Below are 72,089 nucleotides of genomic sequence, written 5' to 3'. Positions count from 1 at the left end.
TCACGGCGCGTCATGGGGGACTGTGCGTGAGAGGGATCCGGTGTATCGCATCTCGGTGACTGTGGGGAGTCGGTATCGCACCCGATCTTCAGGTCATTTACCAGGGTGGGTGGTTTCATTAGTCTTCTTTGCAACAATACCAGCTGATTGCCATCTTGCTTCACAGTGATTTATAATTCGAGCCCCTTGGAGTTTGCAGAAATACCTAAAGCAACTGCTCAAATAAGATAAGAAGGCTTCTTTATGTATGGTGTTGTCTGTGGTGTACATCAGAAAGAGACGAGAGGGAGGAAGAGGGAGAGGGAAGCCTCGGGGCGATGCAATACTTTATTTTTTTGCAAGCATTTACAGTTCTTTTCCGGAGACGCGAGGATGCAAGAGGCTTGTTGTTTCTAACTTCTAGAACAAACACTGGCTGCAAATGAATGAGGCACTTGTCAGGTTCAATTTGGTTAACGCGAAATGTTACGCCGCCATCAGAGCACCGCCGAGCATCCGCGAGACTAAAGCGAAGCCGCAGACAAAAAAAAAAGAAGAAGAAAAAAAAAAGGTGGAAACGTGGCAGTTTTGTCGTCTCAGGAGGAGAGAGTCTGTCTCGTTATCGTCGTGCCATTTGCACGAAACTGTACAAGCCTTCAAGTAGCAGGGAGATGCAGAGAGAAAGAGAGGTGGGAAGAGATGCGGGGAGTCACGCAACTAGACTGTAAAACTGAACAATTAGAACGAGAGAATTCGGAAACATCATCACAGAGGTGCGACGGTGTTAATTGGACACAAAAATGACGTGAAATCATTTAGTTTTTGTTTTTTTTTGGAGCGGTGGCGTACTATTAGCTAATGCATCTCGCGCAATGCAGCTTGGTAACACTGTTGCATATAAACACGTCAAATCAATCTTTATTTTAGGCTCGCTTTAAAAGCCTGTTTTCTATTTGGTGTGCAGTTAACTTCAAGCTGCTCTACCTTTGCACCGTGGCGGCAGCTGAAAGCACAGAGACATGAATTATGCACGGGAATCTTATTACTGCCGCAAAACAGCTAATGGGCCATGCATTTGCTCGGATTAACACTACCCTGCGCTTGTGTGTGTGTTTGTGTGTGTGTGTGTGTGTGTGTGTGTCTCTGTGTGTGTGTGTTAGGGAAGAGAAGTCGGGCTCTTTTCAACGAGTTGGTTCTTTTGGCTCGCCTCACTTAGAAGAGCCGGCTCTTAGGGCACTTCATTTAGACTCATTTGCCATATTCATAAAAGACTCATTTTTATTTGTTACCAAAAAACAAAAATTATTAAAGCTTGAAATGACCCCTAACACCTACTACAGCAAACAAATCAAATAAATACAGGTTAAAGTTTTAATGACACTTTAGATCAGGGTTCTTCAACCTATTTTAGACCAAGGACTGCAAACTGATGACAAGACAAGACTCCTACCTACCATATGCGTTCTACATTAAACTCGGCCTAGTGCTGTTCATAAACTTACTTAATTATTCTAATTATGCATTCAATATTAAGCTATTCAAATAATATACAAGTTCAAAAATTATTTTTTTATTTCAAACATGAACCTGAACCTGACATAAACATACCTAAGTGTTATATGTATAAATAATTGACAGATTCAAGTTTTAACTTTAACAAGAATCACCAAGCAATGTGATGGCACACATCCTCCCACATTAGTGACATGTCTGACCCCGAGGAGAAACACACAACTTATCTAACCTTGGATGAAGGAATGTTGATGGAAATGACTCCACTGTTAGCTTCTCTTCTGCTACTGTTGTAGTGTGTCTCTGGGATTTCACCTGCGGACTGAATAGTCTCTCGGCCAATTGTGGGGAACCTGACAGTCAGCGTGTAATATGCAGCCTTGTGATTGGCTCAGCAGTAATGGGGGCGGGGCCTGTTGTGTACAGGAGGCTTAGATTGACAGGTCTAGTGTGGCACTCTGTGTGAAAGAGTTTTTATCCCTTTACTAACATGAGTTGGAATCCTTTTAATGCGTATACATTAAATATAAAAAAAAATGTCTAATCAACCAAAGATTTTTCGACCCCTCCCTGCAGTACCCTCACGGACCCCCTAAGGGTTGCGGACCCCCTGTTGAAGACTTATGTCTCACAAGAAAGTCTTTAGTGCAGGTTGACATTCTGAAATACCAAAATGTCCAGTTTTTTCCAACGCGCCTGCAAATAAATCCGTTTCCCGTGTCTCTTGGCGGCTCTGTCTGTCCCTGGTATCTGACCCCCAGTCCACACATATGGTGTGACCTTAATCTTTCCTTGTATATGATTGGCCGCGGGAAGCCGTCATAATAAAGTCCCATCCCTGCCTGCAGTAGTTGCTGAAGCTTTGGCTCCGTGATTCGTCGCAAAGTGTTGTTTCTTTGAGCCGGCTCGTTCGCTAACGACACATCACTTGTGCATGTAGACATATTCAGTTCAGCTTTAAATCATTGTCCACAGTGGTAAGAGATACATATAGGGTAAAAGAAAAAAATCTAATCAAAATATTCAACCATACATACATAAATCAATGGAAACTCACTTGTTTTGTTTCATGAATGAACTGAACGAGAACATCTGCAATTGTCCCCTAATTACTGCACCGCACCACATTTATCAGGTTTCCCAGTTTAAGGTATTCATTAAAAATAAATGTAATATACCATCATCTCACACGTATGCCGTGCCGTTACGGGAGGACAAAATCATGAGGTAATGGAGAGGCCACGCGGAGTCTCATTATTGGCCTTGGATGTGCCTCAGGGGCACTGAATCTTCCCCCATTCACTCACTGTCAAATCTCTCAAAGCAGATTAGCAAAGTGCCCATCAATATCCTATCACATGCCGCTCCCTCGTATGTAGGTTTGTGGAAGCGTTTCCACTCCCTACCCTATTAACTTGGCCACATGTCTCGGCACGTTAGCTCACAATCGACGTGAACTGCTCGTTATGGTTATGTAGGCCAGAGCGTCTCTCGGTCCCTCTCCCCAATCAGAGGGGACAGGGCAGGAATTAGTCTGGCCCCTTGGCTGTGTGCAAAGTGTGCATGCATGAAGAGCATAGCCCGAAGCACGTTTTTGGAAAGGGCTTCATGTCTGACTCAACCTCCACCGATGACTAAGGAATGGACATAATGTGTACTGTAAGAGAACTAGATTCTTCCGTATTCGCTACCCAGAATGCAGCGTGGCCAGACTTAGCCTCTGGGCAAGAAATTATCCTTTGATGAAAAACATGGGGCACGAACCCGGAGCCCTCAGTGACTTCATATTAACAGTAATTGGTGTTTTTCTTATCATGCCACAAATGATCAAATCCGTTTCTGAACACAGCAATAAGAAAAGCTTAAAAGCAAAAACCGGAGCCTAAAATAGAAACGCACACGCAAACAATATGCCTCAAGTTTTTATTGGAACAAGCTTAAAGGGAGACACCATCGACTTCACACATCAAAGTCTGCGTACAGGTGTTGGGGAATACTAATGCGTTCTGCGTAAAAGCTGTACAAAGCCTTTTGTGTCTCCAGACGAAGCTGAACCAGATCTGTATAATTGCCTCAAGTGATGTCACTTGAGTGTGGTGGGCTGGAAGAAAGACAACAGGTTTGCAAACAAAAAAATGAAATAAATCTGGAGTTGTGGAATAGCCGTGTCTTAATCTCTGCGACAAGCAAGCAGATTAGTAATAGTTGTAGCTGCTGCTAGCATAGCAGCTTCACGTCACCAAACACGGTTAAACAGTGCTTGCGCTGTTTTCATGTCAGTTCGTGGAAAGGCAGGTAGGTCCCAGGACAGAGTCTTATAGTCAAAAATAATGAACAATGAATGCAGTACATTTTCTTGATGAAAGTGGACCTGATTAAAGTGTAGTTACAGGTTAGGATACGGAAAAGGAATGTAATATGTTTGGCTCCACGACATCAATTTGGAAACATTTTTAAGCTAACCATCCACTACGAGCCTTAATCGTCTTTTTAAGTTTCAACTAGCAAACTACTGAAAATGAAATGGCGCTGTGTATAGACAGAACATTTGCTAAAGAGGATATCTGCAACAACTTGAAACACAGAAGCAATGAACCATACTAGTCACTTTATTACAGACATACAGCATTGCATGTCCACTAATGGGCCTATATTAAATTCCTGTAAGGGTCTCTAAGCCTATGCTTTGGCGCAGCAGTGTTTGCGAAGCATGACCTCACGTGCATGGGTTCAATTCTCATGCACACATCAGGATGGCCCGGGAAATCTCTAAAGGGCATCCGAAATTCTGCAGACGGAGTAGTGATGGGAACTAGCGAAAGGTCGTGGCCTACAAAATCCAGAACAGAATCCTTCTCCTTTCACTCAAGGCCCTTAATCACCAAGTTCCACTGTATCTTAAAGACCTCCGGGTACCCCATTATCCCAGCAGAACGGTTTCGATTCCTACAGCCTCCTGAAGTAGAACAGGACACAGAGCCCTCAGCTATCAGGATCCTCTCCAGTTGTTTAGGTTTGGGAGGCAGACACTCCCCCTTCTTTTAAATTCAGATTTAAAATCTTTCTTTTTGACAAAGCTCATAGCCAGAGATGGCTCAGGTGACCCTGAACCAACCATTTGTTACGCTCCTGTAGGCCCAGCCTGCTGGGGGGAATGCATTGACCACCTCTCTTTGCTCTCTCCCTGTCCTCTCTCCATACATTAATAGGCCAATATTGCATGTCATTAACTCTGTGCCTTCTCTCCGTCCTCTCTTTTCCTTGGACGTTCCTCCGTCCCTGAGGCTGAGCGTGGTGGCCAGCCATACAGCCGCACCGCTAGCGTTGTAAAAAAAAAAAAGATTTAAAAAAATCTAGCATGCAGTTGTGAAAATACTCATTATTAATTAGTGTAAACCACTGAGGCCATTAAAACGAATGCGGTCCAAAGACAACACTTCCTGTGGAGGAGGTTTGCTTTTTTGGAATATCCTGGTGATAATAACGGGGATAGCCTTGGCATGTTGTTTATAACAATGCTGCATAATAGGGGACCCAGGTACCTCATGCTGACACGCTGTCTGTGCTCCTCATTGATGCAGACCTTGCTTCATTAGCCAGATTCCCTAACTGTGAGAGGTGCAAGGTCAACTTTATTTTAGTGACCAATTTCCCAACTCCCCCAAGAATATGAGCGAGCCCCAGGTTTTTTTTTTCTTTTTCCCTTTTTTTTTTCTTCCCCCTACCACTACACAAGCGGCAGTTTAACGCAGCTGTGAAAATGCAATCCCTGTGGGGCCCGAATTCGGCGAGAACAAACGTTTGCTCGGGGTGCGTTCCCAGCGTTAATTAAACGTCGCGCATGAGGCGGAGACTGTAAGAGAGCTGCGTCGCACGCGGTTTTAACCTCTGCCACCGACTTACGCCACAGTCGGAGTTCGTGCATCATTCAGTTATTAAGGAATACTTCACGACCTGCCCACTTCAGATTGGATTTTCAGCTTAACCGATCCTTTTTGTTCAGTCTACCTAAGCTTCTAACTGAACCTGACAGCCATTTGGCGAGAGAGGCAGGATCTGTCCACAGTCTGAGTTTAAAGGAAAAACAGCCCACCCCATTTCACTGTACATTAAACCAATTAAGAGGTTGGGGAGGGTTAAGCGTCGCGAAGATTCCGCCAAATGCTTGTCGGCTGCACGTTTCGGGATTCATTTTTTGGAGCGAAGACCAAAAGGGTGTCACGCGCCGATACTAGAGTCCGCCTACAGTTCGGTGCAGGGAAAATCCAACGAAAGAACAGTTGCAAAATAATGATGTTCATGAATAATGATGGTGAGGGGTCTCGGAGGCTTCACGCACATTTTAGAGCCAGGCAGCTAGAAACTGGCAGGGAGAAGCTTATCGGGCGAATGCCACGAGATTCTTGGGGGAAAATACTACAAATCCTACTTGGCGGGAAAACAGCCGCGCGCACGTTTGTTCATGCGCCTGAGAGTGAACGCAGGCCTCCCCAACAGCATGTCCTGGGGGGGTTTGTGGATGCGACGTGGACGCATGAGCCTTGGCACGCGAGCAGGAGTATACAGTCGTCAGTGAGGGAAAAGGGGGGAGAGCAAAGTACAAACTAATCCTTTCGGCGCCGTGGCATCGCGGCGTAGGGGACAATCGCAGCCACGAGGTTTTCTGACCCGAGACAAGTGCAACCACAGACGTCCCAGACCGGCACCGGCACCCAGGGCGACGCGCAGAAAGGGCATCTCCGTAAAGCATACCAGAGGCCAAGCAAAATCAAAAACAAGCATGGGATAGAGGGCACACGGGAAGAAGGAGAAAAACAATAAACAAGTCAGCACGGTTATATTCCACAAGGAGATAGCTAAGGTCATTCCACCTCTGCAGAATCACTTAGGAGAGGACTATTGCGGGAGATTGGGTTATTAACCCCTGGGGACACTCCGGCAAGCACCTCATCAATGGGATCATCACAGCAATGCAAATTCAAATAGCATGTTGTGTTTTGTCGAAAGGCAACATGCACAAGTAAAGAGCAATTTTTACTCAACCTCGACCTGAACCCAGCGGTTCTCTCGTGTAGCAATTTCAGCTGATAACGGCTCCGTCAAATGATGTTTATATCGGAATTTAGAACTTCAGCGTTCGACTTCCGTCCCCGCCGACTTTATGCAAAAGGAAAAGATATTTTGCAAAAGTACACATGCAGAGGTTCTTGAACATATATAACTCGTGTCCCAGATTTCGCGGATCCTGTAAAGAAACCGAGCAGGCGCCCGGGATCGTATTTCTGATTCCTCTGTTTTCTGCCCCCTTTGTCTCAGGAAGGATTCTGAGGGTTTGAATTATTAATTCTCTCTCTGCATTCGATTTGTATGGCGTGTCACTTTTATCAAATTATATCTGGGGATCTCTCAATTCTTCTGAGCACGTCCTTTTAACTCAATATCTGCATTTCACCTTGCTTGAAATTCAACACCCTTGGCGCTGTTATATACTCCAGAAATTCGATTTGATTAGAATAGAAATTCGCACATATTTAATACTTATTTCCACAGTGACATCATTTAAAAAAGAAAAAAGGTTAAACACGTTTAAACAACGTTTTTCAGGCCAAAGGACCCCTAAACTGATGGAGAGATTAAGTAGGGACCCCCTACCTACTATATGTGTTCTATATTAAACTCGGCCTAGAGCTATTTACAAATAAACATCATTAATATAATTTTTCATTTAATATTAAGTTATTCCTTATCTCTTTACTAAAATATGTTGGATTCATGTTAATGTGTATTTAAAGAAATTTTAACTTGTGGGGGAAATGAAACAAATATATATATATATATAAAAAGCCTAAGCAAAAAAAAAAAGCATAAAAAGCCTAAACAAACAAGGATTTTGCGACCCCCTTGCAGTGCCTCCATGGACCCCCTGTTGAAGACCTATGCATTACATAAATTTATTGGTCACTTGGCTTGGGGAACAATTTAAAAACAAGATCTGAGCACCTCACAAAACTCCTGCAGATGTCATGTCTCTAGCCACCTGACGCAGAAGTCCAATATCACCTTTTAGCACTATTTTGGTCTCCACCATCCCCTGAGGAAAAACAAAATCGAGCCGTTTGTCTGGTAAATGCAATGGCATGTTCACCAGCAACACTAACTCTTTTGCTCTCTCAAGTCTGAGGCATGCACAGGTAAGGCATAGGGAGTTTATTAGAAAATAAAAATGCCTGTTGCTGTTGGAAACGAGAAGTAGCGGCAAGGGCAAATGAAAAACATTAAAGCTGCAAGCTATAAGGCCAAAACAATGGGCTTAAAGGTGAACTTGCACTGTCAAATTTCACATCATTCATCGTGATTTCAGTGGTAATGTAAAATTTGAGCAGTTAAGCTTTAAGTCTTTAATTCATAGGTCTCCAACAGGGGACGCAGAGGTACTGCAGGGGGGTAAAAAAAATTTTTAAGTTGCGCTTCCAAATTAAAATTTCTTTAAACACACATTAACATGAATCCAATATATTTTAGTAAAGGGATAAGGGATAGCTTAATATTGAATGCAAAATGACAATAATAATGTATATTTATAAATAGCACTAGGTTTAATATAGGACACATATAGTAGTAGGGGGTCCCTACTTAATCTCTCCATGAAAAACGCTGAAGACCCCTTCTTTAATTTATTAACATGTGAATGTTAGAGCTAACTGTTCTAATCCAATGCATTTTAAAATACTTACAGCTAAATTTTTCTTTTATCTTCTGACCATGCCATAATGACCAGAGAAGTCTCACCTGTAACTACTGTATTTTCCAAGGTCTATAACCCTGGGGAGGCCTGACCTCTGATGCATGACTCGTCGCAGGCGCAGCAGCGAAGACCACTTATTTTGCAATAATGTCAAGTGGTAAAATGACGCCCTGTGTGTCTTTTGTATCATATTGTCTCGGCTGAGGACAGAGCGAAGGCATTTGACCCCTGTCGCCTCCCAGTTATTACATGTTCTGAAAGCGATTGCACTGAAGTCCATCTCTACTTCTTAATGGCAGACAGCTGGTTTTGCCGTGGAGGCACTCGAACAATACTCATGAAAAAAACGCCCTGAGGTGGTTTCCTGCTAATGCCGCCGCATCCACCAGCAGGAGGTCTAATAATATTTCCGTCCGGCGCTATTAACCACTAAATTACATCACATCGCCTTAATGACCAGAAATATTAATAATCACTCTGTAAACTGCTCAGTAATCTTGTCTGCGACGCCCAGCATTTCCGCTCTACAGCAACATTGTGCTGTGCTAGCATCCTATCCAGTAAGTATCTCCTTTGATCGAGTGAGAGGTGGTCATCTGTTTTCGATTCAAACCCTCCTTGCTGACTGTGGACATTTGGGTAAAAAAAAAAAAACGAAAGAAAAGAAAATCCATTCACCACTCCTACTAATGCATCTTCGTGGTTGAGGCTCAACAGAAAGATTGAGACGTTCCCTGCCTGTATTTCAGGTTGTCCGTTTCACAGTGTCTGCACTAAGTTTTCCCCTTATTATGAATACTGAAACTGCATTTTTGAATTGCCTTAGTGCCCCCCCACCCTCTCCCGGCCCCTCTCCTTTAGGCTCAAGAGATACAGAGGCATACTTTGAGACCTGAAATACTTTTACCACTAATGTGCTGTGCAGTGAACCGTCACCGTGCCAAGATTGACACCATTTTTTACGCGGCCCCCCATTAGTGTCACTCAGCCTCCATCGTGGCACATTAAAATAAACTAATGATGTTTCTTCACCAAATGTCTCATGGAGTATTAGCCAAGAGAGTGGCTGCCCTGTACTTACTGCACTTTCACCTAAAAAGTGGTATAAAGGAAATTCTTTACTCTGTCAGAAATGTAATACAGTTGTGTTATATGCAAATGCAAGGAGGGAAAGGGTTTTTGGCAGACGAAGTCATTGGCTGCAGTCCTCGGGAGCTACACAAAACCACCGAGATGACACAAAGAGAAAACTTCCTCTTTCTTCAACCTTCTTGTTCCCCTGCGTTGACCATGGTTGCTTTATTTAGGCTGTGTAGCGATGCAAGGGAGGAGGATCAGTGTCAGTGAAGCAGGCATGAGGCTTAGTTCCAGCCTAGGGCCATCCCTGCTGCTCCAGTGGCCTGTATAGAAAGCTATTGAGGGTCCTTTTGCATGGACACCCTTCTCCCCAACCCTCTGCGGACACCACTCTGGAACTACTGAAGGGGAAACTGAAATATGCTGCCTTTTCGCAAGGTCAGGCTTAGGCAGGACTGACACCTGCTGCTGTCCATGTTAAACATGACATTCAGCGGCTCTGTAAGCGCCGCCTTACTTCTTTATTCAGTAGATAGCATGGTCTTAACATAGTTTCCTTTAAGTTTGATTCTCTGAACTGCAGCACTGTGTGGCAAGTCAAGTCCGTCTAGAATCTGTTTTCCATTGGCGCTGACTGACTTTAGCTCATTAGCTTGAAGAACATTGAGGACACATTCTTTAAGGTAAGCAGAGATAAACTTGGGATGTTAGGTAAATTGAATTGTGAAGAACAGAATACAAAGTGAAATGAGATCTAAAACTGACAAGGTAATACATTTGCTTCCTTCACATACAGTCTTACTGGTGTGAGGCTTGAATCAGACAGCAATCAAGAAATACAACCAAGGCATGCTACTTTTGAGATGACAGCTAACGCTAGCATGGTGTCAAGTTCACAATAAAGATCCGAATTGAGAGTAATTGGTGGTGAGAGTAATTGCACAAAAAATGTTGACATGCATATGATGGGCTTTCTACTTCCCATCAGACCCTTCTTTTTTAGGGTTCTCCAACAAGGAACACTGGCTCTTTCCCTAGGTTTTATTGGTTCATTCTTCCTGTCATGAAGCAATTGTGAATTCACAGAACAGTTACATTCATAACTTGGAGTTCTATAACATTATGTTGCAGGGCTGGGCGATATGGCCTAAAATCAATACCACAATATATTGAGTAGTTCGATAACAACAAATGAGCGATAACTACCATTACCCCTTGCGCAAAATTAAAAAATAAATTAAAGAAATTATTTCTTCGAATTCAACCACATGACTGTATTGCAGGTGCTGGTAAAGGTTAGATGTAAGTTATTGCCCTGGCTGGTGACAACAGTGTTTTTGGACAACTTACATTTTACGTTTTTCTGAGCAGTATCCTCCCTGTTAAAACCAAATACTGCCACGGGATTGAAAACGCATTTCTCTTTGGAACAAGCTGCTGCTTTTCCTCCTCCTCGACTAGGTCTACCTCCGCCGCTGGCGCTGCAGCTGCCGCTTCGACGTTTAAACGCACCTCCATTTTGTCACCGTTTCTTCCTCTTCTTGTGGAGTCATGTGACTACATACGTTTTACTACGTATGCAGCGTCTTAAAGAGACATGAAGACAGCCTACCTACACACAAAGCCAAAAGACAAAAAAAAGTTTTCTGTTTTCTTTCTTTTTTTTTTTTTAAATACCGAATATACCGACATGGGCAAAATGAATTCGGTTATCATCGTAAATTCCGGTATCGGTAAATTTTCGGGTTTATCGCCCAAGCCCATTATGTTAGCTCTCCTTTAAACTCCCAAAGCTAGTGAATGTAAAAGCATCAGTGCATTCATTTACCATTTCTGGTATACTACACAGGTTGTTGACTTCACTGCTGTTCCATGACGTTTTAAGCATCATGTCGAGTAGTCGTGCATCACATGACAATAACAACAGACACCTCAAAGAAGATAGGTGAAGAACCCAGTGAGTCATTGCTGCAAACTAGCAGCAGTTCATCACTTACGTGGACCTGCTTCTCTAAAGATGAAGCCCATGCTCAGTAGTGAAATACAACAAAAGTACTACTGCAATGCACACTCATCTAAAAGGACATCTGCTAACGCTACCAGAGGAATGGTCCCAACCATCCCCTCGACAGCAGTCAGTTACGACTTTACAAATCACCCCGCAGTAACATAGAAAAGGAGGCTGCAGATCAGCAATTTGCGATGAATTCACATTTTTTAAATGCTACTGATAGCGCTGAGTAGCACCCTGTTTTTATACAGACTATAGATCTCTGGATAGATTTCACTGTTGCAATGCCTTACTTTCTACTCTGTTTTTACCAGTGATGTCACCAGTTAGTTGACATTTACAACATAATAACAGACTTTAAAAAATCACAAATCATTTGGCATGCAATTTAATGTGTATATTTATAAGTGCTGTGTTATATCTTTAAGCTTTTTTCTAAAGCATTTTTATAAGTAGATTTATTGGAAGTTCACAAAGTACTTGTTGTCTTTAGTTTCTTGTAGCAACTGTAGCATTTCTTTTCAGAAAGATCCATTTAAGAGATGTTAAATACATGATTGCACTGAATTACAGAAACTGAATATCTGCATAAAATGGCATGGCAAGCCAGTGTGAGCTTTCCGAAAAAAAAAACATACTATGTAAGGATGCCAAATACAAACATCCTTAATTTTTAATTTTTTTCAGTTATCAAAGCATGCAAAAACTGCCATAAAATAATTTGCCAGAACACTGGAAACCGCAAACTCCCTGTGTTTACTGATTGTGGGGTTCATGCAGTCTTGCCATCTGCAACAGGACAGTTATTTTGTCACCAGTTCAATGTTGGCATGTTTTCAGACCGCTTTGATGTGATTCTGGCCTGGAAACAGCTTTACTTTTACTTTCATTTTCACCTCTGAATAAATTCCAAACAGAAATACCCAGCACTAAATACAATTAGCCTCGTTGGACCTGTTCTGCAGGGACACATGTTCTGACGGTGGAGGGATTCTATTAAATCTGTGGACCCTCCTGCCGTATCCTTTAGTCAAGTGCCTGCCTACTCAGCTTCCATGTTACCAAATGAAATGGGTGCTCAATGCAGTAAGCCATTTCCATGGCAACCAATAAGGTTTTCAGTAGGGGCTTACGGTATGGAATGAAAGTACATTACACGTAGCTTGATCAAAGTTCAAGACAAATTTCTGACTCTTTTAATGAGAAAGCAAGTTTCAGCCAGTGTACTCGCCAGGGCCTTCCATGTTATGAATAGCTTGGCCGCCTATACATTACAGGAAGAAATTCAACATGTCTGCCAGGGGTACTTGGGGAAATCACATTCCTTGGTGTGTGGGAGTGTTGCTTTTTATTACCTGCCTCAGAGCTTCAAATCCAATTCCATCTCCTCACTTCTCCCTGGGCCTCCCTCTGTCAGTGCAGAGAGAACATTGGATAGGCGATGATGCAGCCTCATGGATGGAACGGCTATAGCCTGCAGGTGACTTTAAATTAACACCCTTCATTAAGAGCATCCATCACATGGGATCCATAGGGACTCACCGCGGAACACCCATGACACGTAAGTAAAGAGCCCACAGAAAAAGGCACTAATGCTGAATACATGCACATCAGTCTTGAATGAAGTAATCCACCTGTCTCACCGAAAATCCCTCAATAGATTATTCTGGGTATAGGAGGAGCATGTCATAAGTTCTTGTTTTTCCAGCTCTGGCTGGCTGTAAAACAAGGCAGCATTTCCAGCCACAGGGTTAAAGTCTGAACCTTACTGTGACAATTCTGTGCTGGAATGGAGAAGGCTTGAGCATAAATTCACAAGAGCCGTCTTTGTGTTTTTTTTTTTTTTTTTTTCAAACACAGCTGCATCCTTTATGAGGTAGAGAATGCCTAACCTAACCAGCCATCCAAGACAGAAGGCAGGCCAGGCATCCGGGGTGACAGCAAAGGGAACTTCGTTTACATTCAGGGGGACTTAGACAATATTCCCGTCGCCAACTTATCCCGCTGAAACAGCGGCCACACTTGGCCGACAGAGCTGTGATTTTTTTTTTTCAGCGCCCCTGGAAGCTCCGGGGCTAGCATAGGCTTTAGGAAAAAGGAAGAGGCGAGAAATCTGGGCTGCCGAGCACACCACTGGGCCGGGATCCCTGAGTTGAATTTCTGAAAGGCTCATTATTCTGGATTGGGGAGAAAGTGGCATTGAGGGGTGGAAGGGGTGAACAGGAGCTCAAGGCAAAGTGTCCATCAGAGCTGCTGTGGTGCGTTTAGACACATCACCGCTGGGACAAATGGGGATCAGGGGTTGCGGTGAGATCATATGACTCACCCGAGTCAGCACCACCCTGTTTCAGTTTACAGATGGCACCGTCATATAACTAACACCCTGCAGACTAAGTTGTTTCCCCGCAACGGTATTCCTCGTGTGCAATAACAAAGTACTAAATTAAAAACACAAATATCAAATAAATTTAAACAAAAGAGAATGCACTCTGTTCCCTTTAATTTGTCCAGTCTTAGTTCAGCGGAATAAATTACTATCGCGGCTTAGCACACTTAGAACTGACATCTCACCAATCTACTTTCAAGGGCTTCAAAAGGGAATAAAATTATGAGGAAATTACAAGGCAAGTGAGTTTTAGTCCCACATGGGGAATTAAAACTTATTATCTGTGACAACCTGTCAGCCAGTGAGAACTCAAACATGAGCACAAAGCTCCTAGAGCCGCAGAAGGGAGTAGAGGGGAAAAAAAAGAATGATAAAAGAAAAGGGTAAAGAAAAGAGAAAGGGGCAGTTAGAGACATCATTTTTTTTATTTTTTTTGCAAGGGAAAAAAGCACCTCCCGGTAGGCTGAACAGTAAATGTTTTCGACGACTGTGATTTGACAAGCTTGATCTCCGTGTACAGTGTGTCCGTGTCATTTTTTGGAGATCTAACGTTTATGTTGTATGTAGAGTGATCTGATCCTGCCTGAATGATACACCGAGTGCTCAGATGCTATTATTTTAGCAGATGGCTCGGACTAAAGAGAATACGTAGTACCCGTACACCCCAGTACGATACTGCACCGCAATTATTTAACGTCTCTAATTGTCCCATCAGAAGGATAGCTAACAATAAAGAATGGGCTAAACAAAGCCTACATAACCTGCCATTAAACAAGTTCAAGAATAGCTCATCACAGTCACTTTAACCAGTTCAAGGGAATTACAATACTCTGTGGAGTTGGCAGTCAGATGCAATTAGTGGGACTGATGGCAAATTAGACTAAATGATCACGCTATCTGATTTAATGGGACTGGAGTGGCGCTCACTTGCACTCCTAGCCATGATGTCATCAATGCGAGTCCCAAGAGAGCGAGTCAGACATTTTACTTTAATTTTCCCCTTGGAAATCCACTCAGATTTGGTCCGCCCGCCCCTAACATCCCACCTGGGAATGCCCAGAGAGGCGCATGAAAGCACGGAGAAGCTTAGAGAAACTTCAGAAAGAAAGCGCTTGTCAGAAGTCGGTCCATATATCCAGGAGTTACCGAGTCAACGCTCGGCCACTTCTCCGTTTTGTTTTGTTTTGTTTTTTTCTTAATAAAAAAACGCAAACAGGCTTTCGCATGTTTCCACCAGCTTTGCCACAGCTCCCGTTGAACAGAATCAGTGCCATGAGCTACGGTAACCGCAGGCCTCCCCTCTCAAATAATACAGAGGCAGGGAGGAGGAGGAGGGATGAGTGGAATTTTTGGTTGCTCATTCCTCGGCTTTGTGTCATCCCGCTGACATCTGCTGCATTTGCATGGCAGCTGGAGATCCTTGGATTAAGCGCTTACAAGAGTATTGCCATATCTCATTTAACAACATAATCATCTTATGAGGGAAGCGATGTTTCATCCCTGATGCTTTACAAAGCTTGGCGTGCAGTTTCCACTCGCTCTCCCCCTTCTTAGTCTCTATCCCTCCTCTCTTTCCTTGTCTCCATCTTCTTCCCCTCCAAGCTCTCTCACTTCGGATATGAAGTCTGTAACTTGCTGTTTTGGGGTGATCATACCGTACAAAAAGTAATGTGTGAGCAGACCGGCGTAAATCACATTATCTGCCAGAAAGCTCTTTCAGTTTTTTTCTTTTTCCTCGAAGGCTATCTGATCGACGAACGCTCAATCTTCATTTCCTCAAGGTCTCTGGAACAACCAACAACCAACAACAACAGCAAATATACAAGCCACATCAGAACAAAAGCTCAGAGGATGCCCGTATTTCAATGCTGCTAACACTTGAACCTGGAAGGACAACGTCTTTGGGCCCGTTATCTTGTATGGATCATGTTTACCAGCTTAATATGAGTCTTCTGAACATCTATCTGAAAGCTCTCCTTGGTTGGTTGTATGTTCCTTGGTTTTAGCCAAAAGTTCAAAATGTTGGACTACATCTTTAATTTTTTTGTTTGTTTGTTTGTTTTTTAGCCCACACTAAAAAATGTGCTAACAAAATGTGTAGTGATATACAATCACTAGGGTCTACCATAAAGTTGAAAAAAAAAAGAAATGGACATTTGTGTTTTTGGACGTATTTCCATGCATGTTTGTACAGGCTTTCATTGTGCCGAGATGAGGAACTTTTCCTCCAGTACCTCAATGATTCTGAAATTTGTGGTTTTGAGTGAACGTGTTTATCCAAAATGTCTTTAGGATGGATTCAAGGTCCTCAATGAAGGAAATGCATTTGCAGTTGTTTGCTCAACACTATACTAACACTATTATAGCCAAATAGCTGCCAAACACCAAGAATTTATTTATTGTATAAAAGCAATACTTTTAACTAGAGCTTTCCTACATTTTTACCTTAATTGCATGTGGAAGTACAAGTCCTGACTCTCTCCAGTCACAAGATCATTTGTTCCTTTCTGTTGCATTGTCTGTACTGAATTGGGTAAAAGGGCTTTTGTCCACTCTCTATGTTTCACGTGGAATATTTTGCAGAGTGACTGGAAACTAACCCGAGTTAATTTCATTGAGCACTTTAAAATCCAAACGCATACTTGAGACTGACTCCTGGATATAATGTATTCTTTTCTTTTGTCTCTTGTTTGTCTTTTTAACTGTGTAGTTGTGTAACCTTTGCCGCTGCCTATCTTGGCCAGGGCTCTCTTGAAAAGGAGGTTCTTAATATTAAAGTCATCTTCCTGGTTTATATTCTTCGTCTTTCTCCGCCATCCCTTTTTATTGAAAAAAAAGGGACTTGAAAAGTGCTACAGAAATGATTTTCCTAGCTTGTGTTTCAAACAGAAAACTTGGCCAGCAGCGGGATGGGTAAACAGAAAACCATATTATCGATGTAATGCACAAAAGGAAATCATTACATTTAAAGCAAAAGAGAAAAGGTAACCCACATTAGTTTGTTTTTGAATCAGTGACGGTTTGCATTTTTTCTCCACACTCACTTCTTTACTGTGACCTTTCTGGGCTTTCTTTTGCTCCCTTAGCCTCAGACAGGGAGATAAATGGGTCTGTGTCCACTCAGGTTACCGACACAAGTCCAATTATTTTGGCTCGGCCATCCAATCTGGTTTGCCTTTTTTTTTCTCCACCTTACCTTGGGCATGTGATCAAACCCGCGCCTGCTCCTGGATTCTTGTCCTTCTCTCTTCCTCCACTACCATGTTTATTTCATAAAGAAATCTACTATATCAGAATTATCAGATGGGTACCTGATATGAGATAGCAGCACGGTGCAAAAATGTGCTGATGCTGTCAGCTCCTTTTTCCTTCTCTGCAGTTGCGCTAGTAAGCAGTTCACATTTTGCTTTTACAGTGCCTCGCCGTCAAGATTGTCTCAGCATGGAGGACAAACAAGTTTGACAGTGAAAGCGTTTAGATTTCTCTATGACTGCTTTTGCTCGAGTGCAAAACCATTATTAAAACAATGTAAAACTACTGTCAGGCTCGTTTTTAGCCAACATTACATATGTTGTTAAAATTAGAACATTCCACACCTCAATGTATGATAAAGACAGCAGACATGATCCATGTATGTTTTGTTCATTGGATTTTCCGTTCAGAAAAGAATATTTAAAAAAAAAAAAAAGATTGGTTATTTGATTTTCATTTTAAAATTAAAGACTAAAATTGAAATTCAAGGCATTTTTATTTATTAAGGCTTTTAATTTATTAAGTTTCTAAAAACAAAAATAAAATCATTAGGAAACAGAAACAAAAAAGCATTTTTTTTTTTTGTTTTTTGTTTTTTATAATGCCTGACCGGAAGTTGTTGTTTTCAAAGTAAGAGAACGTACAAGGGCGTCACTGTGTAATTGTTGATGGACACAGATCAGTACATTGTTTTCCTAAGCAATAAGAGAGTGTGTCTCAGGGAAGACGACATGGCTGCAGGAAAACTAAGCTGCATAATTCAGGTAAAAATTAAAAATAAGTATACATAATCAGTGAATAATTAGCTACTAGCTAACATGCGTGTGTGCAAGATTTCTGCAGATGACAGGAATTTGTTTTGCCATGTCAAAAATAACGTCAGGTTACAAAGACATTTTAGCCCGGGCCACGGAAACCACAGGTAGATGTCAAGTATTCGGGCAGAAACACAGTACCATCTTCATACGTGCTCTTACTTTGAAGACAACAACTTCTGGTTGCAAAATATGAAAAAATGGGTGCTTTTTATTTTTAAAAAAGATTGAACTGAATAAGATTGCTAGTTATAATATAATTCTTAACAGAAGGTGTATGTTGATTAGAAATTCCAAATTGTCCAGAATTATGACGACGACTGTGTGAGAGAAAATTTAATGAGGCTTTAACTCTTGCAGAAAAAACATTTGGTAACTTAAAACCCAACTAATCTAGCCATTAAAATAAGTTAAGCTATGCTAGGCTAATTGTCTTTCTTAAATTTGTGATCAGAAACGAAAAAGTGTACAAGTAAAATTCTTTTAAAGTATTGCCAGTTCTTTCTTTCTTTTACTATTTCATTACAATGTCTGTTTATTTACAGTTGGCTTAAATAGTCCTTACTTTCCTTTTTGTCTTTCACACTGAGCAACACTTTGAAAGAAAAAAAATTTGCACCAACATGTTTAATCCACAGCTCAAGAATGAAATGAGGAAAAAAATATATCAGACACATTTACTGGATGTTTTTAAGAGGATTTTTTTTTTTTTGACACAGAGATCACAAATGATTTTCTCTTTGCAGAGAAATGCAGAGAAACAGATGTGTACCCCCAAAGTCTGTCACTGGTCAGGAATGAATGGGTAGGTTGGTGCGTTGCCAGGTTTTCAGCGTTTTGAGGGTTTTCAGCCCAAAAGCAGTTCAAAAATCGCAAAAACCCCTCAAAATATTACATTTAAATTATGTTTTAATTGTGTTTACTTTAACAACCCAGATTGCTTATGCTAGTGCAGCCAATCATGCAAAGCATACAAATCATACAGCAACCAACAACCACAACTACTGACACGTAGCTACTACGAAGCTACGTAGCTAGGCCTTTATGTTTCTATTACTTTCTGTGATGTTTTATATAGCTACCTTTGATTTTTTTTTCTTGATTATGTTCTAAATAAAGTTACAAACAAAAAGAGGGATTCTTTGCTTGACACATCCCCCCAGGGTAACATAGTAGTGCCATTAGGATAGCCAAGAGGATTGCCTGTGAGAACTCCCAGCACTGCCGGGTATGATGGAAAAACTCCTGTACACCATAGGGGTTTCTGAGAATCGTACCGCTGCCATACTTCCATTCACACATATTCTCACTCCATATGTACACAAACTTAGTAATAATATATGCTGCAGTTAAAAATAAACGGAAAAATGGATTAGTAAAAAAATGACAAAATTATCCCCAAAGTTACGCGTTTACCAAAAATAAAATTCAATATCGCCAAAACTGTGAAACCGTCACATCTGGCAGCGCCCTTGTGACATGCGCACATCGTCCTTTAAACTCCATTTTTGTAAGTCGTAACAAGCAAAATCACAGAGGCTACCACGAAGCAAGAACTGCAAGGACAAGGGGATATTCACCTTCACTGAACATGAATTGTGTCTAAAGAAGGATATTCGCCTCAGGGCATATTCCTTCTCCTCCGCGAGACCTATTTAATGCCCAAATTCATTTGGGAGCATTGCAGGTCAAAATGTCTACTTGTTCAGCGCTGTTTCAGCCCTCTGTGTCGCAACTGCTCTTGACACGTTTTCCGCTAGGGGATTCAGTTTTCTCCGCGTGCCTTCTTAATTACCCCAAGCTTTGTTTGCACCTAATGGTAATCTCCCCTTTGTCTGTGTGGAGTATGAAGGAGAAGGAACCACTCTGACTTCGTGGTGGTAATTTCATCCTCACTTTTCGGAGTTTCGTGTCATCGTTCATTTTTGTTTCCACATTTCACTGACTATACCGTGTGCATTATGTAACATAATTGTTTATTGCATATTTTTACACAGCGTCTAAGTTTTGCTGAGTTTGCATGCCTGCGTGGGCTCTCTCCTGACGATCTGGCTTCCTCCGACAGTCCAAAATCATGCTTTGTCAGGCTAATTGATGATTCTAATTTGGTCGTAGGTGGGTGTGAGTGTGAATGGTTGTTTGTCTCCCCTGTGATAACAGGGCGACCTCTCCAGGGTGTAGCCTGCTTCTCGCCCCAATGACAAAAGAAATCTGTTCCAATCCCCTGTGTCTTCAAGATCTTTCAGGCCTAGGACCCCCAAACTGAAAAAAAGAGGGAGCAGGAACCCCCTACTACATATATATACTGTATATTACATAAACCATGTAAACCAACAATGCCATGTAGAAATGTAGGTTTATAAATTCATGCTGTTATTTTATACATGTAAGCAGTGGCAGCTGGTGGTGAAATCTGGTGGGTGGGCTAACAAATGCATAATAGAGATTAAATATAACATAGCAGCAAAAGAAACGTCACCTACAGTACACGCAATTACATCAATTACAGGTACACTATACTTCTTTAGTGCTCTACATCAGTGGTCCTCAACCGGTCTGGCTACAGGACACCTTCATCATTCCTCTGACAAATTTTCAACTTCTCAAATTTACTGAAGGCAATAACTGAGTTATCACTTGCTTGGTATTTTCACGCAAAATACATGAATTAAAAAAGTGCAACTACTGAGAGAATTCTCACACCCAACACTGCCCTATGGAAAAAAAAACACGTTCCGTTCCCTCCTCCCACTCTGGCACCAGCAGCACTTTCGACCAATGACCAGCAGCCTGAGGACTGACTGGATTTAGCCCAAATCATCAGTGAATGACAGGGTTGTGACCTGACACCTGTCAATCACTTACAAGATTTAAATGAATGAAAGCAGACAGGGCCCATTTAGAGATATTCTGTTTTTCGTTTGACTTTTTGGTGCTGTTGCTGCCCTTTGTTTCGCCAAAACATACAACAATCCGTTGTAAGTTATTTAAAAAATAATTTTCTCCTCTTTTTTGTGTTAGCTTGGGAGGGCTTAACCCTGTCAGTCCATTTGTACCGTCCCTGCATGTAAGCTACTGTGAGTTACAAAATGGCCCATTTTGGTTCATGACACTTGGCATAATATTACACAGGCCTAAGTGCTGTGATTTTTACAACAATTTTAAGAACTTCCAAATCAGTGCACAAGTAACAAAGAAGCGGTGAATGGCATTAACCATCCCGACGTCCCTGTTGAAATAAAGCACCGGTGCCTGGTACCAAGAAGTGCGGCCTATATCTGATGCATAGCAAATAAATAAATGAAGTGTTTGGGTGGAAAAGTGAGAATTAACTCACTGGGTTATTTATAAGCTATGCGCTTATGCTGTTGTATGATGTTTAGCTGCTGCAGGTAAACATATGGTACAGTTAATTGAGACGGCTGAGAGGAGCAGGTGGTCACGTTTCATGTCACGGTCTCTATATAGGAAAAAAGAGAGCTCGATAGATGCAGGCAGAACTAAACAGACCTGTAAATAATAATAAAGAATCTGCCTAAATAAAAATAAGTATTTTTATTTATTGCGTACGTGCACGTTGGTTCAGGACATAAATAAATAAATATACGGTGTATTTTTCCGTATGAAAGCATGCATGAAACTATTTTCGGCGCCGCTTAATTGACGCCCCTAAATGACTCGAGCCTTTCTTGATTCTCACTCCAAATTACTGAGTGGGTTGATGGATTTCGTGGCACGGTTTTCTGCACCGAGGAGAGCGCGCTTGCGGTTCGCTAATAAGTAAACTCATTACCACGCATGTACACGATTTTCCATTAAATAGAGACTCATCTCTCAAGAATTAGCCGCTTCGCTCCGAAATACCCCTCCCCTTCCCCTCTTCTCCCAAACACCAACCTTTCCACCTTGTGCTTACACACAGGAATCCTCCTCTTCTTTCTTCCAATATCTCCCCGCGAGCAGCCGGGGGGATGGGATGTAGCCCAGGGGCACCGATTTCCTTGAGCAAGCACCTTGCGATTGCGCGCTACCTTAATAAAACTCAAAGTATATTTCCCCCATTTCTCTTTTTTTTTTTCCCCTCCCATTTCTTCCCTGCGACTTCAAAAATCGGAATATATTCAGTATACTGTAAAAATTAGTTTCGGTGAAAGGAAAAAAGAACCAAACACACAGCGTTTGCGCGGCAGTTTCGCTTGAGCCGAAGGGGAATTTTATGCGGTTTCTGTTTATATTTCCTCTTTTAAATCATTGCTTCTTTTTTAAAAGTATTACTCTTATGTTTATGTGACTGTAAAAAAGAAACAACAAAAAAAAAGCACTGATAAAATAATGGTTAGACAAATATGGGTGCCACCGCCGGCGTAGCTTTGTTTGTATGTTTCATTACCTCTGACTGTGGATTTTACACAAAGCAACAGTTGGGCAGCACATATGGCAGACAAAGCGTGGGCACTGTTGTGTGGCGCTGCTTCATTGTACACAGATGTTTGGCTGGAGTGGGGTGGGTAGGGGAGGGGTGGGGAGGAGATACCGCAGAGGAGGAATTTAGTATTAATTAAAAAATTCAACTTCCTTGATGGACAACAACAGGACAGACTGTGCAGCTATTATTTCATCACTGGTGTATGGGATTTACACTAAAAAAAAAAGGAATTGCATTGTTGAGAACAACTACACCACTGCCTCTGTGTATTTTGTGCGGCTGCATTCATCAATAGTATTTCATTTGAAACACTCGGAGAATGACTCGCGCCGATAACACGGACGCACATGGTAAGCTGTAAATTATCGATGACTCTTTAATTCAGACTCCCCAAACTCGACGTGGCTATCAATTTGGAGGATGAAAACCCCGTTTGTGCAATCCTCAGTTCAGTGCATGCCTCCCTCTTCCCTCTTCACTCTTGCCCTTGTGCAAATATTGTGGCATTCTTGCGTTGGCTGTGTTAACTAAGGCTGGGAGTGTCAGAGGGCGTTGTGTGGTTACAGGTTGTTTGAGGCTAATCCTTTAACTGTTGATCAGTTTTAGGGTGCGTTCACACTTAAAACAAACGTGAACGCCGCAATCTGAAACTTGGTTCACACCAAATATGCCTACACGTAAATGCTCGATTCCCTTGTGTGAATTTAAATCCTTGACATAACTGACAAGGACATCTCAATCTCTGTATCTTTTTGTTGCGTTCGCGCTATGAGCAGCAAAGTTACAATAAGGACAGCAATGAGTTACACTGTTGCCAAGTTCCAGTTTACGTCGAGTTTTGATTTGTATCGCGTCACCTTCCATTATACAGCAAGAAGACTTAATGGCTCGTAACTTAACTTTGGATTCTGAATCAAAAATAAGGCCCGCTCTGGGTGGAGCCCCCAGTTGGATGAGCTTTACCCCCCCCCACCCCCCTAAGTGGATATTCCAAATATGGATATGGGGAGGCGTGTCGGATGTTGAGACCCGCCCACTCATCTCTCCGCTACCTGTTAGCTTAGGCTACCAATGGTCACACAAATTGTTTAGAATTTTAACTCAAATTATACAAAACAATAACAAAAAAATAAGCAAATGAGTTAGAAAAACATTCACCCCCCTGTACAATGGTCATTAATAGTGAAATAAACTATTGAGACCAAAACCGTTTTTTGTACCAGGCTGTAAACATGTCTAATATTGCTGTAAAGTTGGGCTTTTTAACATGGGGGTCTATGGGGATTTGCTCCCTATTGGAGCCAGCCTCAAGTGGCCACTCTGTGAACTGCAGTTTCCTGCACTTCCGCATGGGCTTCATCGCTCAGACGTAGAGGTTGCTGCCTGGTCCTGACACAGTAACATTGGTGCATGTAGCACAAAATTGATTTGGAAGATTTCCGTCGCAAAATACACCATTTTGGTATAACATGTCTCACTTGTGCCTCCAAAACAGTTGTGATTCATCAGATAATGGACATGGGTCTTCTGAGGGTGTCCTGTGGTATCTGGTAACAGAAAGTTGTTAGTGGGGGCCTTTGGGTCCTATGGGTTGAGGGAGGGGCCTATGTAGATCAGGCTCTTTCCAGTTCATTCCACAGATGCTTCATCAGTTTGGGATGTAGTGATTTTTTTGGTCAAATCATGGTTTGTAATTGCTTTAGATTTGTATGCACGCAAACACAAATTAAAAGGGTCATTTTAACATGCAATCTTGTAATTGTGATAGTGTAATTCATCTTTCCATTTAATTTTTATTTCATTTGATATACTATATTGTATTTAACTGTGTGCTGTCTTGAATTTTTGATAGATGAGTAGTGATTTTTGTGATGCTTCTGCCATATTTGATATCTCAAAGCTGTGTTCTGGCAGTGTTTGACAGTTTATTCTGCTCTGACAGACAGACAGAGGGAGAGAGAGAGAGAAGGGAAACTGGACTCAGTGTGGAAAAGAGACTTTATAGGTGAAACTAGGGGCCAAGACCGAGAACTGTCTGAGTCGAAACTCTCCCCCCAGGCTAACGAAGAACAACATCTTGAGATCAAGATTGTACTCAAGTACCACAACCCTGGCACGGACCGACGGTCCTGCTGCCATATTGCCTGTGCTGCTGGCTTTGACTACTCACAACTGACATTTCCCTAAACGACTACAAACTGGTGTCGGCCAGGATGTTGGGCCGTGTTTTACTTCCTATCCAGCTCTAATTTCCTCTGTGTACGGCGAAACTGGAAGTCCATAACCGACAAGCATAAATCAGCAACAGCACCACTCCAAGTGGCAGCAGTCACAACAACCTCTGTGAGCGAGCGGGCGTCTTAAATAAAGCGCGAGGAATTATGTACCGAGTGCCGTGCATCAATCACATTGATTCTCCGGGCCTCATCATCCTATATAAAGTCCTTAGTATAATAATGTTGTCAGTGGATTTGGTGCGAGGTGTCTTCACACTGCCACTGTCAGTTCATTTAGACGCTCCCTCGGAGCCCTGGCAGCTATCATTGCTCATAACCACCATGTCAGTCAAAGTCGGGGGCAGAAGCACAGAATCCTGCCCTTCGGAGGTGCTAACATAATGAAAGAAAGACGCCACAGCTCCACGAGAGGGTGCGTTAAATGTTGTTTCTATGAATACCAGATGTGTGACTTGGGCAGTGCGGGAGACTGTAATGGAAGCAAACTACTTTTGACACTCCTGACTGTCAGTTTGCTTTCATGGTAAAGCCGAGACGTGCGTGCTCCCCGGCAGCCAGCGACTGCTCGCCCCTGGATCCTTCACTTCTCACATGTTGTTTCGAGATAAGCATGCAGGATTCGTGTTTTGATAGCAGCGCCTCATAAGTCACCTTGTGTTGATCGGCCGCGAGAGAAGTTGAGGTCTTACAGGATCACAATTGTGGGACCGCAGGAAGGTATACCCCGCAAATCAATGAACTGGGAAACAAATGGAAATGTCCACGGTAGCCCAAATTCTCCTTTCCAAATTTGCGGTTTATTCGATTGCCTGGTGCACACCGTGTGAGGAAGCTTTCGTTCGTCCCTCATCGTGCATTCATGAGATGTATTTATCGACTGACAGTCGGGAAATAGGACACGGGAAAACATGTGCAGCCGGCACATTGTGGATACAGAATATTCCAGTGTGTTTATCACATGTTACCATGGAAAAGTCCAGCTGATCTTGGTGTTGTCGTGGAGACACAAGGCTTTAGAGTGTATGATTAGCGTATATGAAGTAAAGGCATTCTTTATCTATCGTGGCATTAGACACTATTATAGAAGAAACAGGAGAAGCTTCTGACGCTACAGCAATTGAACGTGTCTTCACCTACTAGTCTTTGAGAAGACTTCTCAGTGCCTGACCACAAATAACAGGTTCATTTTAATGTTGAAGGCACTAAATAAGAAAGAATCTTGCATGCTTTATGTGTTCATATTCTCTCGTGTTCACGTGAGGCCACGCAAAAATGAAAGGTGTGTGATTAGAGACCGTTGTGAAAAAGGGAGTAGTCACCCTCCCGTGTCTGTTTTGGTCTCACGGTGGATTTAAATGTCTGAGAACATGACGAATTCGAAGATTTCACCGTCGAACTAGTACAGTTTCATTCAAGGTTTTATTGGATTTCTAAATAACGCTAATGTCCCCTCCCCCATTCCCCCAACAAAAACGGAGGCACAAAAGGCTCAGTTTTAGCAGTTTTTCCTCAGCATGATCATTCTGTCTCCCCTGCTTCTCCCCATGTTCCACAAGCCAATTAGGCTTGCACAGAGCTGTGCAATGTTTCTGAAAAGCCCTGAGCAGTACGATGGCTCTGAATGCCCAAGGTGTGTTATTATCTTGTATTAGTGCACCACCTGCCTTGCCATAATGATTAGGTAATTGGCTCAGTGCGTGTCTTGAAATAATAAAGAAAGGAGACGTTTTACTCTGATTAAGGAAGGAAAGTGGATCAAGTGAGTGAGAGGAAGGCCACCGAGCACTGCATAAAACACAGTCGTTTGGCTTAGAAACAGAGTCAAAACAACAACATATGTTAACATTTTTTGGCGGGATTGTGCGATCCTCGTTGTGGACGCTGGGTGGCTTCGGGAAGGATAGGAGAGCACATTCCGATGGAGACACTCGGCTTTACTCTGGAGGAATGGTGCTATAGTTACTTATTAATACTGTAGGGGCACCACAATCATAACCTTACAGATCCGTGATTAAATAGGCACCCAAGGGTTACGTCTAGGACACTGTGTTTGAAGCTGCACTGTTCAAAATTTTATACCAACAACCAGCAAACGCATTAAATTGAAAACACCTTGCTCATATCATAGGCATTAGGAAGTGAAGCCAAAGGCACCAAAGAACAATACATTGATGGTTGTCAGAAGTCTTCCGTAAAAAAAAAATGCTCAACCTCTCATTAAGTATGAATTTTAAAGTCTTTTGGAAGTCATCATGATGCCATTGGTTAAATTCACTTCTTTTTATCAGTGTGCATGTGGTCCTTTTGAAAATAATCCCATAAATAAGTAGATACTCGGACAGGTTGGTCAGATTAGTCCACAAATCAATGTTTTAAAAGACCGTAGTAACACAGAGTATCCTGATTGGACACTGAATACATTAATGACAGGACAGGTCCAAAAACAACCCCAAAAAAACGAGCTGAAACAAGGACACTGGGGCATGTGGAGTCTCTTGAAGATGGTTTGGCACTCATCTAAATGGCTTCTTCAGCTCATCTTCAAGAAACTCTACAAATCCGGTCACACTCGTGTGAGCTTTTTTTTTTTTTTTTTTTGATATTTCATCACCTAGTTGGTTCTTTTTCATCAATAACCTGCTCATCTACACCGCATTTTAATGTGTCTGTTATTCGAGACACACCCCCCCTCAATCCAAAGTCAAAATTCCGCTGCATCTCTTTTGAGGCCCCTTTTAAGCCCCTTTGACTCCCCTGTAATTCAAGCACTGGCACAGAGATAATATACACTGCATGAGTTTTAAGCATTATTGGCATGTGTTACTGAAGGAGTGATTTGTCCACTTCAACAGTATCTTCTTTAATTCAAAGATAAAGACTAGAATAGTGAAAGCTTAGATTAAGTTACTCAAATATGAAGGGAATAAGCCCTAAAGAAGATAAAGCATCATGATGTCTCTGTAGCAATTGCAATATGTTTCAGATTATGACTTTGTGCACTGTGTTTAACGCTGCTCTGTTCAAAAATGTTTATATCATCAGTGGGTTAAATGAAAATGTGAAATAGAAAGTGGTTGCTAGGGCTTAACTCGGAGACAGTTTTCACTACAGTTTCTTTTAGCTTTATGGAGCGTTATAGCATCTAGCATCATAATTTTACAGCCCCACCAGCTTCACTGCTTTAGTGTTCTCACTTCTCAAGGGTCACATTAACTTGAAATATCTGCTTACGTATGTACGGACAACCTAAAGACGTAATGCAGAGATGCAGCAGTGAAAGTTACTTGAAATGCTCTTCCCTCATCCTACATTGCATGGTTGAAAGGATATAACGGAATAATACATTTAAAGCAGATTGTTCCCGGAGCAAGTTCTCTCATTAAACCAATATTTACCTGTGCATGGTTTCCAAATGTCAGACTCTGAGCCTACTTAAAATGAGTCAAACAGCAGAAGGTGTGTTGAATTGTGGGCAGACGTCATTTTGTCTCTCAGCTGTGTCTAGACTGGATATTGCATTTCTTGGGCTAATTTACATGAATGATATGAATCTTTTTTTGACCTCTAAACACCAGGCATAATTTCAGAGGCAATTACTGATAATGCTGTTTACCTCTAAATGTCAGAAAACTACAGACAATGGTTTGTGCCGAATTACTATGTTATCAGTTGTTTCTCTGTACGCAAATTCGTGCAGGAAGTACGCATGCACATAAAGACTGGATGTCACTAACATCCTACATCAAGGATTTAAAGCTGGTCAATTCCTGAAACGCCCTGGTTAAAGATATGAATCTTTTTACAGAATCAGGAATCGGGGGTCCAGGGAATCAGTCTGATGTCTCCATTAACCCGGATCCTATGTGTCATTTAGCTGATTGCTAAGTACATAAGGCAGAAACATCGCAGACTTAGAGGATTCAGATGCAACGACTCGAGTCAGCAGATCTAGTCAGCAAACTAAAGATAGACCGATATACCAGACGGCATGTATATCGGGCTGATATTCACATTTTTTACTGGTATTGGCCGATACACACACACACACACACACACATATATATATATATTTTCCCCAGCAAGATTTACAGACAGGTGCATCCACAGGCAGCCATGTGCTTCTCGAGACACTATGGACCGTGCAGCCCATATATTACAACTAACTCTGACCCTAGAATTTGTGAGGTCAATAAAAGTTTATGTCTTTGGTTAAATTTGTAACATCTGTTACCATTGTGTAATTTTAAATGGAGGGAGAAGAAGCAGTATCGGCTTCAAATATCGACTCTCTTCAGCACGTATCGGTCATCAGCCAATGCTGACGTAAAAAATCTATAAAACATCTATATCGGTTGATCTCTACTGGAAACACTACGGACTCAGACTGGACTTTACTCTAGTGCTCAGTGACTCTAGGTAATAAGTTAAATATTGCAATAAACAAGTGGTTAAACAGTTCGCTATGTGGCTTTGACGTACAACACTGACTCAAGTGACTCAAGTGAACTGGATCACTTTAGTGTGTCACTTGGACTAATCCGGGTCCATAAAATGAACCAAGTTTAAGACCACTACAAGGAATGAACATTTTTAGACAGTCATAGACTACCCTGACAACATCTCAACAATCTAAAGTGTCAGTTCATGTCAAGTCAGATGCTGCATTTTGCTCTGACAATCCAAACTGTTGCTGCTACTTATAAAAGTCTGAAAGAGCTGGTTTTAATTTACTTGCCATACCAGCTGTGATCTAATATGGCAGCAGTTTAATAAACTGTGCGCATACTATCTCAAGCACTCCATGAAACTAAACATTAGAAGAAGCTCATAAATGAGTAAGTTTGCTTTATAATTTTTTTAAACAGCAACAATTGCTGTAGGAGGTGGTGGACAGGCCACATCTTCCATCTTCACCAAATATCTAGCATCCTTTTTAAGGGAAAGGAAAAACAAAGGGACTTGTGGAATCAGACATCTCTCGGCTAATGTTTACTGCCATTCCGGGGCCATCGGGGACCCGTGGTATGTCTAAGGATTTCATAAGCACCTATCCTAAACAGCGCTGGGGGCGTTGTCTGGGATCTGCTCGGTCCCTGGCCGCCTGAGCCACTGTACTTGGGTCGGGGTGGTTGTCACCGGGATAAATAGCAAAGGGAAAGTGGCTAATTGTAGAGGTTGCTGTGGGGAGTCCCCAGGCAGAGGAGATAACACGAGCTCTCCTCAGGGGCCTTATCAATGAGTAATGACCTTGGCTGTCTTTCTTTGCACGTGTGCATACACACAGGGCCGTGCACAAGCTCCCCGGATAGGGAGTGACATCATCTCTAGGTAACCAAATAGATAAGTGGGAGTGCATTTTGGTGGTAAGGGGATTGGGTCCATTTTTAAGGTGCAGTGGGAGTCTAAGGAGAGGAGTGGTTAAATTGTCCATTAGCACAGTTTGAAGATGGACTCCTGGGCTTTAGGAAGCTTGCTTCACCACAGAAAGTGAGATTGCTTGCTCTGTTAAAGTGGGGGAAAACATTTTTTCCTAAAAGCCTTTCGGATTTTTTTTTTTTTTTTTTCCCTCTCTGTCTCTTTAATAGGTCATGGCTGTTTGTATCGGGCGTGTCTCAAGTGTAACATCCTTATTGGAGGAAATGTTAGTCTGAAATAAATCTTCAAACAGGGAGAAGCATTACAAAAACAAACATAAATTTCACAAATCAATGCAACCCTCGGTGCATTTTGCTTCATCTGCATATAAATGACAGTATGCGATAACTTCCACTGGAGACAGTTTACACCATCAGTGCTGTTTGCTCCATTTTCTCTGTGATTAACAGTGCAGTGCGGCAACTGCATGAGCAGCCACGACAAATGAGAGATGTTGTCAGGAAAAACAAAGTGCTGTCTGTTAATTTGCTGTTATTTCTGCCATCGCTAATGTGCAACATTCAACGAGAACACACTGTTTGTTTTGAACAATTAAGAAACTTGCAGGTCGGCACATTAAAATAATAAAATGAACCTTATTTTATCTGGTTGAGTTGCTCTGTCACTTTGTTAAAGAAGTAACTATTTGTGCAGCAGCATTTCATTTGGTGCCACACTGGGAAAGTTAATTGATAAGTAATGCACTGTGGGGAATAACTGTTAATTGTACATAAGACTTAATGCAACAAATGGAGAAAGAATTGAGTGACTGAGTAAACAAAGCAAAGCAAGAAACACAAACATTTTGCATCGGAGTGTTATAGAAATGCCAACCAACTAATGTAAGATAATGAAAGCAAATAAAAGGGAGTCTGTTCCATTAACGCCGTCAACTCTGCCAACACCATCACACTTTCCATTACTGTCATTTCTCATATCTCACCACCTGCAGATTTCCATGATAAATATATAATAAACTATCTATAGATATAGTATGTATCATTCACTAGCATGCTGTAAATTGGTAAAATCGGAACATGGAAGTTTTATTCAATTTAACTGAAATGTCCTTTTTTGTTGATAATGCTCATGCACTATGGAGTCATAAAGCATTTTCTATTAATAAATGGAAACAACACAAAATAAGAAAATCAAAGAATAATTGTGACATACTGTTGAAAGTCAGGCCATTCACTTTTGTAGTATTTTAGTATTCTTTAATCTACAAGGGCTGTCAGACATATTAATAAGACATTCTCCTTGCAAGGCCACTAATTAACTCATGCATTTTCAGTTATTATGACTTCATGACCGCACCAAAGTTTGATCAGAAAGCCATCAAAGCAGCACAAGAGGCTTTGGTAAGGAAGCAAAATTTTAAAGTGTTGTTGTAGCAAATAAATTTACCCTGTGGAGGACAGTAATACACCATGTGGCATCAAAACTGCCAAAATTCGCAAAAGAAGAAGCCAGCAAGCAGAAAAAAAATAGCACAAGTTGATAAAGAAACGTGTCTTTTTGACGGTAAGTTCAGATTCGAAGCCCTGTGGGTTCAGACAAAAACAAGAAAAAAAAAACACTTTAACAGAAATTCCAATAGCAACAACACACATTTGTAAAAAAAAAAAAAAGGAGCAGATTTGTCAACTCCAGAGTATTAAAAACTATAAATAGTTACATGACGAACGTACATTTACAAAGTAAAACAATATTAATTCCTTGTTGTTGATGGAAATCATGTTATTAACAGCAGTTAAATGTCTAACCCTAGTATCTACCCATGCGGCATTTGGCTAGAATCTGACTAGCTTCTTAGTTAGCGACATAGCTAGTTAACCGCATAGCTTGGTTCGTATCACTGTAAGCTAATTGAGAGTGCCATGCTAATTAGTAGATTCCGAATTAGAGTCGTATTGATTTTGTTCCAGCAAACTGGCCTAGCAAATTCCCCCAAACTTGTTGAAATTGGTGAAGTTGTGTTTAAACGGGAAGCAAAGCAAATGTATGCTATGTCATGTTTTGCATATATTTGACTGCTGGATGCTACGTACATTTTTTAGCCCTAGCTTGCCACTAATGTGAACACTATTACAGCCTGTCTTAGTCTATCTTCACATATTTCCTCCCGTTGTAATACTTCCTCTATCTATTTTTACATGAAATCAAGCCGAACTGATCAAATGTTTAGCAGATTTGGGACAGAAAATAATACTTTAGCACCGCTGTGCTGCTGCCAAGATTCACCCATGTAGATTTCAAATCCCACACAGAAACAGCGATAGTCAAACCACAGCACAAGCCTGATCACCAATTAATAATTTATCCTTTAACAGCATAGATAAGTTACTACAGCAGCATAAAATGCGTGAGTGTTGGGGAAGGAGCTTGGCATGCTTATACCTCGGGTATTGTTGTGAGCCTGCCTCGGCAGTTTTCTCCCTAACCCAGTTTCAAAGAAGCGTCTTTCACCTTGGAGCAAGCAGAGACGCACTATTCAAATGGGGATAAAGTAGGCTGACAGTCGCTTTCCCCCGCAGATATGTCCTGCTTCAAAACCTAAACATCTCTCCCTCCTCGCACCCGGAGAATAAATAAAGAAATAAATCGACGACAAGCAGAAAAAGAAGAAATACTAGCGCTGCTGCATCCTCCGGAGGATAACAAGAATAATGCCTTCATTTGCTGCAGGGCCTCCACTCTGCACCGAGTATAGACACGGCTTTTATGGCTGTAGTATTTCTGATTGGCATCCTAGGACAGCCATTTGAATTATTTAATAGAGCCCCCATTCCCTTAGTGGAGGGAGAAAAAGAAATATGTTTGTGTTTGCGAGTGTGTGTTTGTGTTATTGGGGGTTCTACGGCGCCTTGCTCTTTATTGTCTTTGCTTTGGCATTCTCTCAGGCTTAACTTAAGTCAAGTGAGGCTATTGTTCAGCAAACAATTCAAATTTGACATTTTTTGACACCCTTCCCAACAAAGAACATTAACTTAAAAGCACGAGGAAAATAAGCCAACCAAAACTGCCTTTTAATATTTTTCACTGTTAAATGTGATTTTAATCAGAACATCGCACACGTTTCATCCGACTTCCCCGTTGGTGCCTGGGAGTGAATTACTCAATCCAAAATCACAATGTAGAACACTGAGAGGATATTGAAGGAATCTGGGCCTTGGGCTTTCTAAAGCCTGATCCATTTCCTGCCATAGACGAGCCAGAATGAGAGAGATGAGTTAGTCTCTGTGGTGAAGCTATCCCTCCCCAGAGCCTCGTGTGGGAATGCGCAGGTGTTACAAGATCCCTTGCCCGCCCCCAACTACATTCTTCAACTCACTTTCACTCTGCTTCCTCTTTCAATGTGTCTCTCTCCCTGAGAGGATGTATCAAAGATTCTAAAAGAGTTGAAATGAAATTAGATCAGCCACAGCAAGTCGGCTAGTTATATCCGGCCCCGATAAATAGAATGCGCTGTCACCCGGCCAGTCAACACGAAAATGACTTCTGGGGATATTCAGTGTGTCAGGGAGGTTGCCTAAATGTGAGTCAAATATAAAAGCCTGCTTGCTATCTGGGGAGCTGTTTAGATATGACCATCAACAGCTGGACACGACCCGTTTGACCAGGCCTCGTCTCAATCCTGCCACCAACGCCTCCGCCTCCTCCCGACTCCACATCCTGTCTTTATCAGGACTGATCGCCTCAAGCCTGTCTGACCTTGGCAAGCAGATAAAACTGCAGACAGATAAGGAAGAAGGGGCCGGGGAAAGAGCAGGAGGGAAAAAAGAGAGCTAAGACGAGTAGCTTGCTATGAGATGCATTTTCCCTAAACTCTGACGGTTTGAGAACGCCAATTTACATTTGCAGGGGAATCCTCTGGGATGCTTTATGATAGATGAATAAGACCACTCTATTGGGGAGGAAGTGGGGGGCAGGGGGGGAGATGAAGTCTGGGATGACCCGCTTTTCCAGATTTGGCCCCAGGGAGAAGGAAGAGGAAGTCCAGACACTTGAGCTTTTGATGCGTAGATATCAATGCTGGGCCTCTCACGTGACATTAGCATGCTAAATTTACCATTTTGTCAGTGTGAATTAGACTGAATAGATGTGCCCGTGATTGAGATGCTTGACCTGTTCCACTTCAAGCAGCAACTTGTATGTCAATAGCCTTAGGCAGTACTGTTAGGTAGTTCCACTCCATGAAAGGACAAAAAACACAAAGCCAACTAATCCATGGACTTCATTCATCTGCAGTCCCTAGGAAAATGATGGTTTCTTCAAATGAGGTCATGTTTACTGCTCACAAGAGACTGAAAGCTCCAAGCCTTTTTCAGAAGTGGTGGAGGCCATTTTAGATCTCTAATTTAGTCACAGACTAAAGTTTTTTGCAGTCATTTTATAATACATCTGAGGAAAATGTTAATCTTCCCAATGGCTTTGTCTTTTATTTTTTTTTATCATGCCTGCATTTCGTATACTGCATTACGTGACCGTCTCATCTCACTAAGGTCGCGGGGGTTGCTGGAGCCTATCCCAGCTGTTATTGGGCGAAAGGCGGGGTACACCCTGGACAAGATAACCTGATCGTTAGCTAGCTACATTTTTGGTCACTTCTACTGTAGCGGCTGACATTTGGCTAGCATCCACATTCTCGCCAAGCATTTTGTGTACACTAGTACCCTTGTCGTAATTAAACATTTATTTATCCTATCCTAATTTAAGATAAGCCCAAGCCAAACATGACTATTTTAGTCAGATAAAACAAAAAACAACACAACTAAGACCAATAAAGGCAAACATCTTTATAGATATGCTATAGTTAATGGTCAACACCTGTTTCTTTTGATTTTTGAATTATGATTTAGATGCCCATGAACACATCAACCTATTAATTATGTTGATTTTTGTCACAATTCGTGTTAATCAATTCTAGGACGGTGCAAGATTTCAGCCAAATAGGAAGTATTAGAAAACTATGAGATGCAACTCAAGTCGACCCCAAGAAGTCACAGTTGCATTTGTTACACTACATTACCTGATATTGATCTGGCTGAATAGTTGCGGACATATTATTTTCAATGGACTTAACTGGACTTCAATTTAATCAAGCTGATTTTCGGCCTGTCCAGATACACGTTACGCCAGAAGCAGCGGCTAGCATGACACTTCTGGATAAACTAGGGATTTAAAGAATCAAAGCCTTTGATTATGACCATGGATTATTAGTGACAGTGCGGGGACATTTTGTTGTTCAGGGCAGACACTAATAGCCAAACTCTGTGTGTCTCCATGTCCCCTCTCGGACACACACTAACGAGAAGTGACCCTTAATAGTGTTGTTCTGTTATGGTGGCACGCCGTCAGTGACAAACAAAAAAACAGAGTGTTTATTCACAAGTCCAATCAAGATGGACTGATTGAAAAAAAAAAAATCTGTTTATTATTAGGATGCATTTGAACTCAGGGATCTCAGCATTCAAACTGCATTGTCTGCGGCGGTGGTGTTTACTGTCACAACACAACCATTGTGTGGTTCTATTATGTGTAGAATGAAGGCGTGCAACATGCAGCAGTATATAAAATAAACACATCAAGACAAGCGCTCAAAGTTTACTTATCATAGACAACACCTTCTCTTTATGTACACTGACTAAAGGTTAGCCGAGTGTTATCCAGGGGGGCCGCATTAGTTTCAAACTGTCTCATTGAATCGGGGCTGTAATTGCACCGCTCTAGGAAGTGTTGCCCCGTGGCTATACCACTCCACGCCTCCATTTCTTCCAATCATGACAGCTGTATCTCAGCTCTGATTGGGCGCATGCTTTGAGGAGTTCTTGACCTTTCAGATGGAGCCCATGTGTCCCGATTCGGTTGGCTGGTTTACATTCTCTCAGACATGAGTCTGTGAGGCACAGAAAACTGCATCCCTTCCAGAAAATGTCAGTGTCTGTTGTGGCAGGTCTTTGCTGGCACTGCACCACGATGTTATTTTGAAGAATCTTGGCAGAGGTTGACACTTGTCTTGCGGTTGACCGGAAGAACTCAGATTTGCATTTGCATTTGCAAAGTGCTCGCTCAAATAAACAACATTTGTTGTGGTTCATAAAGATAAGACATTGTAGAAAAGTTAGAGGAAAGTGCACAGCTGCTGCATCAGAAATAAAGTAAAAAGCATGAGGGCCAGAAAGTGCATTGTATCCGTGAATCGATGCACAGTCTTGACAAAGGGAAGGGATGGTGCACAGGGCACTCCAATGCCAGCGAAAGCTCCAATTAGCAAGTCAATTACTCTTGTATTAATACTTTATTTGTGATTCATGGAGCTGACTGCAGGCTTGTCACTTGCATTTAATTACGTTTGATTTGTGGAAATGAGAGTTTTGCCCCAGACTGCCACTGACAGAAACCAGCCTAATACAAACGTTTGTGCATTTACATCACAAACTGAACTTCAAACTGCCCCAAAGATTAATTTAATTGTGAAAACATTTTTTTTTTATTCTATTCAAGAGGTCCTTTAAAATGAGTGCTAGAGCAAGTGACTTTGCAAAATAGCAAATGTTTAGCCTTATGGGTCTAGGGGGTGGCAATGACAGTGTGATAGACTATCCCTTTGGTCCATGTGAAAATATCTAACTATTGGCTGCCAGATTGAGATGAGTATTGGTATTAACAAAGATATAGTTACATCTTCTGACTTTTCCAGTTGTGACACCATGATGAATAGTCTTAAACAGATGGAATACTACACATATCTGCTGTTCATTCATTTCTCCCTGGCTAGCAAATGGGTGTTCTCTTGAGCTTTAAAATACAGACCTGCTATGCAAATTAGCTAAGGCTAGTATGCTAAAATGCTAAACTAAAATGGATAACATATATATTATACCTGCAACTTTCGCATTTATGAGCATGTTGGCATGCTGATATACACATATAGTGTAACTTACACTAATAACAATGGCATAAACGGTACACATCAAGATTCATAGTCATCCAGGCTATTTAACCACCTACAAAGTTCCCAATGAAAATCCAAACTCCCCACCGGTTATTCAGAAATGAAAGAAGCAACTTGGATGAGCGATGAAATGTCTTAGTTTTGTTTTTCAAGACATTCATGTTTAAATTTTATAATCTTAGCAATTATATTTACCAACTTTAGCAATTTTAACTACCATTCCGTGCTGTATATACAGAATATCTCTATATTTCTATTTTCCTCTATATTTTTCAGTGTTGTTATTTTTTTTTGTATATTCTACATATTCTTTCAAATTTGTTATTTTTTTTTGTATATATTCTTGTCTTGTCAGTGGCTAGCTAATGCATAGCTATAATGCTACATTATAGGCGTCTTACATTTGGCATTATGATAAGGTGACCAGATTTTTTAAATGAAATCCGGGGACATTTATTGCTCCCTTATCAAGATGAAATTACGAAACAGGGACAATTATGATTTAATTTATTTTGACATATTCATTCATATTTAAAGTGCTACGTCTGTCACGTCCAAATAGCAGCGTGGCCGGCTACCATAATAGTTGTAAACTGCAGGGAACTTTTTTTTTCTCATTCATAAAACGCAGATTTTTGGGGTCAGCTTTAGCCGGAGGACAGGTCATCCAAGATGGGGACTGTCCTAGAAATCAAGAATGTCTGATCACTTTACATTGTGAGGTACACCCTCCTGTCGTTAGTATTCGGTAACCCAACCAGCTAAAAATAAAAGTTATCAGCATCCAGACTTTTACATGCTTTTAGACCAGCACCTGTATGGGAACACTGCATTTGTAACATAGTGGCACAGACTGTGAGGACTGAACTCAGGCACACTGGACAATTAGTCAGGTCCATAAACATCAGGAAGGTATCAGTCGGTGGCTAACCCTGCTGTCGCTATCTTCTCCAAATATTGCTCTTTGTGCCATCGTACAAGGTGACTCTCTTCACACCACGACTCTGTTGATTGGATTATTGGTGGCCATAAAGAATGGCTACTCGTCCGTCGCAACATTGCATTTGTTTTTGTTGTTGGCTATAGAATTTCTCAGTCTATCACTTTCTGCTGTCCATCATGGCGCCGTCTCCCTCGTAACATGATATGTGTCTGCAAAGGGTCAATATAGGATGAATAAACAATGCCATGTGTCTCGTTCGCATTGCACATGAGACAAAAAAAGTAAATTAGCTGCACTACGCCATTGTCAAGAACCAAACAACACATGTGCCTCTGTTTGCCTCCTTCATACTCCTGACGAAGGTTTCATCCACATTTTACCCCTCATAACCTGTATTTCTTTGGAGTGCTGGTTGCGCATTGTGTCACTGTGATCTCTGCCCTTCACAATTTAGAGACTTCCTTGCTTGTTGCCACGTTTAGTGATGTCAGTTTCCAATGCAGACGCTTGTGTGTCAATAGAGCGAGACTTAGCGCGGACCTCTTCTGTCACGGATCTTCTTTGTAACTCTCCAGGGACACGCGAAATATGAAGTATGTGATCAATGCAGTTGGGACCTTGTGCCCTTGACTATGTATGTGTGTAAAAAAAAAAAAAAACATAAAGTATAGCAACGCAAGCTGTGGTGCCCAGCCACCCACAGCAGTACAGGAAGCCTCCTCACCGCACTGCACACTGCACCACGTTGTGTGCGCGAAATGTGTGTGTGCTTGTCAAGGCACCAGTCTGTCAGCTGTTAACCACTGCTGCCCACCTGTGTGGGTCTTACAGCCTATTAACACACAAACAAACATGCGCTAACACACCCAGGTGCATTGCACAGTGGATTAAAGCGGCGGAAAAGGTATTCCGAAACCCTGCGCGAGGATCCCTCTTACATCGCCCGTTGGCCGCCGTCCAAAAAAATGTTGAGCAACGAAAACCATTAATTAAGTAACATAATTAGCATACTCTGTGCTAAAGTGACATTTCCCATCTCTGCCTGTAGCGCAAAGGTCTGGGCTCTCTCCTCCGCCGCAAGTGTCATACCTCGGCTAATGTCAGCATTAATAACTCAACATGGTGTCATCTCCTTAGCTTATGTCCAGCAGGAGGTGCTTGGCGCCGCCTGTGCCCGTTGTTATGACGATTAATCTGCCCTAGGTTGTAATCTGGGAGGGTGGGTCAGGGTGGAATGAATGAGGGGGGCGCCCTGTCTGATGAGAGACAAGGTGATAATTGCCTTTGTGTTACGGGGGGAAAAAGGGCAGGGGCAGTCAAGGGCACAACCGGGCCGCGCGATGGTAAATCCCTCACCGCACGTCTTGCGAGGTAAAGGTGAGCGCTGCGAACACAGACCGTGTTTGGCCTCTCTGTTTGGGTGCCGGGTGATTGATGGGGCGGGCTATGTGCCCGTGCATACGTTCCCGTGTCTCGATGCACCGAGAGCGCGCCTTGTTTGAGTTCGTACAGTATTTGACTTAGCCCGCGTTATCTTGTCTGCGGGATGAACTAAATGTGTTTTTCTTGTAAACACCATTTGGGCTTCCCTTATTACAGATGTGCATCAGTTGACTCAAGGCTGTTAGATGAGTATCAACCATCTAGTGGCCGTGACACACGGAGACGCGGCATATTGATGAGTGCCTGCTGACAAACAACAAAAAGATTATTGATAATGTATAGATTTTTTTGTACAACTGCAGGATGAAACCCGCTGACTTTTTGCAGAAAAAAAATCAAAGATCAATTGATTTAGCCTGCAATGAAATACGGCTGCATCCTTGTGTGGAAGAATGATGCATTCTCCGAGAATAAAACTAGGCTTTTGTTATTTTACAGTCTTTACCATCAGCATGAATAGCCCCGAAGGTCGGCACACTGTACTCCTTGGTAGCAACTCTCATCAGCACGCAAAATTGCACTTCATATAATATGTGTTTGGTGAATGACTTACGGCAGACTAAGCTGGTATTTTTCAGAGCTTGTTCTCTGTCGCCGTGGCTGTCATTTGCACCAAGATCCCACATAAGAAGAAACCTCAAGGACATATTGGACTCGTATAATTCAGCTCAAGAGCACTTGAGACAAGAGTACGGAGTGCGTTCCCAAAAGGCCTCCACGGATTCTTTACATATTCTCTTACTCTTTGTTGCCCACGCTGCCGAAGGCCACTCTGCAGGTAACACATCACGCAGAGCTATTATAAGCAGCTATGCTGGGTGTTTTTAAAAACTGAAGTGGCAGCCCTTAAGGAGTCTCATCAGTTCATTCGTGTATACAGACACGAATTGGCCATTTTTGTTCATGGTGTTACTTTGAAAATACTGCATTCCAATAGGCAGTGTCTTGGCTGCTCCATCCACATATTTGAAGTGGCAGACCGGTCTCACGGCAGTTTGTGACATTTTATCAATTCATTCGTGTGCACAGATGGACCTTTTTTTTATTGGGACACTGACCGTGACTTTGAAGGAGGAGTAACATCAGGTAGAAAGACCAACAAAAGTTTGCCTCAGGTGAATGGAAGACAGTTGGACACCACTCACACACAAACCTTCCATCTCAGAGACTAAGGTCCTATTGCTTTTTTGTGCGTGACTAGACCTACGCACATAGCTTATGCTGGTGCGAGCCATTTATTCTTGATTTATACTAAAAAAGGCCAATCAAATGCTAGTCATCGATGAGTCTTCTTCGCCAATTCTGTTGATCTTTGTTTCTACTTCCGGCTCCACTTTCTCTTACTTCCTGATTCACTTTCAAGAATAGCGACGGAGAACTTTCAACAAAATTAGATAGATAGAAGATAGATTAGAAGATATTTCGGAACCTCCTCAGTTAACTTTTCCTTGATGTGTTCCATCTTTATTGATCCAAAACAATCAACTTTAAAATTGCACAGATGGAGAAGCAGCTGGAAATACCAAAGCATACATATAAACGTAGTTACTTTTCTGGGGATGCTAGGGTCTGCGTAGGGTCTGGGCTGTCACCGTAGCTATGGTGTGAAATTGACATGAAGCATAAACCATGCAGTAGGACAATAAATACATTTAAATAGAGGTATGGGAAAAGATCATGGTTTGGTTCAGACTCAGCCTTTCAAATACCTAGTGCAAGCACATACTTTTATCAAATGAATTTTCCAAGTCATGGAACACTGAACAAAGATGTACATTTCCTGTCCAGGAACATGAATAACATGTTAATCAGGGAGTGAGTGTACATCTAGGTTATGATTGGGCTTTGTCCTGATTTTCAGTTTGAGCATGTGCATAAACATCATAACCTGACTTCAGAAACCTTAAGACAGCCCGTTATGCTAGGTGGAGTACTCCTAGCATAAAGACATCTGGACACATTTGGACTGATGAAGAAACAGAGTTTCATCGTTGCTAATCAAATGCAGTCTATTTAAATATGCAGTTTAGGAAGGAAAAGCTTTAAAAAGCCCACCTATTTGAATCTGTAATTAACAGGTCTATACAAAAAACTCTCAACAACTACCAAAGGTGTTGTTAGTGGCACTGACACCAGCTTTTCTTGTGCAACAAATAATCCCACAGAGGAAGATGCATCAAATCCTGGTAAAGTGCTTGGATAGCGTTAGCATGCATTCATATATCCTCAGTATTTTTTCTTCATAAATACCATAGACAAACACACAATTTGCTAACATCCTAAGTAACCAGTAACTAGGATCTTAGCAAACAACGGAGACAATGAATAACCAAATCTCTTTGTATTCCATTTTTAAAACTGGTAGACATGGAAACACAAACAGCTTTAGAGTTGTTTGTTGGCAGGTATTCTAACCAGCAGAGATAAACTAGCTGCTTTCAGCCTTTACGACAAGACTGACATTAATCTGCTTATCTTTTTTTCTCAGCGACAAAGCAGCTTTTTAACACATTAACCAAAATGTCGATGTGCTGCTTTTAAGGTTGATCTTCATAGGAATTTCTACACACACACAACCACAGTCCAACTGCAGCGAGGTCAAAATTTAAAACTCTCCAGCTAAAAGAATTGTTCTAGCACCAACAAAAACTACCACCAATAAAAAAAAAAAAAAAAAAAAGAAGAAAAACAAAAAGAAAGCGCTTGGGTTTGAAAAATCTTCCTACCACCTTTTAACCCGTGTCCCTAGTTGTGCCTCTGTTTCTGAATCTAAACAAAGATGTTAGCCTGTAGCTAAATGTAGCTACATAAAGATCTCTTTTTCATCATTCAGTGAGCAACATAGTTTTCATCTGAACGACTGGGAGAGTCGAGAAGAATTTTAACGAGCGCCGAGCATTGTGGTACCACACGACCTGCAACTTTTGTGCGTAGGGGGTTTACAGTCTACATGCAAACAGGCAAATTTAAATATCTACTGCAATGATACATATATACAGCAGTAAGACGGTGTCAGCTAGTGTGCCAGTCAATGCTAAAAAAATAAATCTAAAAAGTCCTGTCAATCTCTTTTCTGACTGTCTACAGTCAAACTAGCCGCTTCCAACATTTGCTTTGTCCAATCACATGCATCTATGACAGGGACACCTGAAAAACACATGAAAAAAAGATAAAAAAGCAAGAAAATTTCTTTTTTATCTTGTTTCTTTTCCCCATCGTTCAAGCACCGTGGGCTACGAGGACACATTTTGTGCAGCTGCAGATTTTCTCTGTGATTTGAATAAAGAAGAAGGAACAGGCATCTTCATTAGCCAGTTGGGATCTTGACTGTATCTTGTAAATACAAATCAAATCATTATGATGCAACAGGGCCCCCTTCTCGGATCTCTCCCTGCGACACCGCGCTGGAACCGATCCAAAACACTGTTCCTTAAACGCTTGCGTGCGTTTGCACAAAGGGTAAAAACGTGCTTGTTTTGTACGCATGTGTGTGCGGGAAAGAGATGAGCGCCTTTGCATGTAGGCCCCGCTAGTCGGGCATTGATCGGCCCGCATGCATTAGCAGATTGCCTATTGATGAGAGGGGAGATTTATAATGCCCTGATTGATGGTTGCAATCTAGGAGTATAAATAAATGAATATGTGCCTGCCCTGCTCTGTGATGGCAGTAAAGCCTTGATTTGCAAGCTCATCTGCAATCGCAAATGTCACATTTAGTATGCCCTCATCACCAGGCACCAGCAACTGATAATATATACAGAGAAGTCAGAAGTCAGGCGCTCCGAAAGGACAACAAGTCTCCTGATGGTCTTCATTCACAGTGGCACAACAATATGAGACCTTTAGAAATAAAGCTGGAAAAGAAAACAGAAATTGCCTTTATTTTCTGCTATATTGTTTGACTTCAGCTTAAGTGAAAACCCAGTGGATGCCTTAATCATTTATGTTCAAGAAGGCAAAAAAGTTACATTTTTGTTAAGAAAAGTCTATATCATACCAACTGCAGTCGTTGTTTATTATGTGACATATTGTGACTCTGCTCTTAGCGTAGTTAAAGAGATTCTGTGCATGATTGTTTTTCCCATGTTTTCTACATGTGCCCTAGTATTATTTTAGAAAAAGTGTGTGACATTTTCAGTTCGGGCATTTAAATGTTTTTCTGTAATCTAACATGGTTAGCGTGGTGGAAATGGCCCAGCCATTTCCACAGCTGTGCCAATAACAATGCATCATAATGAAAATGGCTCTTCTAATGGAGGGAAGAAGTAAAGTTGAAGTGCTGTCACATAAAAAATGTTTTTTGGACATTTCATGCTCAGGTATATTTATGAAAAAGAAAACATTTTTCACTGTTAGCATGTTTCCTGCTTGTGTTCTGTTATTTTTTTTTTTTAAAGTTGGATACATTCATATGTACTTGCTGATGAAACTGAATGGTAAACTTTTGTTAAAGTAAGTTTGAGTCCTCATAAGGCCCTCCCACTGTAGCATACATCATATGTGCTATGTGCTAAACCAGAGGTCCACAACGTTTTTCAGGCCAAGGACTCTCAAACTGTTAAAAGTAGGGACCCCCTACCTACTATATGTGCTCTATATTAAACTCGACCTAGTGCTATTTATACACATTTTTATACATAATTATATCATTTTGCATTCAGTATTAAGTCATTCAAATAATACACAGGTTTGAATATCCATTTTTTTTTATTATTTCTATCATCAGGGCGGCCAGCCGACTGCCTAAACATAAACATATATATATCTGTATATATATAATATTGCAGTGTGCTTCTGGATTTCACTGAATAGGGTCTCAGCCAATTGCTTTTAACCTGACAGAGTCAGCGTGTAATGTGCGGCCTTGTGATTGGCTCAGCAGCAATGGGGGTGGGGCCTACCGTGTAAAGGAAATTTAGATTGACAGGTCTAGTGTGGCGCTCCCTGTGAAACGGTGCACTGAATGATGTTAGCAGATGCTAACATTAGCAGAGGAACGGTCCAAAACCCGGAGATAACAGAGAATGAGGCTGCAAATCAACAATTCGCTGGCGAATAGACCTTTAACTGCTATACACGGAAAAGGATTTTGGAGATATACCGTGTACCATGTATGTACTTATTGTATGATGAGGTGAATTAAAGTTAAAGTAAGTCTCCCTCACAGCTACAATTTGGCCATTTAAACCTTTCCCATATAATTTTGCAGCGGTTGCTAGTGTAGTCAGTAGCAGCGCAGGGTCGACCCCCACCGGCGGTCATTTCCAGGAAAAAAGCAACAACAACTGTGCCAATCACAATGCCGCATGATGAAAATGACTCAGCTAATGGAGAGAAGAGACCGAGTTCTCACAGTACAGAAATAACAGCTCATCGGGGAGAAGCAGAGATGGTGGCACAATTATAGTGTTCCATTTCAAGTTGAAATAGTGCTTGGGAACATGCTGAAAGTCCGGTCCTTGTGATTTTTTTCACTTGCATTTTCTTTTTTAATTAACTGATGTCCTTCATATTTATTTTAGATCAGACAAATTATGAAAAGTGTTTTGTAATTTTACCTAATGTGAACTGCTAGAGCGTTGTATATCCATGAACTTTAGGAAAGCACATGAACTTTAATATTGAGGAGGGTTTTTCAAAAGCATTTAGCGGAAGGCCATTCCGTTTGACCTCTGTACATGACTACAGTACACCAGAACCTTCTTGTCTGACAGACTTCAGTGTCTATGACAATAGAGTTTAACCTTAACAGCTAAATCATTTACTGGGGGAGGGATCCTGTGATAGCACGACTCGTCTGACCTCCACTCTCCCAAACCAATCCCCTCCCCACACTGGTCCCACTGGCTACCCCAACCTCTGACCCCCCACCGCCACCTCCCTCCGTTCCTCCAGCCACGCCAAGGGAATCTAATCACACATATTTGAGATGGCAGAGCCTGATACGAACTTCCCCCAGCAACCAGATAAAACTGATACAATTTTATCCACTGACTCTGTGCGGTGAATTCCAACCAGCGCCTGAGTACATTATTTATCTTCCTATACGGACCCTTTTGCCCTTGGTGATTTTCACCCCCATCTTCAATTTTCCTTTTTAGTTTTGACGGGGAAGATACTTACCTGGGGGTTAAGTGATGGTTAAGTAGTCTGTCCTCTGCACCATAGAGTGAGTTTTCTTTTTACCTTTTCTTCCGGATTTGTGGCGCCATTGGGTTAACAGATTAATTTGAGGTGCAACACATTTCTTTTTACAAATTTAGAGATTAACGCTTCCTGGAAGGAATGTGCGGCCCGCTGAGACCCCAAACTGCACGGAAATGATAACATTAAATCCGACACATTATGCACCTGACGTCCTCCTGTGCCTCTTTATATTTTTTAATTACTAAACCCAGTTGCTTGGTAATATTTTTGCTACAAAATTAGAAACTCCTATGACTGTTTGATCATTTTCAGACTCTGGGTGAGAGCAAGAAACCAATCCTTCTATTATGGAAATCAAATGAAGCTGAAAAGTCATCTCCAAAGAATACAGCTCGCGTTAGAAGTATAAAAGACAATATCATCTGCTCACGATGCGTAGATATGTCCTGATTTTACAAGAACTGTCTGTTTTTTTAAACATGCAGACATGCGTGCCAACATCCACATCAACTTTATTGACATTGCTCTGTACCGGTACATATGTAATGACAATAAAGTTGAATCTCATCTAAAAAGTCATGTCCAAAGAATACAACTTGCATTAGAAGTATAAAGGACAATATCATCTGCTTACGATGCGTAGATACGTACTGATTTTACAAGAACATCTGCTGTTTAAACATGCAGACATGCGTGCCAGCATCTACATGAAATGTGCACAGCTCTTGGAGGCACTGGGCCTCCTCTTGGACAGAATATATAAATTTTTATCCACAGCCTGTGGTCTGCATGCTGAGCAGTCCGTCAAGCTCTCCTTCCTGCTCCCGTGAAGCAAACAAATGCTTCCGCTGATTCACCTGCCACATTGCATATTCCCAAAGCGCCCCGAGCTTAGTAAAGTATAGAGGGGAAGCATGGCGCCATGTGATCAAGACCATGTCAGCCATGTGTGAACAAGCCCTGCCCTCGTATTTTTCATAAAGCAGCCCCTGGGTTTACCGTACTCCATCCCTCTGGGGAACCCCATCGGAAGCCACCGAGCTCATAAATTATTCCCGGAACGAGGCAGAAAGTACAGTGTCTCCACAAGATTACTTGTTGGTCTTGTGTTTAATTGGGCCGATGATAATTATTGGTGTCCACTTGTATGAATCAATTACAGACACTTAGCATTGTAGTCAATTATATTTTAGTGTTTAGCGCATTGCTTTGCATGATTGATTATATAATTAAGCGCTCTGCTTGATTTATGTGCTATCTCTATTGCTTCCTTGCGTTATTATTTATGTTTGTCTGCTTAAAACACCACAGCTCGACATTAGCCTTTTGCAGGGGAATTTCTGTGAAAGAAGAGTAGTTCCAGAGCTCTTTGTCTACCAACATAAATATACCATAAAATATGTCCAGAATATTTCCTACTTTCTTTTTAATTTCGAGTGTGACTTCGGTCTCGTAAGACTCCCCCCAAGATATGTTTTGTTGGCAGTGTATGCAAATCATATGTGAAAAAGCAATAAATGACATATTATTCTTTGAACATGTGATTTTCTGAATTAGAAAAAGAAAATCAGACATTTTACTGAGCTGCGAGCTCATGCATGTCATTGAATAGCTAACATTAGCTTAGCCAGTTTTCCAGATTGGACCAAGGTAGGAAGCTAGTTGCTAAGACGACAGATCATCATCATCACCAATTTTGAGTTACATCATAGAAATAGGCTCTGCTTCTTCTGGTGAACTGCAAAGGGGATTTAATTTTGTAAAACCCCTGTAGTCAAAGTTGACGCAAATACACTTTACTCAATTTGGAATTCTTTAACCGAGTAATATGCTAAACCTCTGAGTGTCATTTTTTATCAGCCTACCTACTGAAAAGAGAAGTGTAAAAGGGTTTGTAAGTAATTTAGTGTTTCGGTTTACTTGCACTGTTTTCCCCTAAAACGTCCAATTATTTTTGTAAAGTATACCAGAGGCAACTTTAAAATAAAGATTTGACATAGAAATAGAGCTGTTAGAGAGAGTTAGACGAGAAGACAGATTTTACTATCAGTAATAAGCAACAGTCTGCACTTGGCTTGAAACTACTTCAAAATTCTTTAAAAACCAACCATATGTAATCTGTGGTTAAAATTAGTAGACGGCATTCATTAAAAATCTCAAATCCCTGAAACAACACAGAGGACATGACATGATTAAAATAAGTACTCCTAAATAGTCCTGTTAAATTTCTCTGTTGGAACACTTGGCTTTAATTATCGGCTGTACAAAATAAATCCATATACAAACCCTAAGCTACCAAGTTCTAATTATTCACATGTAATTAACATGTGCTAGCGCCTGACAGTAAACATTATAATGAGTTAGTGACTTCCTGTTTCACTACCTCCAGCTCTTTTAATTGCACATCGATTAAAGTAAGTTACCAATCACACTTAATATGACACGTTTTGGTGTTCCAATAGAGTTTGGTACGGGGGAGCAGATGGTCTCAAATTGTCTTTTAATTTCCAAAAAGGCCTCTGCGACGCGGACGGCGTCGTAGCATGTGTGCAGAGTGTGAATTTCAAAAGCTGCAAAGTGAGCTCTCACAAGAAATGAAACAAAATAACAGTAAAGAGAGGGCAAATCGATGCGTGACTCCGATATGGCTGCTGGCTAAATTCACAGCTTGCAAATTGCCGCTGCCTTTGTTTCAGCTTCGCTTCGCTTTCAGCCTCTCCTCCCTTGGCTGCTTTCTCAGGTAGTCCGGCCCTCATTTGAGCTCCAATCCTCCTAAGATAGATATTGACCCACGCATCCATCCATGCTGAAGCCGAGATGATCCCTCACACCAATCAGACGTGCAGTAGTGGACTGGAAGGAAGAACGGGAGGGATGAGGAGGGCGAGGAGGAAGGAGAAAATGAAGGAAGCCGAGCAACACAGGGGAAAATGAAGTATGAAAACCAAGAGTGAAGTAGGAAACAAAGAGATCAATAAAGCTGGTAAACTGTGCAGTTCATCTGTTTTTATGATTCATCACATACTGCCATTTCAGGAGGCGTTAAAGAAAAAAAAAAAAGGCCACCTGACCAGCTGTTTATATTTTAAGCATGGAGGCCAATACCCAAACTATTGATTGTGTTCCACTTAAAGGTATTGATCGGGGTCCAAAGTTAAAGGGGTGAGGTGGACGGTGTGGGAGAGAGGTTGAGGGAGTGTGCTGAGGGTGGCACGCTCGCTTGGCTTTGCGGTCGCTGTGCCATTTAAGGGAGGGGATCGGTTTCACGGAGACAGATCACAGGCGGCTTCACTTCCGATCCGGCCGGGAGGAGGGAAATTGATCAGTTAACAAATGCAGCCGACGTTAAAACTTGTTCACGCCGTCTCAGATGCTTCCTCGGAGAGTGTGCACCGTCTATTTTTGTCTGCTGCTGCCGCTAAATTAAGGATGATCCACAGAAATAATGTTATTTTTTCAGACTTCGACTGAATGTACTTCCACATAGAGTCCCTCTCCTTCTCCGACCTCCATTTCTACCAAGCTACAGTTAGCGTTTGAACTAATGAGCTACATGCTAATAAAACCAAACTGCTGTAAAGCAATTCAGCTTGATTCGCTTCACATTATTTTTTAATCGATATTCAAAGAATATATGTGGATTTTTTTTTTTAATGGGCAGTTTCATGTTTGCCTAATGGTTATGGCAAATGTCTAATTAGCCATGTGCAAATTACAAAATGTACCACAATAACATCCCCCGATGACCTCCCGATGACGAAAAGAAGAGCTGTGGTGGGGCTATTGAACTGGCTCATTACCCATTAACGACCTAGCAGTGGTAGAATAATAATTTTGGATTCTCTTCTAAATAAAGCACTCTGGTCTAATTCCGTTGGTGTGGTTGCGGGAGGGTGTAGCTAAACCAATGGGTTTGCCTCGACACGGTAGATGTTCCACAATGAGCACGGGTACGTACAGTACGCAAGAAAAATCCCCTAACATTCTCACTAGTGCCCACACAGGTCATTAAATCTAACAAAGTCTATTTTTTGGACTGTTGCTTTAATTAGATACTTCCAAAAGCCTTGCGTCGGTGTAATCATTCCATTTTTGAGTGTTACACTAATAGCCTGGCCAATTAGCAAACATCCGCCCACACTTGACGGGACTAATTTGAAAAATATTTACACCATTTTTCCAAACGTGACACACTAAACCTTTCTGGTACCGAGTATGTAGGCTGAGCACTTGCTTCAAATGGCACATTTTTCAAAAGTTGCAAACTTCAAGGTGAGCACCATGTCCAGCACATATACTGTCACTGTCAACTTGGTAAAGCTGCAGTTTTCAGTACACTGGCAAAGTCAGCATAAAGTGGAGAATATAGAGAGGGGAGCAAAAAAAAAAAAAAAAAAAAAAAAAAAGCCACTATCCATACTGCTAGAAATACGCTTCATTTTGTCACACTTGCTCAGTATAGATTGGTTGTCTGGCTACAACGCGATTCCAGCCTTCTAATGTTTCTTCACAGCAGCCATGACAGTGGGGAGAGAGAAGCCAGTGAAGAGAGAGTACCCCCACATAAAAAATCTGACAGCACTGCTGGTTCGCTCAAGTGCATAAAGCGACACAATATGCACATTTCCCTGACAAGCAAACTGTTGCAGTTCTGCAAATAATGACTTTTTCTCCGCAGCTAAGGTGAAAGTTATATTGTGTTATTACATGGCCATAAAAAGTTGCAAAAGAGGTTTGGACTACTGTTCTGGTGTTACGTATCACTATTTTGTCACTCTCGGTACCCTGCACCTTCTTCATCTGGATCAACAGGCGAGGCAGGCAAATGCTTGGATGCAGGGTTAGGGTTAGGGCTAGGGTTAGGTAGGTAGGTAGGGTAGGTAGGGGGAAGACTTTTGAAGAAAATAGCTTTCTTACATAATTTAATTAGTTCTTTCTTTGACACTAGAAAATCTGTGTGTCTAGCTCTGTTGTCTGTGACCAAGTGTAATGTGACACAGTTGGTAGTCGACTTGTAAACTTAACTAAGAAGCTCAGAATGCATGTGTACTGTATTACCACTACCATTACCATTACCACTTAATAACCAGGCAATTTATAGACTGGCCCCGGAATACACATGGTGTCTCCCATTTCCAGATGTCTGTGGGGTTTGCTCTTCAGAAACAGGGTGTGAAACCTTAAGACTGTAGCCTCTAGCTGACAACGGGTTGTTAGACTACCATTCACTGGAGAAAGACGACATGATCCAGCAGTTTCCTCTAACTGCAGGTAAGTATCTGGTGCGTAAGAGACTCTAGTCGTACAAGTTTCTGATGAGCACCACCAGGTGCTACAGATGCTCCCCACAAATCCAGTTGCCCTTGTTCTCAGCTTTGTTTTTGTGATACGCCATTTCTTGAGTTTTACCTGACTGTTTATACAATGTTAGAGTACCAGTGGCCTAGAACCTCCGTCGGTGCTGTGGGCCAGTTCTAATGCTTGTTCAACCATTGTAGGCAGTTGTAGTTGTAGGCACGGCACTTTTAGCAGTGGACAGGGGTCGGGTAAGGGCAGATATGAAGTAGTCAAACTTTTTTTGTCATTAAGATGTGTCGTTCTTCTCTCTTTCTATAAGGTTAGGTTTCAATAAGATTCCAGCACTGGTTACAGTTTGTGACTATTCTAGATACTCAAATGAGACTTATCTAAATCATAAAACATAGTTATATAGTATATAATATATCTTGTCTCATCTTCTACTAATGCTTATCCTAAATAGTGTCACGGGGGTTGCTGGAGCCCATTCCAGTTGTCATTGGGCGAGAGGCAGGATACACCCCGGCCAGGTCTATGGTAATATTAGCAGGCTAGCTAATACTAACTAGGTATAAAGCAGTAAAGTGAAATTGTATTATATTGCTATTCGCTTTTTTGTCATCTTTGTCGAATGTAAACCCCAGATTATATGTTTCAAATGTGAAATATTGCATTATACCTTGATGTGTAAAATAATGCGTAGTGGGCCCAACAATGAATACCTGAAGTGAAAAGGTCCCTGTAAGTCTGCAAGACGTCCATGTGGATTTATGGACAGCAGTATATACTACTCAACTCTAAAAAAACATAATTTGTTAACTTTGACAGCTCTACTATAAATCATTATGGTCATATATTTTCTCAGGTCAGGTTTAAAGACTGCAGTCAAGCACGTTTAAGTGCACCACCATTGCCAGGTTTGATCCTCATAATCAAATTATACAACTCGGTCTCACAACAGATTGTGAAAATGTCACAGAAGGTTATCATCAAGGCACAGTATGACTTATTCAGATGTATGTATGACAGACGTATGTTGCATCTTGTTCCTCCCTTTGCTCTCTGTTCTCTTTCTTTTTCTGGCTGTACCTCACTGGTCTCAAACAGATAGATCCCCCGGTAGGTCATGTGATGTTTTCAAGAGAGTTCTTCCTTACCTCTGTTGCCCTACATTATGTATTATAACTGATGCAATATAAATTAAATTGAATGGAAACGGAATAGGACATTCATCGATTAGATAACATCGATAATTTTTTTAGTTTTATGTTTAAACAGTGTTTCTTTTAGTGTCGCTGTTATCTCTTGCTTTTGGTCACCTTTGGGCAACAAAAACACTTGGCTAGTTTAGGACATAGGTTCGGGGGGTTGCAGAATCTTTAGTTGATTAGACATGTTTGAATGTTGAATCCTAGATTTGTGAAAAGGGGACATTGTTGTTATTGTTTTAGTTGTAAAACCCCAATGACATGTAGCAAATGTAAAATATCATATTACGTCTAGCTATAAGGCAGGACAGTTGTGTGACCACACTAACTACGTGAAGTGGAAAGATCCCTACACATCCACAGGAAGAACAGGTGGATTTATGAGAAGTAGTGTATTCTTCTCAACTCCAGACATAATTGGTATAAAGAACATGTTTTGTAATATACATTGTCAAATCACCTGTATTTGCGTGAACATCGTTTAAGTAACCTATGTTTGCATGAACATCGTACTAAAATAATCTGCAAATGAGCATATGCATGAAGTGATGCAGTCCTGAGCACTTCCTTTTTTAGTGGGTTCTTGCCATTTTTTTTTGCCAACTGTTTCGCTTTTCATTTCCAATTCTTGTTTGAAATTCAAATAAAATCCCACATGCATATTTTCAACATGGCAACCCCAGCGCTATTAAATATCAAAGTGAAAAAAGTTTTTAACTCCATCATGAAGGTGTGACAAGTGGTAACCCGCAGAGCTTTGATGTGATGAATATTTGTCCAAGCAGAAAATATGATTTGAACCTGTGTAATGAGAGTCATTTGTGCCATTGGTTCAGCAGCCTCATGCAGTGCTAAAAATCGTATTTTACACCATTCAGTGAAATTGTTAAAGCCTTTTGTGCGCGCCGGGTCGTCACCTCGGCTGCACTGCCTCTGCTGAAATGTCCGATCCTGCGCGCTTGACCTTGAACATGGCTGGAGCATTGTTTAATTAAATTAAATCTCTCGGATAGCTCTCTCGGCTCTGGAGATAACTGGGAAGGAATGTGGAAATCTTTTCTCATGCAGAATCTGTCAAATCGTCTTTTGCCTTCCCCTCGCTGCTCTGTCTCTTTATCTGTTATCTCCTATTACCCTCTGTGACTCAGTGAACATTCATAAAAGGTGGAAAAGAAACCTCCCGACAGTACATGTTACGTAAGGCTGCCTGTGATTTATTGACAAAACCCATAGAACCTGTGCAAATCCATGAATTATTAAGCTGATTATGATGGGGCATGATTGATGCTGTGCACCAGTTTCCTGCATTTGGTGCTATGATTCGAAATATGTGTTTTCAGGTGGGAAAACATGAAGAGACACAGGGAGGGGAAGAGGCAGAAAAACAATCCTTGGCTAACAATCGAAGCCGCCTTGTCCCCATGCGTGAGCAGAGCACAGGGACACAACTGCTGCTCACTCGTTGAGTGTATTACTGGCAGAGTTGCCAGCCTGTGGCAAGGCTGCTAAAGCAGTTAATTATTGATGAACTCACATGTAAGTCAATAATGCAAACAGGCAGACAACCAACGGCGGCTGGTGGCAAACAAACACATGAACAAACAACGAAAGGAGCGCACAGAAATGATGCACGTTTGGTTTGATTTTGCCTCTCGGAGCAGCCTCTTTTATGAGTCTCCGGCGCGCAGAAGCACGTTTGTGATTTATTGCCACGGTTATCTCAGTGCTTTATGGCCGTTTATGTCTGTGCAGCCCAAGAATGAAGTCATCAATAGCACATTACGAGCATTACAATTAAATTTAGGCATCTGAGGGATGTGCGGACGGTCGCACAGACGGAGCGGCAGATGCGGATCGGGATCGCGTGGTTGAGATGTGTGTCAGCCTCATCCACGGACGCAGTGCGGGTTTTTGCCAGGGTTTTTTTTTTGAAGATTTTTTTTTTTTTTTTTACCACACGTCCAAGTTGCTTTGTCACACAGGAGTTTGGGTTAGCTAGGATTCGGCTAGATATTAGCGATGTCCCGACTAGTATCAGGGCACATCCAGACATTTTTAAAGTGATTGCATCGGACTTCAGTCAAGCCTATTCTTTTGTAATTATTTGTTTTGGGTCTGCCAAAAACCAAAACCAGGCCCCTGTAGCGTCAAAACATCTTCTTCTGCTGCTGCTGCTGCTGTTTTAATGGCGGTTAGCTAGCGTCAAAGCTAGAAGAAGACCCAAAATCACATGACTAAAGATGTCTGCTTAGTGGAAGTACTTTACTCTGGAAAATGAAGCCAGCCAGACAGCAATTCTTAAATTGTGTAATGTGAAAGTTTTGCAAGGTATTAGCATGAAATGGCCATTATATAATATAATTTTATTCGCCACCAGCAAAATAAATCACAGAATGGAATACATTGAGTATACTCTGGCAAAGACAGTTTCCTCAAGACAACATCAACATCCAGCTTCGACAACCCTACTTATTGGACTTAATACAATTGCATGATGAAACAACGATGATAAGAATAGCCTTTATGAATCTCCAGGGGAGGAAATTTAGTTTATTATACCCCACATTAAGAAGCTCTTAGATGAGAGACGGAAAGTCTCCAAGAAAACCAGACAAGTCCAGTTTCCTTTGTTTTATCTTAGCTTTCTTTGGTTGAACGGGTTCGTGTCCGTGGCTCTGCCACACGCAACTTGACAAACCATTTCCTGCCAGCGCACGCGAGCACAAGCTTACTCCACATTTAATGACCCCCGTCCTTTCAACGAAATGGTGCTATTCTCAATTGCAAGCTCCGAACAGGCATCTGTAAATTAAATAAATTACAAATGATTGCATGCTCTTTCCTGGAACACCACCATCGAGAGTGCAATCAAGTCAACAATTCCCCGATCTTGTCTATACGCCAAAAAATCAGGAAGGTAAAACAGGCCTCGCTAGTGCGGCCGTGTTTAACAAAAGTCTAGGGGGGATAATCTGCCTTGCCAGGGAGTGACGTGCAGAGACAGGGTTGTGGGTGCAGGGATGAGTCTTTCAGTGTTTATTTACTGCTGTTTGCAGTATGTATTCCTCCAGTGGCTTTGGATTTATGCCTCGAGTAAAGCCCACAATGTCAATCAAAGTCAGTTAAACTAGTCAGCAGCATTAGTGTCTGAGAAGCTTTCTTCTGTGCCTTTAGGTCAAGAACACCTTGTAAACTGGGCACACCGAAAACAACGTGACAAAAAAAAGAAAAAAAAAAAAGCACCGCATCTCTTCAAATTGTCATAATGTTGCATCAATCCTCCCTGCTATCGCGCCGCTTCTTCTCCGAGGGTGTTGGCGAAGGGGGTATCCCGCAAGACCACACACGCCGGCGAAATCATAAACACATTTTTCCGCCGCCTTATCGCCGCCTGTTTAACTCGTGCTCGCTGCTGTTATTTACAGGTTTCCGCATATATTCGCTCCCGTCCCCTCTTATCTGGCTTCTATCCAGAGGCATCGGTCGGGGGACAGGATTATATTGAGAGCTGTTATTAACTGCATCTCTTGCTTCCTCCTGCTTCCACCTCCACTGCGCCTCTTGCCCTCTCTGCTGGATGCCTTTTCTGGCGAAATCCTGGCAGCTTATAAGAAGCAACAGCAAGCGAGAGAGAAAAACACTGGTGATCAATATGAACACAAACATGATAAATCCCTGTTTTTGCAAAGAACATGCGCAATACTTGCATCAAACAGATCCAGCGGCGTTACTGTATGAAAATATAATTTATGATTTATTTGAATGTATGTCACTATAATACTCACTTTAAGCATCTGGCACTGCAACTCATCTGAACTGAACTGAGATGCACATGCATATATATATATATACTGTATATACTCACAGGACATCAAGATAAATAATTAAAGACATATACCTCAAAAAAGGGCTGACATTTTCCGCGCTCTTACCTTTCGCCGAGTTGATCGACATTTCGGAAGATAAGTGTTTTTTTTGGTGACAAAAGTTTGGTCAGAAAATCGATGCCTCTATGCCCACTATGATGCAACCTCCAGCAGTAAGTTTATGAAAAGTGCAACCACTTCTCCTGCTTTGTCTACCTAGCTATATGAATTCACGATGCAGTTGATGCAGTTGGTGCTATCCAACAGCCATAGAAGTGATTTATTTCCTCCAGATCTGCGGGAATGGGACACTCATTGCCATTTGTTATCATTTTTAAAACCATACTGCATCTTAAATTTAAATCCATCTACTCAAATAATATGAAGATGCCAAAGATTATCTCTTTTTAAGGCATCATCTGATAGTTCAGGTAGTTCAGGAGCGGAGAGAGCCAGGATGGAACGAGTTAAAAGTGAGGGGACGACACCCAACAAAAGGTAGCCTGAGTGTATGCGGAACCCCATTAATCTGTTGAGCTGTCACAGTGCCCCAATTTCAAAGATTGTAAGTGAAACAGATGTACAGTAGGTAAACCTTCTAGCTGTCACCAAATGATGTAACACAGTAGTGACTGAGTCTATGAATTTCTTCCAGTCCTACAGCCTTCAGACCTCGGTGTCTATGGGGATATCTCATGCACAATCAAGCGCATCACATGGTCCTTCCCCTTGTTATCTTTAAGCAACAGATAGTAGGTGCAGCTAATGTTCAACCGATTGAAGATTTGGCCACACTAACTACACTTACATGGACAGTATTTCTTCCTAAACCTGATTAAGGATTGCTAAGGTTACTTCTGTTTACATGGACAGTAAATTACTGAGATCTAATGTGTTTACACGCTACGAAACCACATCAGAATGAATGTGCCATGCGCCACGTGGTTTGTCCCTCTGTGAATCGTACTCGAAATGTATTAGATGAATGTTTGTCCTAACATTTTTCAATAAATGAAGACAGACACAACAATTGTCCTCCCAATCTAGCCGATAATTTCTTAGGGTCAGATCAGTCTCCTCTGGCTGAGGTGGTTACATGAGGTGTTATATGTCGATCAAGACGAACACAATGGAATTTACTTTTTAATTTGTCGGTGAACTTACACTTAGGTTTCACCATTGCTGCCAATGAGACGCTGGGAAGTTTTCGCTATTGATGTGCTGACCAATTAAACGATTAAAGAGAAGAGAAGGGATCGACCAATGACGGTAACTCTACAGTCAGACCGTGCAATCCGAACCTTAGGCTGTACTTAACTTTACCACTACCCTTACTCACTTCACTCAATGCAAAGCAAATGGAAGTGAGTACTTTGTCAACGACACAGAGAAACACAAGGCAAATTTGATGTAAACATGTGTGAGGCTCTAGAAGAACGAACTCTCGGACTAGTGTGAAAATTCAGACCAATTTTAGGTCTCATAAAGAGGACATGTCCGGGCAAAGGAGGATGTCTGGTCACCCAAATAAATGCTAAAGCATTAGTAGCCTAGGACAAGAGGTATTATAAACTGAGCAAGCTGTAAAGTCAGGTAAGGAGCTGTATTAAGTGCCATAATGCTAGCTAAGGTTAGGGCATCTTGTTATTTTTTAACCATCCCAAAAAGGAGCATCATTAGATGGACATTCAAAATGGAGCAAATATTTCCAGAATGCCTTGAAAACTGAGGCAGGGCTACAAGGAACACGGCCACCAGTGCAGAAAAATAAACCCATAAACGTAAATATCTTTGCATATTATCTTAATAATTAGCATAATGTAGAAACAAGGTAGGGTCAATAGAATAGATGCGCAGTGGGCGACAGTACAGTTGTTTCCACATCCTCTGTATCAAGCAGGAAATTTTCTGCACTCCCCTTGCTCATCTGATACCAGAGCAGGTCAGAAATTTCTAAGAAATAGCCGTGTAAACATGCTCTGTGGCTCTTGTCAATAGATTAATCTGTCTTGTTCTGCCCTGCAAATTTGGTCGGTACCCAGTCAAGGGCTTGGGACCGGGCGAGAGTAAGCAGAGCTGTCGAGTGTCAGTAAGCTGAGCAAAGGTACATCAGATTGCTTAAGAATTCAACGTTTTTGTTAAATTTTAAAACTTTGATACTGTAGTAAAGGATATGAATGTATATTTTTCCTTCCTTTTTACAACTACGTGTCAGTAACATACACAAAGTATGAGGCCTGAATCTCACCTGTACTGTACGGAAAAGGAATTTCGTCACACGAGAGCAATAAACTTACAGTTATATATTTATTTTAAGACCAACCAGTCAAATTTTTGACAACAGCACAGGGGGGTGGTTTGGGGGATGTGCATTTCCTGGTAATATTTCTTTGGGAAGATAGTGGAAATGAAAGGCAGAAGGGAATAAATACAATCAAAAAGCAATAACTAGAGCCCATTAATACGATAGGGCCTGACAGCCATCAAAATAATGAGCTGAGACACCCCGAGAATAAAACGGCAATTCAGTACAGCAAAAAAAAGTCCCCGGATACCCTCGCTCGGATTGCACCGAACCAGCTGAGCGCAGGTATGTGAAATATAGAAAAAGGCAGATTTCTATATTGTTTAATCAGTCTGGAATGTTTGGTTTCATTAATTCCTGTCATGGAGATTCAGCTTCCACAACCTGTCACTGCAAATGGAAACATGTACACACAGTATATGATGCAGCCATTTAGGAAAATAGATGGTATCCACGTGACGTCACAGCGAGCGAATTCTCTGTAAGTTACGGCAAAAGGTGACAGTTGAGCATGGAGATTGGCCGCATTAGTGAATCATAGACTGAATTGTAAAATTAATTCAAACAAATGTGAAGAGCTGTTGAGCGACTGCCAGCACCAACACACTTGAAAAGCAGTTATATATATTTTTACAGATATCTCCGACTGTCAAAGAAAAATAAGTATTTTTCAAATTACTTCTTAAGTTATGTTCTGGAGGGCTGTCAGATAAGTTTGTGGTTGTTGTTTTGGCGCAGTTACGGCCGACAGTAACAATTTCAGTTCCAACAATAACGTTAGCATCTTTTATTTAGCTACATTTATCATAACTGAAATGACCTAAAGCTAGCTTAAACTAACTGAAACTGAGGCTAATCCACTTTTCCAAATGCATACTAGTCCGTATGGATCTTTGTTGAGTCTAGTTGCCTTTAACTTGATCTGATGATCCACATTTTCCCGGTCTCGCTGTATTTACCGCTACATTTCACCATGTTTTGCCACTCAGGGGGGCGTGGCCCCGGGCAGGAGTGACAGTGATCAGTATGTACCCTCTATTGATCCTGAGCTACTCAGAAGATTCGCTTTAAACATGTTTTAAAGCGTCTTTTACCCAAATGTTTCTGTTTTATTGCGTGGCTCTCTGGAAAATGTGACAAGAGATGGGGGAAACAGCAAAAGACGAGCAACCAACAAGCAGCAAATGAAAAAGAAAGAAAGAAAAGAAGTTTCCACAGAATCTATTCTCACTGTGAAGCAGCGCCACCGCCTTTTCACTTGCACCTTGTGCGTGAGTCACAGTCTGGAAGCTTTGTCCTAACAGATGGAGAGAGAGAGTGAAAGAGAGAGATGGACAGACAGGAGAGAGCGAGAAAGGGAGGAAAAAAAAGAGGCCTGCTGGGTTAATTCTCCTCAACCGATCCTGTTCCTGTTCTGTCAGGGAGCACTTCGTCTATCCAAACCCCTCTCCCTGGACCTCGCACCTGCTCCTAGGCATGGCAATGAGCCTCGGCACACACGCAAGATGACAGAGATGGGTCCATGAAAAGAAGGAGAGAGAGAGAGAGAGAAAGGTATCGGATATAGAACAAGAGGAGGGAGGGGGAGAAGAATGCAAACATAGAGGAAAAAAAAAAAGAAGCGGAATGAAAGGAACCAGGGGGCTGGTGGGAAGGCGGGACGGTAGACTGGCAGCAGAGTGCATCAAGAGTCAGAAATGGAGAGGAGGAAGACGGAAAAATGAATGATGGCGAAAACCCAAAGGGATGGAAAGAAAAAGAAACCGTGATAAACAAGAGGCAGCGCGAGAGTTGAGGTGAAGGAGACGGATGGAAACAGAGGGAAATACAGCGAAGGGATTAGGGCGAGCCATCCAGCCACATAATACTCTGCATGAATTTTAATAAAGCCATCCACTCCACTTGTGGATGAGTTGTGCAGACAAAGAAACGATTAGTGCCTCCCTGCTTCTCACCGCGCTCTGTGGTTCTCTCGGTTACCAGGACACGCAGCGTTTTAATTGGCCGCCGCAGAACACCTGAGGTTAAACTTGTAGCTGTCTCACGCGCCTTCGTCTCTTTCTGCTTCGCGTAACGCGCGGCCATTTGTGGTGCTGCTCTGATTTGAACAAAGGGGCCCCTCCGCTTTGGCATTTTTTTAAAGGTCACAAGCTGTTGATGTAAAGATGTGTCAGAAATACGAGCGATGCCCGCCAGCTCATCTGAAGCGCAGGTGTCAATCCCCGAAACGGGCTGTAATGTTCCCACTGAGCGCATTGTTTCAAGTCTTATCTCCCTCTACCCCCTCCCAAAAAAGAAAAGAAAGGAGAGATACATAAAAAAAAAAAAAAGCTAGCCGTCAAAGGTGTTACCTCAGAGGAACAAAGAAATCAAATCTTCAAACGGCACTGACGTGGCACCTCTCACTGATGGATTACATAGCCGTGCTTTCAAAATGACACCAGCATCTGACAACGGCGGAGCTGGAGATTAAAACTAAATTAAATGAAGAGATGTCCAACGCTGCGAGTTTACTGTAACAAATGCGAGAAACACAGCACGGAGAAATGTGGGTTTGCTGGCACGTACCCGCTGCACTGAGAGCAGGAATAAAGGAGGGGGGGGTTGTAACTTTCCTCATTTTCAGTTTCCTGAGTTTTGCCCTAGGATCCCACTTCAGGTTCATCGAGCCTCCCTAATATGCCACGGCTCGGCTCGCCTTTCGTCCGGGTCCGGTGTAAAGATCGAGCCTGGCGCTTTGTACGCCGTAATGAAATTCTTAACACAACAACACGCTGGTTCAGTGGGTTGTTCTAGAGCCACAACAAAGGAGAACACATGCGGAGCAAACTACCTACAAGCTGGTATCCCGAGCGTCTTTTGTTTGACTGATTTTTTGAGAGTTGAAGAGAGTCGCCTTTTACTGGTAAGCCAAGCAAAAGATTATGGCTGCACACGGAGGAATTTAAAAGTCACTTGGGTTGCTAAGAGTCTCCACGTGGCCTATTTTTGGAAACCCTTTTATATAGCTTTAGAAAAACATGCGTACATTATTCATTTGTACTGGGGGCAAAAATGCTGTTGTGCTATCATACTGTATTTGCCAGATAACAAGTCCTAGCAGCACACACCAGTACGTATCTATATATATATATATATAGAATTAAACACTTTCAATTTCAGACCGTTCAAATCTATATTACTGGTTTTGTTACGAGTGTTACCTTTCAAAAGTAGACCTAGTTTAGTTCGGTTTGCCAAAGTGTCTTTGGGTAAAACCTTGAACCTGAGCACCTTGCCTGACGATACATCGGTGTTGGTAAGTGAATGAAAGACACTGTAATAGTATGTGAGAATATGGCAGAATATACCGCATTTAAGTGCAAACCATGGAGTGTGGGAAGTGTGTATTAGCCCCGTTGGCGTTTTCATCCCTCCCTCAGCGGACAAGGAAACATCACGGGACACGATCCGTGCTGCTGTTGCTATGAAACTGGCCAAACAACCACATCACCCTGGACACTGTTTTGCCAACTACTTTTGTACATTTGTTCACAATGCTAATTCTGTACATTTTTTGATGATCTCATATTATTTTATCTGGTTTTTACGAGTGCTTACTTTTATGTGCAATGAAGCTACGGTGACAGAGTCATTTCCCTCATGGATCATTAAAGTCTAAGAATGGGGCTCCATTTAAAAGTTGCCTTTTGGCTTCTCTCCAGGACAAAGGACCCGTTGTCATGTTGAGCCCAGATGCAACACGAGACTTTACCTACGTTTGCAGCCGGCGCAATCAGAAGCTAGACTTCTTTCAGAGTTCCTCCTTTGAATTCACCTGTTTCACGGCCGTCCATCTCAGTCCATTAACTTTTGCTAAATCTGGGAAATGACTGTTGAAAAGCAGCCAGTTGCAAATACAGTAGCAGCAGGGCTTCCATTCAAAAATCAACCTTTTGACATCCCAGTGTATTATAATATTGACAGTAAAGCACAGAGAAAGACCTAGGAATATAAGCACTAATAATAATAATTTTCTTTTAAAAAAAGCTAACACACAAAAAGTTACCGTTTTTAAGCAAATACAGATTTCCCAATGCCCGATAGCCGAGGCCTACGCATGTCACTGCTTTCCAACTACGATATTCAAAGTGAGATGTTCGAATATCACACTGGATATTGTGGAAGTATGCGCATACATTAATGAGTGTAAGGGAAACCCCAAGCGAGCCAGCCTGTGACATATAACAGAGTGCTTACGAAAGTAGGCACAATACTGACACACACTCCACAGCGCAAACCACCTGTTCATCATCCCCATGGATTTTCTGCACAGTTGGCATATCACGCTGATTAGAATGTGCAAGGGAAAAAAAAAAATCTTTTTTTTGTTTGAGTCTGTTCACTTAAAATATTCAGCGGCACTTCCTGTTCGGTAAAAAACAATCTTTTATTCATTATAGCCCTGGAACACTGCACACTGGTCACTGGCGCCGCCGCCGCTTTCCCTGGTAATAAATGACTAACATCTAAGCCAGGTAATACGGCAGTAAACCGTCCTTTCATTTTTATGTAATCCCAATTAAATTCAAGTGAGCTCACATCCAGTAAAATTTGAGTATGAATTGCGGCTGAAAAAACAATGAGCCGCTGGCAAAAATAAAAAGTCTGTGCAGCGCACACTTGGTGTTGCGACCAAACCCAGGCCTACAGTGTCCTTGCCAGAGGAGCTGTCAAATGTCGCGGAGAGTGCAGGAACACCCGTGCTCGCTCTAGATGAGAGGAAACCATTCTGCTGGATGCTGTCAACAACTGAGCGTAGACACACTTTGTATGTGACTTTGCTGAATTTAAAAAAAAACAAAAAAACTTTTACTACTTCAAAAAAAAAAAAAATGTTTTGGCTAAGTCACACAAAAGACAAAGAGAAAGTGATCATTTTTACCCATATCTTCCACACGTAGTGACATTGACCATGTGGAATTTCTATTATTATCTCACTCTTTAATATTCGTAGATAGTAGCTGCAGTCCGTGTCTCTGCTACATTGTTGTCTACTTTGTAAAGGTGTATTGCTTTTTTAATTGTTATTATCATTATTAGCTCAGCACCATTGACTGTGGCGTCATGACCTCACCTGTTGGATGTGGGCGGAGCCCGCGGTCGCCATGTTGAATAAGTTTTACTCCACCCACGCTTGGATATTCCAGATATTGACCCGGGATTGTGTTGGGGCGGAGCTAAAGCAGCCTGGACGTTGAGACCCGCCCACTCAACTCTCCACTACCTGTTAGCTCAGGCTACTTCCTGTCACTCAAAGAGGGAACACCCTTAATTATGCAGAATTTTATACCTTAATAAAAAACAAATGAATGACTAAGAAAAAAAATCACCCCCTAACGGTTAGTTGTTTACATGAAAATAATTGTTTTGAACCGGGCTGAAAACATGTTTAATAATGCTGTAAAGTTGGACTCCTTTTTGGAGGCAGCCTCAAGTGGCCATTCTATGAACTGCAATTTTTAGCAATCATGCATGGGCGTCATCACTCAGACCCGGAGGTTGCCGCCTGCTCAGCAGATAGTTTGCTAATGAGTTCAAATGCTAACAAACCTTGGTTTGAAATCACAGGAGCACATGCAGGCTATAAGATGAAGTAATAATCCCAATCAATGAACGAACCTTGTTCCTTTACTTACTCACTAACTCAGCCATTTTGTTGTGGATTCATTGTTATTGTAAGCCTGTCCTTGTGGCAGCTAACTAATGAAATAATAAATAAATCTAAACGAGAATTAACAAATTAAAGGCTTTAATATGAGTAAATCACACTGTGTGATTGTGTCATTAAATAGAGCACTGGCATGAGGTTAATTGATACGACCATGTTGTTGTATAGGGAGCCGTGTGGAGTGTATTTCCTCAACCACTGGTGTGTTTATTTACGTTAATTCCCGGAGTGCATGGTGCGTATGGAAGCTTCCAAGTTCTGAGTTATAATTTGAGTTTTGTTCAGGTGTCAGCAGCCATTCATGGTTCTGAAACGACAGTAGAGATCTATCAGAGACAGTAGATTTTTAAATATTCTCTTGCGCCCCAAATTATGCCAGCGTTTATTTATCCAGAGTTTTATATTCAGTGCAACACTAAGATCTGCTATAAAGACCTGGCTGGGAGGTACATTTTAATGCTAGGTGCAAACACAGGTACTTAAATCGCGATCGGATTGTCCTGGTCGTTAATTCAGGGTTTGAGCGGGGCCTGAGAGAAAGCGCTTGTAGCGTAGGTCCGTTACATGCCTCGCTGGCTCTCACCAACCACAGTCGACAAGGAAACCAGCTTTCGAGTTACATGGCTGACAAGACAGGTGAAAGGATGTAAAAGAAACGAACATCACAACCCTGCACGCTGACTGTCCTGCGAGTGTAAAGTATCGATCGTTGTATGGGTTGATACTTCACCACAGATTGTTAAATGACTCAGTAGTACCTTTAGTGCTCCGTGCTGAATATCTATGTAAGAGCTATGAGCAAGCCTTTCGCTTTTTGAACTTGACGAAATAACTACTACAACCATGCGCCACCCACCCGTGCCACCTTTTAACATAGCTGGCATGTCACATTTTGTGAAGTCAAACCTTTCTGTTAACTCTCTAAGGTTGCCATTGCTGAGGAAGTTCATAAGAGCATTATTGCCCAATTTTAAGAACAATCTAATTACAGGGTTAGTTGATTAAGAAGAGTTTTAGCAGCAAATAAGCTAACCGCTAAAGTAATGACCACCTTGTTGCAGGTTTGAATTAGTTAGTCAGTGTTAATGGTTTCCTCGAACACAAAGAATGATAATTAACTTGCTTGCTAAAAAAAAGTGTATTTGTAAGAGGCATTTGTGCCTGTCTTGTGATCTTGTGTGGTGCAGTTTTTCCTCAACGGTGTGGAAGGTAACACGTTGAGAGAGTTTTCTTAGTCTTTCAGACTTATGAAAAATTTCTAAGAAAAAGAAACAGTGAGTGTGTTAAATTACTACTGCATGTACCCTGCCAAGTCTACACTGGATTGCAGTGTGTTTTTAGGGATGCAAAGGTACCTTTGTGCAACATTACAACTGTCAGTGATGATGCAGAATAATTATGAATATTAAGTGCCTCAGCTGCCAATCAAAGCTGTCCTTTTTCAATCTGAAAATGCACATTAAAGTGAAAAGCCCGCAGTTACAGGTTGAGAATCATCAAACACGCACCTCGACTCGCACCGTCCCCTGCTGGTTGACCTGTCAGTCAAACATTCAGAATGTCCCACACCTGCAGATCCTTGGATGCTAAGGGGACATTTCTGTACCTCTTTTTTTTTTCCTCTTCCAATTGGAAATCATTAATAATGCATGCGAACATCACTTTTCTACTGCAAGAAAGAAACGTACAACTTCTGTTGGACTGTTTTGAGCATGGAAACATCAACAGTGACATTTTTGACATGTCAAAGTGGCAACACAGAAGCACAGCTGTGAGGAACAACATTAAGTACAGTATAGCTGTCACGCACTGACACTGATGTCTCTCTATGCCGTGAGCCATTCTTTCCTCATATGCTGTACACTACATGGAACCTAATCATCATTATTGTTATTGCTTCACCAATTACAAATGTCCCTGTTAATACATGTGAAAGGTTAATTAACAGCTGCAATGGGCTTATGTTTTGACTGTGTTTTCATCGACTACTTTCAGTAACCCTTTGTTAGCTTGCTAAATTGTTAGCCCGTGAAGGCTTCTAGATGCCAACAGTTTCCTGGTTGTTGTCTCAAGTTTGACTTCATACTGACAGCTCACTCCTGTCGTATTCACAACCTCATAAGCGTACATTTTAAATACGGTCCAGGATTCAGGAGTGGGGTTCACAACTTTCAGTGTCAGAACCAATACAAGGTACATGTCAGTTAAAGGTAGCATATGTCACCAATTAATGCTAACGTGTCTTCACCTTGCCAACACTTTAGTGGTTAGCCTATTAGCTGATATAACTTATCCTAGTTGTCTTCAGGTGCTGTTGTATTTTGCTTCCGCGTGAAAGGCCTCCTAACGACTTTATGTGTGAACATTTTTGACAGGTCTGAGATGAAGAGTGGTGTACATGACACTGTAGCCACAACTTCACAGGGTCCATTCAAAGGAGGCACAAGTCACCTAGCTGATATTTGTAACATATTTGTTAGGCAGTTCTAATTCACGGGAAACCAAGTGGAAGTACAACTGAAATGAAATAAATAGATAAATGGTGCTTTAATACAAGCTGTACACATTTATAGGAAAAACAAGAGAAAAACAGATTAATTCTAGACCATAAACATTTAGTCATGTTTTAATAAACATTATAATAAAAAAATAATATTCACATTTAAATTATATGGCTAATAATAGTCTTAAATCTGGATCTTGTGTCTTAAAAGAGTTGGTGTGTGTCACACAAGGGGGGGGGGAAATTAATCTGAATGGCATCTTGTTTGCCACATGCTCCCCATCTGTACTTCAGATTTATGATCTTGTCAAGGGTTTGTGATATCCATTTCTCTTCCTAACCCCCTTTTCTTTAGCTGATTAATCTCCCTCTTTGTGCTGGTGTTGGACTAGTTTAGGAAAGTTATTTTTCCTCCCCTTTCGTGGCAACCATGAAGAATAAGGTTTGATATTGCTACGCTTGTCACTCACAAAGCCAGGAAGGTGTGCGTGTGACAAAAACTGTGACAGATAAAGTAGGCACGAGTTCGCCATTAAGGCAGGCAACGCGTGCACGTGTGCGTATGTGTTTATGTGCATCAGGTGGCGGCATACTGTTGGGGGGGTTGGGGGGTTAGGGGGTGGGTGGGACCAAAGCTACTGTATCTGTGACAGATGAAGTTGACGAGTGGAAAGAGGGGAACATTGGGAGTTGCCACACTTCCTTGGGTGGGTGGGACCAGGGGGAGCGTGTAGGTGGCGGTGACAGATGATATTAATTCATTCAGGTAGCCGTGCATGGTGTCATTGTCACGCAAATTTGATACATAAGCGGTGATGATGCTATAGACTTGTGCCCTCACCTGGCAGTTCATTAGTTACACTAGTTAAAAATGAATGCATTCATATAGAACAGCCCCGCACTAAATCTTTGCTTCACGGCGCAATACTCAATTTAATGAAACTGTCAGAAAGTGATTAAGACCCCGCTTATTTTACCCAAATGGGGAATACAGTCATGTATTTAAACTAAGATTTAGTGCAGGAGTGTTATATTAGAATGCATTCATTTTCACTTGTGTACCTAATGAACTGGTCAATGCATTTGTGTTAAGACAGAGCTAATTGTTTTACTGTATTAATTTTATGTCTCATACAAATTTAAACACACAATTCATTGCTTTATGTTGTACTGCCTTATTATTATGTTCTTTTTTTTTTGTATTAGAATTGCAGTTAATTTATTTTTCCCCTGTGTAAATCCTTAATTTTTTTATTGGAAAAAATGGCCTTTATTTCTGGAATGCTTGGCCCCTGTTTTATCGTGTTACCGAGGAAATCTATTTAATAATTGCAAAAAACTATTTTTCATCCTTCAAATGTCTTTTATTCTCCTCTCGTCTTATTAAAATCTCCTCCATGGAGGAAGTCGTTGAATGGTAGCCCTTCATTTCGACACAAACTTTGATTGCATGATTGATGAAATGTCATGCTTTTGTTTTTTTTTCTTAAGAAATAAAAAGAGTGACCCTACTTGTGTTTCAAGGTCCTCAATCTCCAAAAACAGATAGCCACTAAGACTAATTAGGGATTTGAGAGGGTGCAAAATACGTTCCATGCCAATTACAGATGAGCAGATAAACAACAGTATTATATTCGTCATGTTTTACAGGGATTTTTGTCTTATTTACTGCAGTTGCAAGCAATTCTTACAAGGCCCGAGATCAAACATTGAGCTGAGCGTCTTCCACCCTCTGAGAAGATCAATTCAATTCATCTGTGTTGATTAAAACCTTAATCTTTACACTAAGCAGATATTAGTTTTTGTATTCCATGCAAACGGCAATAAAATGACGCTAATGAGTTTTTAACTTCATGTTGTGCGATAAAACCTTGCTCGGGCTGATATAAAGTTAATATTAATTTTCCGGGTCTCGTATTCAGCTGACAAAAGCTCCAAACTTATTTGTTCCTGGCTGTCAAACATAAATAAATTGCAGCAAAGTCAAATGACTAAAGCTGAGCTGGAGAATGTACATTCCGTCCTGCCTTTCAAGATGACAGTTAAAGCTGAAATGTGCACCTCTGAGCCCGAAAGCAGGTAATTTGCATTTGAAAAATGACAGCAACAGTGTCTACAAGTGCTCATTAGGAACAAGGGGAATATTGGGCTGTGACATTGCAGAGATGTGCTCTGCGTAATTTGACACCTCACAGGTGTGAACAAAGCGGCTTTGCATTCATCTAGGCAATGTATATAATATTTTCACCTCCTAATACAAGTTTCAGCGAAACAGCATTCCTCTCTCTATCATCAATAAAATACTGAAAGCTGAGAATATTTCCCACATTTAACCAGTCCCATTTAACTCGCAGCTCATCTTCCAGTCTTTGTCTCGGACGTTGTACACAAAACACTGTGTCATCAGCCTGGAGCGGTGTCCTGGTTGACACCCACCGCCTCGGCATGCACCTCGAACGCAAGCACTAACAAGAGGCCCGTCACCCTCAATGCAACGGTGGGTTGTTCATTCATCCTAACGAAGCACAATACTAACAGGCTCTCGCTTAAAATGGGGCAAAGGCGTACTCAGTGGCCCGTGTAGAATCTCTTAGTCTTCAGCCCTACATTAGCCAAAACTTGATTCCACAAATACGGAAGTGTGGTTAATATACCTGTGGAGGGGAACTAAAAAATCACTAAAGTTGGAGTTCCTTCATTTCCTGGTTCTAGCAGGGATATAAACTGATCAGCCATTGATGGAAAAAGTGAATAACATCATCATCTAGAGATAATTCAACGTTCTCCTGGAGAACTTTTGGACCTGGGATTTGTGTGGATGTGAACTATCCACCTAGAGCAGACCATACACCCCCCCACAGCAATGACACTCCTTGATGGTAGCTCAAAAAACATGAAAAACAGCACAAGGTGTGGACCTGGCCTCCAAATTCACTAGATCCCAAACTGATCAAGTATCTGTGGGATGCACTGGAGCAAGGGTCGGCTCTTCAGCCGTCTTGTATTGAATCCCTTTGGCCTTGACAAAAAAAACAAAACAAACAAAAACACGAAAATAAATAACGGTTATTTCTTAGTTTAATTTTTAATTATATTTTATTTTATTTTGGTTTATTATGCTGCACAGTTATCCTGGAGTTTGATGTGATTTTTAAAGCGTTTTGTAGTCTCTCAGCTAGAATATGTATCACATCGTAGCCCACGTCTGTACCTGCAGGGGAAGCTGACCGTGAATAAATCCCAAAAAAGAAAAGTCTGAAGTCATACAGAAAAAAAATAGAGAATTTTCAAAACAAGGACTCAGCATTTGCTGAAAGCAGCCTGCTCAACTGAAAATGTGCGAAAGAGCGGTGCAAACGTGCATACAGTACATATACACACACCGCGCAATTATCACAGTGCAAGCTGCATTTGGAGAAAGATTCAACGAGTTCTGATCTGCAGCCAGCTTAAGAAACAGAAGACACATTAAACAGGTGAGAACAACAATATTTAATAGGCTATTATTATTGTTGTTATTTATTTATTTTAATTATTTCAGATCCAGAACTGATGTAGTTTTTTTTTCTTGTATGTTCAGGTGCTTCGATTGTTCCTAATTTACTTTTTTAAATCTGCCAAGTTGTGGTTTAATGTGTTATTTATATTAAAGTGTGCTAGTTTTCATGGGAAGGACTCAAATACGTCTGCATAGTTCACAGTGTAATTAGCTGTGTTTGTTGTACTCTGTTGTTGTAACAGGTGAAATTAAAAAAAAAAGAAAAAGATATAAACTTAACTAACTTAGCTAAAAGACTCTAAGCTGTGTTATGTTTGCGCCTCCAGATTTTTTTCTTTGTTTGAAGAGGGGGCAAAATGGCTCTTTTGATAATAAAGCTTGCAGACCCCTGCACAAGTCTTATCCACAAAGGCCGGCCCCTCCCCTCTACCGTAGGACACAGAGCCCCCGCACTAACAACATTCTGTTGCCAGACACAACATGAAACTCTTATGCATAATTTATGCCTCTGCGCTGAAGTGTTGCAGAAGCTCCTGCGTTAAAGCAGACCCCTTCACTGATCCTGCGCCGACTTCGTTGCGCAGCTGACGTGCACCTCCCAGATATATAACTACACGCTGCGGCGAGTAGTAGCGCGTTCATGTAGTTTATGTTTTAGTATTTCCGTCTGCTTCCCCATCTCCGTGAGTTTTGAATTAATTGATTTGGATCAATAAAGAATCAGAAAGATAAACTGAGATTTGGAGATACAGACATTTGTGTGACTCGTGTTCGTCAGAATTTGGATGAAATTTCAGTCGCATTTGTGAAAAATGAAGCAGGAAGTAGAAACAAAAATGAACCCAACCGGCAAAGAAGACACAGCGCCATCTAGAATTTGCATGTTGCAAGGTCCTTGTGGATCTCTGCGCAGTAGTATAAATTACACACCTGAAGGTCCATATCCTTCTTTTCCTTCCCACAGCCCTCCTTTGGGAGTTCTCGCAGCTTCTTCTCAACACATCATCCGGGCAGAACTTTTTTTCTCATGTGGTGTCCGACAACTTCTGTGATTGGTCAGCTATTGGAAGTGGGTGTGGTTAATGTGGATGAGTGGAAATACTAGCAGCCTCTCTGTGAGCTCCAAGACGCTAATATTCGCAGCGTGACCGCTAATCTCTCCCGGGTAGAGATCGGTGTACAGTGTGTGCAGGTTCAGGTGGACGCGGCTCAAAACCACTCACCCTCATCTGGAAATAATAAGAAAAGTGCCTCTCATTGTCCATCTCCCACAATGCTTTGCCCTATGAGGAATTCTCCAGAGTCCAGCACTACAAATTACCTGCCCAGAACAAAGTTTGATCTTGTTTTCTTTCTTCTCGTTGAGCATGGAAATCACTGGTGGAGAGTCTAGGTTTTCAGTAGGGACATCTGTGGCGGTGCACAGCTTAAACTCACATGACTACTCTGGTGAAGGTGAAGGAAGTTGTTCAGATTAACTTGGGTTGCGGTGATAGCATCGAAGGTACAACTGTACAAATAAAAACAAGAGATGCATCTTTGCCCTAGGGACCGAACCGCCTGTTCACTCACTTGCGATATCTTTAAACAGATAATGCCTTTGCATCTCTGCCTCTCCGGAGTCTGACAAGCCAGCCACTCGCATTGCCGTATCGCATAGCTGGGCTCGTCTCCTGATCGCTGACCCAATGCCGAACGCGTCTCTTTAAAGTCCCCGAAGACGGCGAAGATACGACCAGATACGATCCTCAGATTAAAACGTGATACGTTCTGTGGCAGCCGTCACATGAGTCATGCCTGCAGACGAGGCCCCCGCGTGCTGTGCATATCTTTACGTTAGCGTTTCCGGCGGAGACGTGTCAGAAGCGCTTAGCGTGAGGAATGAGCAGGGTGGCACAAACAGATTGGCAAAATATGAAAATTGGATGACACTTAATGGCTAGGTGCTTTTAAGTGCACGGGATAGGCCTCGCTCTCTTCCCGCTATTAATATTCAGTGTTTGAACAGGCACCTGCCACCATATTCTCACCAGTCTGCAGGCTTCTTTTTTTTATTTTAATGTCCTCTGCACACACAGTTGTTAAATAGGGAGGCTGATGAGGTTGAATGTTGAAGCAGATTGCATACGACAGGCCCTGACTTGAGGAAGGAGGAATCATCATTTTCATTGGTTTCATTCTCTCTTCTCCTTTTCTTTTTTTTTTCTCCTTTCCCTTGACCGGCAGAAACTGATGTGACAATCGGATCTGGAATTGCTGCACATTTCCAAGGAAGGAGGGGCTGTGCGGGAGAGGAGCAGCGGCGGCACGAGATGGGAAAAGGGGGAGAATCTCTGTTCAAGTCAGTGTGTCTG

The sequence above is a fragment of the Mugil cephalus genome, chromosome 1 (assembly GCF_022458985.1).
Source record: "Mugil cephalus isolate CIBA_MC_2020 chromosome 1, CIBA_Mcephalus_1.1, whole genome shotgun sequence".
Classification (NCBI taxonomy): domain Eukaryota; kingdom Metazoa; phylum Chordata; class Actinopteri; order Mugiliformes; family Mugilidae; genus Mugil; species Mugil cephalus.
The sequence above is the reverse complement of the archived record's forward strand: the minus strand, read 5'-3'. Positions refer to the sequence as shown.